At 36.1% G+C, this 71130-nt stretch overlaps 7 protein-coding genes across 10 annotated transcripts in view; 3 read left to right on the top strand and 4 right to left on the bottom strand.

The window, feature by feature from the left end:
* LOC133872712 (inosine triphosphate pyrophosphatase) overlaps nt 1-5394 on the top strand; it is a 6875-nt gene extending 1481 nt beyond the window's left edge. The window contains exons 4-8 of one of the 3 annotated variants that reach the window (XM_062310291.1): nt 79-172; nt 3439-3470; nt 3579-3691; nt 4597-4673; nt 4795-5394. In XM_062310291.1, the coding sequence (XP_062166275.1) occupies nt 79-172; nt 3439-3470; nt 3579-3691; nt 4597-4673; nt 4795-4915 (437 nt within the window). In that variant the 3' untranslated portion in view covers nt 4916-5394. The remainder of the gene's footprint in view (nt 1-78; nt 173-3438; nt 3471-3578; nt 3692-4596; nt 4674-4794) is intronic. The other 2 variants (XM_062310298.1, XM_062310306.1) reach the window with 2 other exon arrangements.
* A 1669-nt stretch (nt 5395-7063) lies between these two features.
* On the bottom strand, nt 7064-12227 carry LOC133872698 (probable pectate lyase 1). 2 transcript variants are annotated; one of them, XM_062310271.1, is made up of 7 exons: nt 11986-12226; nt 11409-11462; nt 10624-10695; nt 8682-9324; nt 8469-8572; nt 8019-8157; nt 7064-7925 (listed from the first exon to the last, which is right to left on the bottom strand). In XM_062310271.1, exons 1-7 carry the CDS (start codon nt 12087-12089, stop codon nt 7704-7706), a joined length of 1338 nt encoding a protein of 445 aa, XP_062166255.1. In that variant the 5' UTR covers nt 12090-12226; the 3' UTR covers nt 7064-7703. The 2 variants fall into 2 exon arrangements, with proteins under 2 accessions (XP_062166255.1, XP_062166263.1); XM_062310279.1 differs by lacking the exon at nt 11409-11462 and having other exon boundaries at nt 11986-12227.
* Nucleotides 12228-32152: 19925 nt separating this feature from the next.
* On the top strand, nt 32153-38315 carry LOC133872689 (purple acid phosphatase 23). The gene is made up of 10 exons (XM_062310264.1): nt 32153-32783; nt 32874-33065; nt 33506-33842; nt 35149-35366; nt 35468-35658; nt 36571-36852; nt 37444-37566; nt 37853-37933; nt 38004-38082; nt 38201-38315. Exons 1-10 carry the CDS (start codon nt 32516-32518, stop codon nt 38203-38205), a joined length of 1776 nt encoding a protein of 591 aa, XP_062166248.1. The 5' UTR covers nt 32153-32515; the 3' UTR covers nt 38206-38315.
* Nucleotides 38316-45290: 6975 nt separating this feature from the next.
* LOC133872679 (probable voltage-gated potassium channel subunit beta) lies at nt 45291-54965 on the top strand. The gene is made up of 4 exons (XM_062310258.1): nt 45291-45979; nt 50391-50534; nt 51229-51393; nt 54651-54965. The coding sequence occupies exons 1-4, from the start codon at nt 45416-45418 to the stop codon at nt 54762-54764; spliced, it is 987 nt and encodes a 328-aa protein (XP_062166242.1). The 5' UTR covers nt 45291-45415; the 3' UTR covers nt 54765-54965.
* A 1264-nt stretch (nt 54966-56229) lies between these two features.
* Nucleotides 56230-57910, bottom strand: LOC133858652 (UPF0481 protein At3g47200-like). Its single transcript, XM_062294124.1, has 2 exons — nt 57836-57910; nt 56230-57747 (listed from the first exon to the last, which is right to left on the bottom strand). The coding sequence occupies exon 2, from the start codon at nt 57719-57721 to the stop codon at nt 56459-56461; it is 1263 nt and encodes a 420-aa protein (XP_062150108.1). The 5' UTR covers nt 57722-57747; nt 57836-57910; the 3' UTR covers nt 56230-56458.
* Nucleotides 57911-60912: 3002 nt separating this feature from the next.
* LOC133863067 (UPF0481 protein At3g47200-like) lies at nt 60913-62163 on the bottom strand. The gene has a single exon (XM_062299052.1). The coding sequence runs from the start codon at nt 62161-62163 to the stop codon at nt 60913-60915; it is 1251 nt and encodes a 416-aa protein (XP_062155036.1).
* A 6397-nt stretch (nt 62164-68560) lies between these two features.
* LOC133869849 (UPF0481 protein At3g47200-like) lies at nt 68561-69325 on the bottom strand. Its single transcript, XM_062306978.1, has one exon. The coding sequence runs from the start codon at nt 69323-69325 to the stop codon at nt 68561-68563; it is 765 nt and encodes a 254-aa protein (XP_062162962.1).
* Between the last annotated feature and the right edge of the window lie 1805 nt (nt 69326-71130).

The raw sequence follows: 71130 nt of genomic DNA, 5'->3' as shown, positions 1-71130 counted from the left end.
TGTAGTACTTTGTCAGGGCATGTGTATGTCAATGTGTGAACTGACGGTCCTGCAACTATCTTTTGCATGTTACTTTAGGTGTGTCAACTTTCATGACTCTAGAGGTTTCGACTTTGGAGTTGAGTGATTCTTTCTCCCTTATCCTTTTTGATCCTTCAAATTGCTGTTCCAAGTAAGCAATGACCTTGTTTCATCACTCAGAAATTTATTGATACCCATGATTGGTTAAGCCGTTAAGGACAGGTTTCCCTGGCTGGGTGGCGAATTGTATGCAGCTTGGGCTTCAGATTTCCAGCATATTATTTTCTAATAAATATTGTCTTTACTTAAATTAGTTACATTTAGCATCCTAACTCTGCTGATGTCATTTCTTTTATGCTCCTTAATCCTTAAGTCAGATTGGTTATGGTTGGCAAAGTGGAATGGCTCTGACAAATAATGCTATTCTGCAAGTCATTTAATTTACGTAAGGGGAAAAAATCACTAGATTGGAGATAATCTTCATAGTTCAGTACTCGTGGGTGATGATTTGACGATTGCTCTTCCTAGGCCTCAATAGTGATGGAATCATTAGGCATCTTTGGTCTTTTGTTCAGAAATAATTGTGGAATCTTTTAAATGCATCTCTCTTTGCCCCTTTGATACATACATCTTATATTGCTTTTGTGATGAGTTGAAGATCACAGGCTGTTGCTCATTTGGAGTCCTGGTTTGGCTCCTAGTAGTTGCCGATTCAGATATATGTTTGCTAGTATTATCTTTCATTTTTCCTGTCTGGCCTATTAAGGGATCCTAGCTTGGCTGGCCTTCGTGCTATCATTGCTACAGGGATGTTGATATGATGTGTTCTTATCATAAGATATAGATGGTCCATGGTTTGCTGTTAAGAAGTGAAGTACAAAGCTGGTGACTACACATCAATATGCCCTGCATCCCAGTTACTTCAGAATTTTTTACAGTTAAATCATTTTTTGATAAGTAATGTATATTAATTTTATACAGTTAAATCATTAGGAGGAAGAAGCCCAGGCATCAACCTCTTCTCTTCTCTGCACTCTCTTTTACCAAAATTTCAGAGCTGTCTGATTCTCCAAATTCTTCAGGTGTAGACTCATCAACGTAGAAAGGCCATTCACTCCTTGCCACCACCAGCATCTCCTCCTGTAGATTCTACTCCTTCATCTTCTACCATAAATAATAAATGAGAAACCTAAGTGGGTGTAGATTTTACATCCACTGTTTACACCATATTAGCCATAGTACTTAACAAGGTGTAAGAAAAGAACAGGCATTTACCCAAGTTTTCAGGAGGGTTATCTGCTTTTGCAATTTGGGATTGAGAAAGAGAGAAAGCATTGGCTCCTAGACCAGCTGGGAGTTGCAGCACACCCTCCTCAGCCTTTGTGAATTCTGGTGTCTCACTCTCACCCACTACCTTCTTTCTGCTTTGAGTTCTTCCCATCCTCATCTTCTGGTCATTCATCTTGGTCATTCTCATCTTGTATTCTCTGCTTCCCACCAGAACCCAATAACGACTCCATTCTTTCCCCCTTGTGGATTTGGTTTTTTTTTTCCTTCAGAGCCTAAAATACTATAAACCCCCAACCATTACGCTCCCTATTTCAGATCTGGAAAGAGAATTGGCTGATTTGCCTTCAACATTTGGAAAGTTTGCATCATAGTTCTCTTCTAGCCCAAGTCAATGCATCCTTCTTGTTACTTGATTCATTTTGTCAGTTGCCTGATTCATTTTATCTGCTGAACCATCAAATCAATACAACTCTTTGTTTCCTTGGCAAACAGAATCTCAAGCCCCTACTTGATTTCAAGACACTTCTCTAGATACTCTCCATTTTTATATCGTCTTCGGATTATGGAGGTGAGACTATCAGATCCTCGTTTCTTAAACCCTGGGCTTTGAGAAAAGAAACAACATCAGCCTCTTCTTTCTTCACTATACCAACATCAACACCCTGCTTAGATTGGAGAGGAGAACACTGATTATGAAACTCTTTAAAGGACCATTTCGTAGCACTCCTGGTACTAGGAGGCTTACCCATATTTGCGTAGAAATATTGCACCCCGATTTTTACCTTGTGAGATTAAGGTAATCTGATTTTGATGGTAAGGTGGATTTATGATATTTCATGGATGAAATAATAATTTTGGAGAATTTTAAGGAATTATTCTTTGAAGTGTGGAATTATTTTGGTAAAATCGGGTAGATATATTATTGTTAGGATAAATAGGATTTATGACCCTTTTTGAGAAAGGAAATATTTAAATATTTGTGATTAGTTTATTTTATTTTATAGGCTTTAAATTTAATTGTAAGGACTTTGGCCGATTTATGGCCTTAATTGGAATAATTGATGAAGGCTTTTATTTTAGGCTTTTAATTTCATTATTGAGGATTAGATGGTGTTAAAGGGGATTCTTTGGGCTAAGGAAGACCTTGGGATAAAACGGAATAATAATAATAAATAAATAAAATTAATTAGAAACATAATGATAAAAATAAAAATAAAAATAAATTACAGCAAATTTCTGCTGCGTGTATGAAGTGAGCTCTGCTCACATGTGGGTAATGTGAGTAACAGAGTATTGTAGTAGTGCTCCAGATGATTATATGAGGTATAATTATTGGAGTCGTTACAATGTGGTATTAGTGCAAACTGGCTTTGTAGACCTTTTGGTGTAAATTGTGATCCAGCAGTGGAATATGATTTAAGGATTGATTCACACAAGAGCTATAGGTTAAGTTTGACATGGGATTAGGAATTGAATGATATGGGAATTTTGGGTGTAAAGAAAGAAATCCCATGATGGCTATAGTTATAGAGTGTGTTAGCTTTATATTAGTAAGGGAATGAACAGTTCCGGTCCTTTGGACCTATGAGTGTCAGGACAAGCAGTATAGTATACGAATTATCTCTTAGGTTTGTAAGATAGAGTTAGGTTATGTACTGCTAGAGTGGTAGAGAATCTAGAGATTTAAGGAAAGAAAAGTACCGCTAGACTTTTCAACTTAGCACGTTGAGTAAATTGACGAACGACATCATACTACAGAAACATAGAGGAGAAGATTTCTACTCTATGCTACAATTTGTTTCCTTTTTCTGCTTCATTTGCATAAGTCAGACCTTGAGCTGGCCAGACCTGTTCCTGATTAAGATTAGATTTTTTTTTTTTTTCTTGACAGATGGAACTAAAGATGGCATTTGTTGGCTTGTATTTAATTCATAAAATATTATTAGGGGGAAAATCTCTTCTGATTCTATTTATGTTTTTGAGCTCCATCAGGCTCAATCTTGACTCTTCAGTTTCTAACTATACAAAAGGTTTTTTGGATACCAATGTGCATTTGTGCTTCTAATATTCTTGCTTTGCTGTGGCTCTCTGATGATCAATATCTAATGAGAAAATTATGCAATGCAGCAAGTGGTTCCTGCAGAAGATTGGCCATGAAGGTCTTTGTCGTCACTGTGCTTTATTTCCTTTCATATTGCTTCGTTACCTGTTTTCATTTTTTTTAAGCTGGTTATATTTTCACTTGATGCTAGTCTCAACTTTTCCAGGTCTGAACAATCTGTTGATGGCGTATGATGATAAATCAGCTGATGCTTTGTGTGCATTTTCTTTTGCTCTTGGGCCCAATGCTGAACCAATTACATTCCTGGGGAAAACTCCGGTAAATCCTAGTAGTTTTATGATACTTTATTCTGATGAGGAACTAAGATGTACATACATATATATTTGTTTTCAGCAGTTCAATTCAAATAATTTACCCATATATTTGACCATGATATAACATGTATACTATTTGTTTAGGAGGCCACTTTATTCTGTTTATACACAAAGTATAATCAAGTTTGGATGTGAGTTATCTACTGTTTGGTAACAAAGTATAAGCAAGTTTGGATGTAAGATATCTACTGTTTGGTAACAATGATATCCCAATACAACATGCAAGTTGGTTTACCCTCGAAAACAACATGGCAGGCAATTTATGTTTATATTAATACTGATATGAAAATTACAGAAGTAATCATTATAAGGAATATCAGTAAGGAAATTCCTCTGTATCTGTAAAGAAATAGACTAGTTATGATTGCTTTCTAGATAATGTGTTTGGCCAAGAAGTCTGGACTCTGGAGGCAAAAATACACCATTGAGGCAATGAAGGAGATTTGTCCAAAATTTTGGCACAGTTGGTGGTCAGGCCTGATTAGCTAGAGCGAGTTGTTGTAGTTCTTTGTAACCTCCTAAATTTGGTAGCTTTTATGGATTAAACTCTGATGGCCATATTTATATATTGGTGAAATTATCACCTGGGACGAAGATCAGTTTTGTCTTACTTAGCAGATCGAGACCTGACAGTTTTCATGCCTTTGTTTACTCTTTTCCCCTCAAACCTGACACTTTTCAACTTCTTGGGAAGATGAACTCCATGCTTGTTTTTTGACTGATCATTTCATTAAATTTGGACTTTATAATTATAAGGAAGCAAACAATAAATTTGAACAGAAATGTTTGAAGAGGAAGGCTGATATTCACATTAATAACGCTAACTATTGTTTGTGGCTCACTTTTCAGGGGAAGATAGTTCCTCCAAGGGGACCTAATGATTTTGGATGGGATCCTATTTTTCAACCTGATGGCTATGAGCAAACGTAATCCTATCTCTCTCTCCCCCCCACCACCACCACCACCACCCACACTTCAGTTTCTGCTGCTTTGTATCAGCCGTCAGCACTAATCACAGCCTAATTATGGTATTTGTGTTTGTTGTAGATATGCAGAGATGCCAAAGGAAGAAAAGAATAAGATTTCTCACCGCTCAAGGGCCCTTGCTCTGGTGAAATCTCATTTTGCAGAAGCTGGATACACTTTCCAGAAAGACTCCTCTGTCTGAGGGAGGCACAGTTTTTTCTTGTTGCCATTGCATGATGGATTTTTTTACAACTGCAAGCGATTCATCTCAGCATTAGTGCTTTTATCCTAAATGTTCTAGAATTAAGTGACCCAAAAAAAAACTACATGAGAATAAATTAGAGCTTGCAGCTGTCATGGCTTCAAGATTGTTTGACAAGGTTAAGTAGATAAGGGAAGTGCTTATAAAGGTCGACAAAGAGAATTAAGACTATTGCTTAGAGGGATGTAGAGAGGTTTGCAACGTTTGAGTTATTGACAAGTGCTAATTTAGGGTGTTAAGCTTATGGGATTAAGAAACATGCAAAATGGTAAAAACAGAAGTATAAAATCACTTTAGTAGCACAAGGCCCTTTGGGGTGGTCAAACCACCGCCCGCAGAGGCCAGTGGCCAGGGACAAAATTACTATTTATGGTTTGCCTGTATTTTTTATAAGAGAGATGTTATTTTTTCCTTTTTAATTCACATTGATTTAAGGGTGAATTGAACAAGATAGGTTAGCTTATTAGAAATTAGTCTAATAAAGTAACTTGTTTCTTAGTATATAAGAAACACATGTTTTTATAAAGCAGTACTTGACATGTTTTTTTTTTTTTTTTTTTAATAACATTAATAAGAAACCATGTGATTCTCACGTGCTTTAAAAAATCAGTTTATATTTAATTTCTGTCTAAATAACATTTCTCTTGTTGTAAGATAAAACTGACAGGCCAAGTTAATAATTTTCTCCAAAAAATATAAGAAAAGATTTGGATTGGCGATGTAGTCAATTTTCATATTTAGATTAACATGGTCGTCATGTATTTTCATAATTATTGTAATTTGCTTATTCTGTCTTATTTCCATTTTTAGGAGATTTTATTACCTTCCATAGCTTTAGAATTTTACTATAAGTTTGTAGTTGTAACGAGAATAATCAAAATTTTTGCTATCAATAATATTATCAATATTCTTTATCCATATGTATGCTGATCTGTGCATCCTTATTGGAAACACATCATTCCATTCACGGTTTATCGCTTTCGCTCTGCAGTTATTCAATATGGGTAAATACTTTTGCACAATAAAAATGTGTACAATTTGTGCACAACCACATACATAGGTGTAACCCATACATGTCGGACTTGGATCCTACCCGTGTGTGTGGTTGTGCACAAATTGTGCACACTTTTAATTTGCATGAATCACTCACCCCTCCCAATTCGAGAGATGAGGTGTTACCATTTAGGTCGGTCGTACTCTTATGTAAAAAACAGGGATCTGGGTCATCATCATTGCCGGTGAAAATGTGTTTTTTCCTATCCGACATTTTTCAACTTGCCGACATTTTATACTACAGTTAAGGTAATTTACCCGGCATCCAAACTCTTGTCAGTGACTTGTTCAGTTTTAACGATATATGAGAATAAATACTGTGTGGAAACAGTGGTTGTAGTCTTGTAGGTATACATTAATTTCTCGTGTTCATTTTCTTCTGTCTTTGATTTTTTTTTTAAATGTTTTTCCAAAAATAGCATAAAATGGCTACAGTGCGGAAGTTGGGAAATGAACGAAAAATGGACCCTTCAAAGAGAGAGAGAGAGAGAGAGGCGGCGGTGCTCACATGGCATATGGTCCCCATCTCACATGCATCGAACATGTGATATTAGTCTGATTTCTCATTACTGCGCCTGCCTCGGATCATCCATTTCGTTTGGTTTCCCATGAACAGCGCGCGGCACGGACAGGGTTAGGTGTGGGACGCAATCATCATTTATTTCTCCCCCACAACCGAAGTGCATCTTCTCATAAATCCACCACTTTTCCTGGTTGGATTCCCATAATTCTCATTTAGTGTTTTGATAACACTCGTCAGAAAGCATGCACAGAAATCCTTTTCTTTTCTTTTCTTCTTCTTTTTTTTTTTTTTTTTTTTTAAAAAATAAAAAAATAAAAAAAATAAAAATAAAATTGCAAGTCCGGCCATGAAGGTTGGTTAGCAGGGGCATTCCTGCATTTTGGTAAGTCGAAAAAGGTGAAAAAGGTGATATTAGTTAATGAGTTAATGGCATGTGGGTTTGCCGGGCGAGCACATGGAAGAAAGAAGATTGACAGAGGAGCATGATAACAATGTACAAGATAACCCACAACTGCAACCAAAAGTAAAACATTGCTTTCATTACCAAAGAAAAAGCTAATAGTAAAAAAGTACATCACCGCTATTGCTATGCATCATCTGTAACAACGTTTTTTCCGTAATTCCCAGTTTGACATTCATACTTTTTTTTTTTTTTTTTGCCTGTATGACTGACCCAACCGACGAGAAAAAGAAAAATAATAATAAAAAAAAAAGAAAAAAAAAAGTAAGGAAAACAAAAACACAAATCATTCAAATCCTATGAGAACCCAAAAGACAGACCGGTATGTAGGGACAAAAGATTGACACTGGAAAGAGATGGATGGACAGGTGGTAGTTAGAAGGTGATGATGATAAGGCAGAGAATTGAAGGAAACAAATGAACAACGCTTCAGCACCTGCCCCCTAAAATGGCGTTTGCTTTTTTGCAGTTGAAGCAGGCCGAGGTTGAGCAGTAACAGAGATAGACAAACTGGATTTGATATATATATAATGACAATGTGTAAAAAATGTACACTTGTCAGAATATGTGGAAACAGGGAGATGAGAAAAAACAATGGATATTGGGTAGTGCTGTAATATATAGTAATATACTGAATCGACGAAAGGCCTTTTCTTTGGCCAATTTAATTGACTCAGAATGATGAGATACTACTAGCACTGGCGGCCTCTACGGCAACCAAGCGCACCGGCGTTGGAGGTCATAGAGCCAACCATAGAAGACGACTTGGCACCCAAGCTCGAAGCCCTGGCGTAGCTGGCTGAAGCTCCAGCTCCTGAGGGAGTGAAATACGCCCCATTCAACAGCAAATCTCCCTCTGACCTCCAATTCCAGCCCTTCCACTGGCTTGCAGCTGTTTCTACCCTCTTTGTCACCTGTCCAAAGGCAATTAATTTGTAAATAACAATCAACGAATTCAGTATGTGAAGTGAACCTCATTGTAATGGCAAACAGCTACAGATATATACCTCTTTAGCAAAGGGGTTGATTGGTGCATTATATCTGTTGCCCTGGCTATTGATTGTGGGATTTGCGCTTCCACCGATGGCATACATCTCCCAGTGAGTGTAGTCATTGTTCACAACATGGAAGTATCCATGTCTACACCTGAAGTATTCAAATGTTTGTCACTTCAGCAGCTATTATTCATATTCTGATGGTAAAGACAGGATAAAGGTAATATATATTGCAGTACTATACAGTTTTGAGGAATGACTGAAACAACTGATAGTTTAGGAATATAAGTTAAAATCTAACAAACAAAATTTAGGGACCAAAGTAATATTTTGAGGAAAAATCGATAAAAGGTGGAAGACAAGATCATGCATCCATAGTACCTGCTGCTTGAAAGCGATCGATCATACATCATGAAATCATTTTCACTGAAATGGAAAGAAGAAAAGGAGAGGTAATAATACCTAGGCATTCTCTGGATCAGTCCCTCTCCAAAATGGTTGTACGCGATGGTTACTTGCATTTGCTTGTCTCGGGTGTAAGAATCACTATGGCCCAACAGCATAACCTTTTTTTTTTTTTTTTGCGAGACACAATTAATAACAGCAGCGTCAGTGTTCCAAGTATAGAAACACAATTTAAAACAAAATGGTTGAGGAGAAATGCATTGAACGCACCTCATTGTGGTGGGTGAGATGGTTGTTGGAAATGGTAATCGAAGTTGAGCCCATGACAGCATCAACAAGGCCATCAGCACATTTAGAGAGAGAGTTGTGATCAACCCATATGTGACTTGACCCGAAAATGGAAATGGCATCACCATCAGCCATTGTCCTCCACCCAAAGTGACTTGGCGAGCTTCTCACCATGGCATTGCCAGTAGGCTTGCAATCATGGATGTGTAGACCGTGAATTATAATATTAGTGACAAACTGGATGGTGATGCATGCTCCATTAGCAATGTGGACATTGACCCCACGACCATCAATGGTCTTGAAGCTGTTCATGATCAGCTCCTGCTTCAATTGTATCACCATGTCCCGCTTGAACACAATCCACAGAGGTTCGTCCTGGATGACAGCGTGGCGCAAAGTGCCGGGCCTGGGGTTGACAGGGTCATTGTCACTGGGGTCGGTGACGACATAGAAGCGGCCGTCACGGCCACCAACTGCATTCCTACCAAAACCAATGCCACAGTCTGCAAGGCGTTTGCGGTTTTTTTGCCAATCGGGGTCACAACGCCAGCAGTCATCAATGGGATTGCCGGTTCCGCATGAGAAGAAGCCCAGCTTCCTCCTCTCAGTGCTGTTGCGGATGCTCCTGCCACATCAAACACGTTGCTACCATTAACGTCATAGTTTTTAAGCATACGATGCAAAATTGTGTCTTAATCATCAATATGCTAGTTACTGTGTACCCGGCCAGTTGAAGATAACCATGGAAATTCAATTATTACTGTTACATTTTCATATACTAATTATTTCTGTGTGAAAAGACTATATATTGATTCCCTGTGGTGTGTCGGTGGGGGTAATTTTCTTCCTCTCCCTCCTATCCTCCAATCAATTCGGGGTAATAAAGGCCAAAATCTGAGCTGCATGGAGGCAGCATACACCGACAAAAAACCAATCCTTCCGTATATGTTAGTGAGGACAAGTCGATCTCAAGTGGGTCGTTTTCAGTATAACGTATAGAATTTGCTAGTTTTTTTAATAGAAGCAAACCCGGGGGTAGTCTTTCTTGGCAATATCTGTCCACACGCGAAGCAATATAGAGATCCACATACATGGGCATCATTTACTAAATTTAAGAGTAAATTATTCTACCAGAAGTGAGAAACCTTGTCATATTCATGAAAGGGAAAAAAACAAAAGAGGGTTTAATTCCACTAAAATTACAATCTTATTACTATTATCCTTATAAAGAAGAAGAATCGACAATTATATCTACCCACCAATATTCAAAAGCCTATATCTTCTTTGTTAGCTACTTTTGCTACACAGACATGCCACACGCACTCACGCAATATAAAGTAACTTTCCAATTAAATTACATGCCAACATGATTAAAAAGGCCAATTCATCCGGCAAGTCAAAATACATTCAGGGGCAGAGATACTATATGCAATACTGCCAAGGCATACAAGCAATTGTACGTTTAAGTACTACGAGTGCACAAATTAGACAAGGAATGAGACACAATGTAAAAGGATTTATGTCCGCGTAACACGGATCTGGCACCTCAAAGGAGGGCAAGTGATGGAGATATGGGAAAGAGCATGAGAGAGAACCAGGACGGTGGATATTTTTACCCCCCAATGGCCGCCACAGTGAAAACCCAAAAATGTTAAAAAGGCATAAAGGGAAAGGTAAGTAGTCAAAAGTACAAAGATGTTCATAGACATGATAAACCAACTATTGGGTATAACGAAAATAGCAAATGGGTCAGTTGGGTAGGTTCATAATTCATAAAGTGCAGTAATTAGAGCCACCGTGCTATGAACTACCCCCCTAACCACCATTCACCAAAACCTTTTTAGCAGTGAATGCAGTGAGTAGAATTTTCTTAGGAAACAAACAAAAAACTGAATGTTCAGAGAAAGTATAAAGAGAGACCCACATCTCCACCATGGAGACCACCTCCTCCGGATCATCCACCGCATGCTCCTTCAAGCCCTCAGCCTCTTCCGAACTGAAACAACAATATACAAAAATTAAACACAAAAATCTGACATTTAATTGGAAAATGGGTGTATATGACAAAAGGACACGTGTCGAGCAAATGTAGCGAGTACCAAGATAGAATGAAAACGAAGACGGTTACAAGAAGTACAGTGTACAGAGAGTGTTGGGGCGCAACGCTCGAGGGACAGCCACTCTCACTCACACACTCGATCACTCACTATTCCAGTATGACCGTTAAAAAGCGGTTTCTAGAGAGAGAAATGACGAGGCTACTCGTCGGCGGGAAAAAGCCTAAATAAACGATTTATTTTATATTCGGGAGCGAAATGTCATTGTTACCCATAGAGGATTCTTTTATACCTAATTTGAAAATTATTAAATAGATAGGAAATAAAGGGCATTCTTGGAGGGTAAATATGGAAAGATTGTCTCTAACATCTCATTCTCGGTGACCTACCAGGGTTTGTTAATTGCAGGGGATTAGGGGAAGGTATCCAAAGAATGAACATAACGGAATTAACGATCCAGATCTAGGGATCTGGATCTCAACGGCTGGGATTCTTATTTAGTGTTGGATAAGACTGTAGCGAGAAAAACACAATGGATAGAAAGCAACGGCTCAGATCGGTCGGGAAAATAAGGAAAGTCTAATTAACGTTGCGTAGCTTTTGTTTGGTAGCTCAGCCCCTTTACAGTTATACTGAGTCAATAGGCACTGACCTCGCCGCCATTGATGAGTTGCTCGAGCTCTGCAATTGCTCTGTTCCCCCATTGCTGTACAAGAAAAAAAAAATCGAGTAAATTAAGGCAAAGTACCACGGTGAACTTGTACGGACACTTTCAAGAACTCTGTGTGTGTGTGTGCGCGTGTGTGTGTCTGTCTTTCTCTCTCGCCATTAGAATTAGGTTGTGTGTGTCTGTCTCTCTTTCTCTCTCGCCATTAGATTTAGGTGGGCATGAGAGAGAGAGAGAGATAGAGGAATAAATGAAAGAAAAGAAAGCTTGAAAGCCTTGTGAAAAGGGGCCTTAATGGAATCCGAAAACAGTAAATGAGGAGCAGAGCGGAAATAATTAAGTAGTCGAATAGAACCAGTAGATTTCATAGTAGATGTTCCTATTACTACCCAGAAAAGAAAAGAATCTCGTAATGTGGCTAAATATTTACAACCCAAAAACTCCAAAATTAGAAGACATACACGAGAATGGGTCACGACAATCAAACAGAGAGGAGGCTCTGCTTCTACGGTACCAAATTTCACACACAGAGAGGCTTAAAATTGTAGACATGGAAACGTACCTGGTTTCTGGGATCTGGTCCTTCCGTGCCGTGCCCATTGCCCCAACTAACAACATCACCAGCACGACTAAGCTCAGACCAACCCATTTCGTAGACACCGCCATTGCCACTCCTCTCGTACTCTCTCTCTCTGTCTCTCGGAGGATATGTGGAGCAGAGAAAGAGACAGACACGAATACAGAGGGAAAAAGCAGAGGAAGAAGAAGAAGAAGAACAGGTGAGAGAGTCAGAGGACGATCTCCAACAAAACGGTCTCTTTATAGAGCGAGAAAGACAACCAAAAATAAATTAAAATGAAGACAAAACGTCCCGTGCCGTTAACTAACTATTCGTTTTTTTAATCTTTTCTCGTTTGACCCTGGTTCGGGTAACGGCGTTAACTAACCCATCATATTTGACCCTGGTTAGGTTCTCTTTAACCAACCCCACACAAGCTAACCCACCAATTGCTAATTAGTTAAGACTAACCTCGCCACTTCTCTCCTAACCGCCACTAACTGTTTTAAGCTTTTTACCAAGCGCTCCGACAAGGCCATCCCCCTCTCGCACGTGCATTTCATCAGTTTGTTATATGAATTTTTATTATTTTAAAATACAAAAAATGTAGAAATATTAAGTTGATAAAGGTTATAAATATTGATATAATAAATTGAAAAATTGAAAAAATTGATCGAATATGCTATTTGCAGTTTACTGTCTGAGCATCTGACTGTTTAACCAACTTTTAACGTTTTAATTAACCGCAGGGATTGCATCTCGATGCCACGTGAGCAAAGGCGTTACGGTAGGGGGGGTGGGGTGTCAGTACGGACGGCGTCACGGAAACAGATGTCACGGTTTCTTTGCTGATTTTGCGGTAGTGAGTAAAGTGGATATTAAGAAATTGGAAAATTCAGATATTCTAATGTTATTTATTTATTTATTTATTTGTAATGGGTTGCGTGGATAGGTCATTCCCAGGCGCCAATCACGGCCTTTAAGTTGTTTGACTCTCCCAACAGGATTCAACTAGAAGAATAATGCTTACAGGCTGTTTTGGATGTTTTTTGTTTCCCTTTTACTTTGTTTTGCATATGCAATTCAATGGGGGTTTGCTTGTTTGGTCAGCAGTTGAATTTAGTGGTGTTTTATTGATTTCCCTTTTTCTTTTTTCTTTTTTCTTTTTTTTTTTTTTTTTAAAAAAAAGCCAAGGGCAGAATGTTTCAAGATTTTCTCGATATTCTTGTGAATATAATTTTTGAATATTTAGTACAAGAAAATCGACTTTGTTAAAATTTTTATTTTACACCTTTTGTTTTCTCTTCTTCAAACAAAAATATTACACAAATAATTCAAATACAAAACAGTTTTTCACATTTATGTCACTTGACACTTTTTCAAATTAAGGTTTCGTTTGTTTCGACATGAGTTTTTCTTATTTTTCGGTGTTCCGTACGATAAAAAATAACTAGGAAAACCTTGTAAGTCGCGTAAAATGATTTCCTCCCCCGCCCCCACCTTTTTAAAAATTTATGTAAGCCATATTTTGAGTTTGACCTTTTCCTTTTGGACTCGCAGTACCCAACTTCCTTCTCACACACATTTATTCTCGCAGCTTATTCTCTGTTATCGTCGTTGTTGCTATTGCTAGTTTTTCGTACGAACCAAATGCCGAAAAATGTTTTAAGCTGAAATCATTCTCCTAAAAACAGTATTGCTGAAAACATTTTACGTCAAGAGAAACATAGCCAAAAAAAAACAAAAACAAAAATTATACTCAAAATACATTAACAAACATGGCATTCTTAATTCTCCTTCAAAATAAAAATAATAAATTGTAACGTAAATCCGACATTTTGTCTCTCTCAATGATCTCTATGATGATTGATCGGCATATATAGTTTGTTCCAAACAGAAACGACGCCAACATGTAAGAGATACCATGTGATCCCAAACACCTTTTTTTTAAAAAAAATAAAATAAAATAAAATTGTATGGAGCCATGAACAGATTAGTACGTATTTAGTTTCAATTCAAGTCAAAAGTACAAAGAGTGGTCAAATAAGAACTCAATTTGAAATACAATTCATGAAGTTGAAAGCAACATGTGAGTAGATATGCTAATGCATTTGATTTTCCAATTTGTTTGAACATTTTCATTTTGAAGTACGTAGCTTTAAACTGAATTAAACGGACAGTTTTGAAAATGTTTTAAGCTTGTTTTCAAGTTGGAGTTCGGCTCGAGATTGGTTCATTTAATTTTCATTTTTTTTATTAATTTGGGTTTTTTTTTCAAGCTTAAATAGGACAAAAACAATTGCTTCATTGGTTTTGAGATCTAAGGCCATGTGGATAGAGTGATTAGGGTAGGGTTTGGAACTTGGAACCGGCAAATTAAGGCGCTGAAGTCAAAATTTGATGAAAGGATCCACATGCTAAACGCATGCATCAGGGATTTCCCTTAATCCAGGTCATATTGATTATGGCGGCATGGTGGGAGTGGAATTTTTGACCTGAATTGTGCCAATTTATGGACATCCCACACGTAGGAATTAGTGCTACCAAAGTTGCTCTACCAATCGTGCCCTTAATTTTCATATTTTGCTTGCAAACAAAGAAATTGCTCAATACCCCCATTTCTCACCCCTTTTTTTTTGTTTTAATTGATTAAAAAAAATGTTACATGAGAGGTTCATTTCCACTCCTGATCTAAAAAAAAGAAGAAGTAGACGATTCTATAAACAAGAAAAGCTGGGCTCCTTATCAATAGACTCAAAATAAACTAAAACAATGTCTAAAATAATTACAAATGATAGGAAATGGGTCAAACAAATTATTCGATCTCCTCAATGGGCTACACAAGGCGGTTACATAAGTTAAAGATGTATAGGTTAAGACAAGTCTATATGTACACCCACTCGAAAACAACAACAACCACCCGAAGGAAGCTAAAGCGGTAAAAGAACTGTTAAATTTTGAATCTTGGACTGTAAAAAAAAGAAGCACCGACATAAATTCAAATACAAAAATCTCTACTAAAAGTAGACAATAACCCAAGTAAAACAATAACCCACATTTCTCACCTTAATGAATTGCAAGAAAATTTAGTTGAAACCCGTTTCTTTTTTCTTTTTTCTATATCCATCATTTAAGCTTTGTAATATTAAATACATTTTATTACAAATCATTGTTGAAACCCATGATAAGATGGGTCACGTTCCTTATCCTTTAATGTCGTGGGGTTTGCATAAATAGGAATTATATCCAGTCAATTTTATCATGGCTTTTTCCTCAAATGAATTTTGTTGTTGAACATAGATAACTTAGACCTTAGTGTCTATTTAGTTTAACAGTTTTAAAACATTTTGTTTGAAAAAATAGCGATTCTAAGACGTAATTAATGAAGATGTATTTTTTTAAAACACGGTTAAGGATTTGGTAAAATCCCAGCTCGACGTTTAAATCATGGGTTTTTAAAAATGAACCCCATTGCCTGCAGTTTGAAACGTAAATTTTCAAACATTTTCAAACCACCAATTTTGTAGGGGAGGATCTATTCAAGGGGCAGGGGGACTTACCCCAGCCCCAGATTTTTCGCCAAAAAAAAAAAAAAAATTAAATTTTATCCCTGATTTTTTTAAAAAAAAAAAAAAAATTTGCCCTCCTAATTTTTTTTTTCTAATTTGCCCCCCCCCCCAAATTGTCAATGCGGGCTCCGCCACTGACCCCAAGTGCACACTCTCTAAAGTGGTACTAAAAAATATAATTAAATTTTGGATGAATCACTAGTAAACTTTGGATAAATGATAATTTTAGCGCTATGTCAGGGAATGTGTACTTGAAAGTGTGGGAGTAGAAGTATGTGTAGCATCAGCGCTAGCTCAATAGATTTTGAGGCCTAAGGCGACAAATTTAGGTAAGGCTTTTTTTATATTTAAATATTTAATTTTTTCCAAAAAACTTACAAAATTCATCTTTGTTAGGAGACATTTAATTTCAACAAATGTTATATTTTATATTGAGCTACATATATATCTTTTTATGTAGGATTTAATTTACTTCATTCTAAAAGTTATTTAACGGACATCTTAGTTTTAGTTTTAAGTTCATGTAAAATTATGAGTTTAATAACTGTTTTAAAGGTACAATTAATGTAACATTCTATTTTTCTTTATTTTCTTCCTTAATATCTTGGAATTCAATTATTTATATTTACTTTTTACAGTAACTGAAGCCTTAATTAAAGAGCACTGACTTACCTTTTTGTCATAATATTAGTTTTGACTATAATTTGGGCCTTAATTAAAGAGCATTGACTAATTTTTTTTTTGTCATAATTGGGGGTTTCATTTTTTTTTTTTTTTAAAAAAAAATTTAATTATACTATCACCGTTTGGGGGCCTTATTCAATTGGGACCTTAGCGGTTATCTAATTTGCTTAGCTATTCTTGTTTTGCAATTGTCTAGTGCAATTCTTCATAAGGTTTACCAAAGTTATTGGGTTGTGTCACCATGGAGCAAGTGTTAGTACTAGAACAGGGTAACGTACTAACGCGGGAACAGAAATTAAAATTAAAATTTAAGTATTGTTAAACCCAATGAGATTAGGGTGTTAATTTGTTTGTTTAACAAATGCACCAAAAAGTAAATTAATTAGCATTAGATTTAATATTTCGAGCCTTTCACTATTGCCTTTTCGGGAGCACGATTATGTTCCCATGCAACAGCCAAGTGGCTCCCATCATGGCGAGGCCTCACGCCTGTACAAAACATCTTTCCCCTTTATTTACGGTTCTGCCCTCATCATCGTGTACAGAAAGGTACACACAGCATTATGATCTACTAGAACGAGGACCATTGATTACGTGGACCAATCTAGTATGTGTTGGTTACGACTTATGAGTTTTGTTGACTTTTTTGTTCGAGAAGTTAAAACGAATCATGAACATGGCCGGGGATCATTGCATGGAACAATATGTCAACCAACCGGCTGATTGAGATTCAAAACAGTTTGGGTAATTATTGTGAGAGAGTTCATGTGAGACCAACTATTTAAATAAATTTTAAGCTGTCTGACCACTTACTCGAACAATTGAGTTTCACATGAGTTATCTGAGGCAGTCAGACAGATAATTAGCGTGGATGGATCTTTGTCCCAACCAATGAGATGTGTCTCCACGTTAAGCGGTGCTCATGGAAGATGTGCGGTGGTAATTACTTAAAAAATAATTAAACATGATTTGGTTGTTTTGTGAGGGAAAACCACGACCCAAATTTCCCACTCTTTTGCTTGATTTGCTGCATTGATGGGTAAGATTATAGATGGAGCCCCACAAACCCCATGAACCAATTTCATACCTTGACATGCACGCAAAAGAGGGAGGGAGTTAAGGCGGGGGAGACAATGTTGGGGGTGGGATTGCTTTTTACACTTTTTACTCAATTGCATCTTTCTACATAATGAAAAGGAAAAGAAAGATCTTGTAGGGCAATGTTTGTTTACCACAAATCTGGCGGGTCTAAGCTCGTTAACTTTTCTTTTTAGCCTCTGCCCAAAGCGAGATGCGGCCAGGACTTGGACTTGGGGCAGCCTTGACCGGCTTAAAAGTAGCTAGAGTACTAAGGAATGTTCTTTAATGGAAGGGGACTATTTGGAGTGACCAAGAATTGGGGCAATTTACCTTTGGGGGGGGGGGGGGAGGGTTTAGGGCGGGGCTATAGCCCGACTCCTTACGCTAATTAGGGTTCAAGTGTACATGGTTGGGTATGATTATGCTAACTTAGATATTGGGCAATTCTATTCTTCATACTTATTTTATATTGGTTGACGTGACCTGTTATAAGAGCACTAATAGCAGATGCCATATAAGTAGTTCTATTCCCTAAAATAGAAAAAATTTGAAAAAGTTACAAAAAATCAATCCACAGTAGTTACCCTATTTTAGAGGGTAAGCCTTAGGAAGTTACAGTGCTACCCAATACTTTGGGTAGCACTATAGCTTTCCAATATATTATTTTAATAAAAAAAAACACGGATGTCTCTCCATTTACGCCATCTCTGTCTCTCCATTATCGTGTATCTCTCCAACAGATTTCTAAGTCCAAGCTTGTTTCAGCAACGCTTCTCTCCACCGGCCGGCAAAATCCATCACCAGCAGGAGACCGCACCACCAAAGCGGCGTCTGGCTCAATCACAATCATCGATGATGTCGACAACGACGTCGTATTGGATGGCGATGATGGAGCGGCAGTGATCTGCTCAGGTTCTTTGCGCATGAAAATCTCCCTACGGCGCCGGCAACAACGCTGCCCTCGTGGCGTGACGTGATTGAGGGCTCCTGATGGTGTTATCGTCGGTCGAATTGGTGTTGTTTTAGCACTACCGTTCGTAGCCATCAAAATCAAAACGATAAATTAGGTTTTTTGAGTGTGTTTGTGTGAATAGTCGAGAAGGATATGCAGGCAAAAACGAAACCGGAAATCTGAGAGAGAATCGGGGAAAAAAAAAAAACTCAGTTCAGTATGGATATCGGAGATGAGCAAAAAAAAAAAGAAAGTAAAAGGTAAAAAATATTATTTTATTATATAGGAAAAGATAAAAGGAAGCTGTTGTGAGGTGTATTTGTATAGAAAAGAAAAATTGGTTTGATTCTCTAAATTTTCCCTAATTTATGAAAGATAGTTGGATGTCTGCTGCTAGTGCTCTAAGTGATTTTTCATGTCAACAACTTAAAAAAATAAAAGGGAAGCTATTTAAAATACGTGATAAATAGGTGTGAAGAGTAAGACTGTAAATTTTTTACATGACTTGCAAATCCGTCGTGAATTGAACACGAAATTAGCATGTTAGAGTTGAGAGATCTGACCTGTTTAATTAAATAGTTCAGGTTAGGATTGACATATATAATTTTATATTTATGCCTCGACACGACTCGAACCCGACACTCCACATTTAGGGCTGACAATTTTTATTATGATTTACAAATTCAAGACGAAATTAACAGGTTAAAGTTGAAAAATCTGACTCGTATAATTAGATAAGTCGAGTTAAAATTAGCCTATATTATACCCATATTTCAACACAGCTTAAATCCAATACACAAGCACGAATTCTTACAACCGAAAAGTAGCATTACTCGCTATAACTTAGTAAGATTAGCGTGGTAATGGGTCGAGCAGGACTTAGCAATCATACTGCATCCTGGTTCATGACTGGGGTCTTTTAGAGTAAAGGCTAGTTCTGATCTAGTTTCGAAAATATCATAATGAAAAACAACATTAAAACGTCAGCAGCAACCGAATAAATAGTTAGAGCTATACTTTAAACTGATTCAATTAAGGTTTTTAAAGCCTCTCAAATAGAAAAAGATGCATCATAATTAGGAAATTGCTCCCATCACTAAAAGTATCACAGTTTTCTCCAACCACTTTGATAGCCTTCGCTTCAGTCCAATTAGGAAATTGCTTCAATTTTATTTGGTACGTACATTCTCTACATTTGAAAGCCAATTTTATAACCTTTTTATTATTATTTTTAGAGGTGCCAATTCGTTCGGGTGGTATCTAGATAGTAATTAAACAAGTCAGACTCCTCAATCATAATCAGCTAATTTCGTGTTGAGTTTATGTCAAATTCACAGATCGTGTAAAAAATTGTCAATCTTAAATATTGTCTCGTGTCGAAGTATGGGTATTAAACTATATAGACCAACCCTAATTCAACTCTATTTAATTATACGGGTTATACCCTTTAACCATAACCCACTAAAAAAGTGCCAGGTTCGTGTCGAATTTACGAATTGTGTCAAAAAATTTGCCGCCCACGTGATGCTTTTGGGGTAGGCACGAAAAATTGAATGTGCGATGTCTTTCTTTGATGATTTATTGCTTATGTATTCCCAACTTCATTCAAGCACGTACATACATAGGGCGGCTGGTTGCATAGACAGGGATGGGATACCATAAACACCTAATTTCCCTACCAAGCTGCAACTATATGCTTGAGCGGGTTGAACTACACCACTTCTAGCTATCATCCACATTCCACAGGCACTAAATACAAAAGATACTCTCTCTGATTTTTGTGCATCAATAATATATATATATATATATATATATATATATATATATATATATATATATATATATATATATATATATATATGCTTAGGTTTTCTTTTTAAACCTTCCCTTCTGTCTTCTTATACACCTCGATGAAGCTTCTAGTGTGAAAGGAGGAAATTTGGGCAGGAGGGGCCAACTTTCGAGATAAATAATAAAGAAGGTACAAATCAAGGAGGACACAAAAACCAGCTTTATAGTATAGATGATATGGTCAAAGCGGATAGATGGAGTTGATTGTTACACTCCATATTTACATACTTTTGAATCCTCCGAGAAGTTAATAACGAGGGATAATTTTATAAAAGGGTATCGAACTATCGATCGTTTTGAAAAAAAATACTGAATTATTAAACGTTTTAAATTAGTGTATCCAAGTTTTTAAATGTCTCATTTAAGGGTACTCCGTTAAGATTTACGGTTAAATCATGTCAAATCTCTAAAATACCCATTCTTTTTTTTAGGAAAAAAAAATGTTAAGATTTAGATGTTGGTCAGAATTTAACGAAATTTGCAATAATACCTATAGGTATTTTAGGAATTTTGACAGAATTTAACAGAAAATCCTAATGAAGTACCTTAAACAAGATATTTGGAAACTTGAATATATTAGTTTGAGACGTTGGATAGTTAAGTACCCTTTATTTTTTTCAAAACAACCGATAATTCGATATATTTTATTAAAATTATCCCTAATAGTTACTAATTAGCATAAGGGTACGTTGAGGACGACCTTCAATAGCATTTACATTGGGGCATGAGTTAATACGAGTTTAATTTATTTTCTAATAACAGGAAATTAACAAATTAATTAATGATCATCAAATGAAATTGGAAGAGTCAGTACCGATCTTGATGGCCGGATTAGATTTTCATAAACAAATTTCGCCTTTCGACAGTTTGAAACCAAAGTAGAAAAACTGTAAGTTAACATTTCGCCGGCCGGCCGGCCATGTATATATTGTAGGAAGGAATTGAATTTTCGTCCTGTGATTTCATTTCCGGTGATTGTCCCGTCATAGCATGCAATGAACAGATAAGGATTAATTAATGAAAATAAAAAAATCATCGAAAGGAGGTGATTAAGTAGAATGGATATATATGCGCATGGCTGACACGTGGTACGGTCGACAGGAGAATGGACATGTTAGGGATGCATCGAAGATTACAGGGGTGATATTAAATCAAATTAGGTGTGTGCTTGATGTATTTTGCAACCTGATCGATGACCCAAAATGTGTCGACCATGCATATATATGTGCACATGGGGTGGGGGGTCATCAGTCATGCATGTAATCTCGAATCCCAAGTGATGCTAGCTGTACGTACCCACTCGTACCGCGAATTGGCCTCCAGTTTATATGTATATAAGTTTGGATAATGCTGTGGGATGATCCATGTTGGCATCAGTAGTTTTGGATTAGAATTTGGATTCGATCCATTGGTTGATAATGACGAGCTACCAAGCACGTGTGTGCCATGTGCATGGTGCAACCATATGGGGTACCACATGGCACATATATCACATGGTTTCTCTTTTTTTTCCTACCACTTAAATTAATACACGTATTGCCTTTTCTGTTTTTGGCGTCATTATTTCCTTTCTTTTTGGTTTCTATTTATCAGAAATAACAAAAAGTGCGCAAAACGATTAAAATTAACCCCACACACACACACACACATATATATATATATATATATATATATATATAGTTTCAATATATACTTGTATTTCTTATCAAAAAAAATATATATATATACTTGTATTTATCAAATAATTGTAATTTACAGAATCTTTTTTTAAGCAAAACCAATTAGGGTTGCTCATGTTGCTAAAGAAACCGACTAAGTCGGTGACATATATAGTTATATACCACATCGATCGACCTCCGTCCATCACACTATTTTTTTCTTTTTCTTTTAAAGAAAAATCAAATTTAGTCTTTATATATGCGACTTTAATTTAATCCTTAAGTCTTCAATTTCAACAATTAGGTCATTAAGTTTTCTTCTGGTTGTAAATAGGTTATTTCGTTCATTTACCGTTCAAATAATTAACAGTATCTCGCGTTAGGCAAATCAATTAATGTTACGTAGTTCTAGTTGGACACGTCAAATGCAAATGATGCATGCCACATAGAACATTTACTTTAAATTACAAATATGTCATAAATAAATAAAGAGAGGTGGGCCTCCCTTCACTGAGGAGTGCTCGCCTCTCTTTGTGAGCGACTACCCCCTCTCTATTGAGCCATATCAAGTCCATCATAATAGTTGTAAACAAAATTAATGAGTGAGCCTAATCTACTAACCTAGGGTTATGTTGAGATTATGAGAAATGGATCCAATAGGTTTGGCTTAATTAGGTGCCGTAAAAAATCTGCAACATATGTGTTGTATTTTGTTTTTTCAACGATCAAGATTTAATTTAACTTCTGTTTTCTCTTTTTTCATTAAAAAAAAAAAATTGAAATTAAATTTGGACCATTAAAAGAACTTGGTAATTTTTTTTTTTAAAGTACCCAAGGCAAATCGGGATGGAATTCAGCATGTTATGCTTGGGGAACCATTTGGTGTGAATAAACCAGTAGGATTATCCCCATAGAACAGGGGACAAGTGGCAGGTCAAGAATAGATGCTCAATTGTTACAGTCTTCCTGATCCAAATAGCTGAAAGAATTAGTTCCTTAACATACCTCTAAGAAGAAACGACTTTGCACAAAAGCAGGTTAAGCCTATCACATATCTTGGCCTTCCAAAATGGCTTCCACTACTCCTTTATGATCTCCAGGGGTACGTACTCCTTAGACCCAATAAAATTTTGTTTTTGTAACCTATAAGCTGACTTTGTCAAATACATTTTTTATTTTATTTTTTTATTTTTTCATTGTCCAAATCAAGTTGTCTTTAGATTTTTCTAGAAAGCTGGTGGACATTAAGATGGAGGCATCTATCATTAACTACTTTTAGAAATAGTACTAGATACTGCACATATATCCTACAAATTAGGGATGGAATCAAAAATGATTATGGGCAGAAGCTGAGGTTAAAAAAAAAAAATTATTGTTAGAGACTAATAGGCTAATTTTTATTTATTTATTTATTTTTTTTTTAATTTTTTGTTCTTAGGAGTTGGGGGGCATGTCCTATATCGGTCCCTCCCTAGGCCTCCTCCGTCCCTGCTACAAATATTTTACAAAATTAATGTGATAAGATCTATTCTAATAGCTACTAAAACCTTGTGTAACATGTAGCATTTCTCATTAAGTTATTACCGTAGATATAAAGAAATAGAAAACCAAATACTCATTTTTCGGCTCTAATAGTTGTCCTAAAAAAAAATTAGCATAAGAAAATGCCAAAGGGAGTTGCATATATATATATATATATATATAAGAAATTATTGTTGTATAATTCTTGACACAATTTTTGTCCAATTTTGTCTATGTGACAATTTATTTATTATTTTTCTTTTCATTTTTTCATTTTTTTTTCTTCAAAAAACGAGGAAATCACTGGAGGAAAATTGCTAGGTCATTTTCTTAAAAAAAAATAAAATTAATAAAATTAAACTGCCATATATGCAAAGCTAAACAAAAATTGTGTCAAGAATTATATATATATATATATATGAAATATGATCCGTTTACAACTTTTATACAACTTTTGTATAACTCTAACAATTTCTTTTAAAAAAATCAACAATTGAATTTATAGAATCTCCATGTACAAAACAGATCTAATAATTAATTTGAAAAAGAAAAAGAAAAAAAAAGTTACAATTATACAGGTTGTAAACGTATAATTTTTCGTGTGTGAATTTGGTCTTTCTTTTTCTTCAGTTTTTAAAGTATGAGAAGGAAAAAGCTGGATTCCTCTAGATTCGTATTCAAACTTCAACTACCGCCAATTAGCCCAACTTGTGGTGCTTGATTCAGGGCGTGATCGATCAGTAAAGCAGCTGATCAAATGCCAAATAATAGTGGCCACCGGATCGATCGATCGATCGATCTCAATATTAAAACTATCACATCAACAAAATGCTATGGCGGGACCCATCACCAGCCAAGGATCGAACGACGTACCGCAATCACCGACCACCACACATGCACACCAAAGCCCACCATTAAAGGCCAGAAAGAGAAACATCCTCCCCTCTTCCTCCAACCCCTCTTTCCTCTGCATTTCTCAACCAACTTCCACTTTTATACTTTTCTTCTCTATTTCCGTATTTTCTTAAACAATTTATATTTTTATTTTACACGTCAATATATTATATATCCGCATTGCTTGCTTGCGGAGTGATTGGCGCCAGCGCGCGGGGCTTTCATTCTTTTGACACATCAGAAGACAGAAACCCTTTCATTCCTTTTCAGCATTTCTTTTTCTCCTTTTTTTTTTTTTTTTTAATAAAGGCAGCCCATGTGGGGGTACGATTAGGTTGGTGCAACAATCCTAACCGAAGAATCTCCTTTCCCTCACTTGACTTCTTATCCACAAAATATGAGGTTTACAACTAATACTTGTTTGGTGGGCATCAAAGTATTAAAAAAGAGGTTATTGAAGTGGGTCTCAAGCAGGAATATATTTATACCTCTTTTTTTTCTTTTTTTTATTTCTTTTTTTTCAGGGGATTAATACCTTATGCTTGTATAAATCAGGTTTGAGCTAGACCCCACTTCCACGTACTTCTTGTTTTGTAACCTTTTTTGTGAAGAAAAATGATTCCTATATTCATTTCTCACAACAGCCCCACAACAAGCTGACGTGGCTGGTAATATTTTCTTATTTTTTTACAAAAAAAAAAAAACAATAAAATATTACCAGCCACGTCAGCTTGTTGTAGGGTTGTTGTGAGAAATGAGTGTAGGGATCATTTCTCTTTTGTGAATAACAATGGTATAAAGCTAGGCAATTAAATTAAAGGAGAAGTTGTATAATCTAGCAAGGGATAGTATATATTAATATTCCCTTCATAAATTTTCATCAAGCAGAATAAAGGGCACAACCACGTAATTCACAAAGAACTTGCACAATGTGATACACGTACGATAGCAAAATGTTAGGAAGCTAAATAAACCATGTGAGACGCCCTTGAAAAATAGAATGGGGAAAATGTTAATTTACAAAGCTGTAAACAGGCCCCCCACAGCATTTTTGTGCATTAATTTGCACTTGGGTTTGTGGGCTTCATGTTTTCAAAGCCAACCAACCAACCTCCTTGTTAGTCCATTTCAGTGTACAATTGGGCCCGAGAGAGGGATAATGATCTTCTATAATTATTTGTTCGAATTTGAGAGAACTTCGGTACGTAATTGTGAAAGACTACCTATTGGATCCACCTGATCGGATAAGTGGTTAGGCAACCCAATTTTTATTTGATTAGGTGGGTCCCATTAGTAGTTTCTCACAATCACCAGCTTGAGTTCTCTCAAATTCGGGCAAATAATTATAGAGGATCCTAATCCCCGAGAGAGACTAACAAGTCATAATGAAAAGAAAAAAAAAAAAAAAGAGAGAGAGGATGGGAGAGAGGGAGATTAAAAGAAAGAAAAAATGTAAATTATTGTGGTATAAAAATATTTTGAGAGCTCCATGTGGTATGCAAAAATAACAAAGGTGGACTAATTTTGTGCTTTTTTTTTTCCAAAAAATAAAGAGAGAGAGAGAGAGAGAAAGGTCTTCGCAAACCAAAGAAAGGTGCTTAGGTAGTTAGGTGCACTAATTAAACTCTAATTCACCAGCAAAATGTCAAACAATTTACCATCTGCTGGCATTAGGTAATGTAATGAAGTCAGTCAGCTATAGCACAAAAGGATATATATATAGTAGGTGGTGCAACAAGTCCTTGGGTAAACAGGTGATGATTTGTCTGATCAGCCTAGCCCTATGATTAAACAAACACCTTTACCATGGAAAGGTTAAAATCATAATTCATAGACACATGACAGAACAGATCACTACTCATTTGTGAATAGTCCTCCCTCCCTCTTCCACATCTTCCACATAGCAGCTGGTCGGTTCATTTTCAATTCCTCACACATATGGTTGTTTCCCTAACTAGAGTAATAAGTGGTGATGGATCAAGAGAAAAGGTTGCCAACAGACATTGCCTCTCATGTTAACCCCACAATCACATGGGTTAAACTAAAATCTTCCTTCCCATCAACCAAAAATTCTTGTAATTTTATAACCCTATTTCCACCAACCAAGAAACAACAATATTGGTTGTCATTATGAACCCTTGTTTACTTGTAACTGTAATTATCTCCCCTAGCTACCACCTGTAATGCCAAAGATCAATCTACTTATTACACTTTTAGTAGTAATAGTATAATATGTTATCTTGTGATATTCCCACTAAAAGTTGCTCTCTATTTTCAATCTATCATTATTTTTGTTTAATCTAAACCCTAACAAATCTTTGCACCTTTCAATCTGCTATACAAATCCTTTGCCCTGTCTATTTGTGCTTTTTATAAGGATTGATTAGGTGCATTTGCTTTGCTTAAAGAAGAGGTTTGAAATCTCCAAATCACTAACAATTTAGGCCGCAATTGTGAGAAAGTTCATATGATTTGGTGAAGTTTCAAGATGTATCAGGAATAATAATGATAAAATAATAATAAAAAAAAAAAGCGTTCTATATATGTTATAGAAGAGAATTTGGCTTAAGTGCTGTAATACATATTAAAAATGAACGAATCGTGAATAAGGATTTTCTTTTTCTCCCACCATGTACTTATAAGAAAAAAGTTAAAAAACTTAGCGAAAACTTCATTTTTACCGCCTTTCCTATTTTATCACTTTTGCAATCGTACTTATAAACTTTAAAAAGTATCAATTTAGTGTATTCATCTTTCAATTTTGGATTTTTTTTTTTTTAATTTCACCACTCCGTTAAATTTTTTCGTTAAATCCTAACGTAAGAGTGTCAAAATTACTAAAATACCCCTATTTTTTTAGAAAAAAATTGCAAGGATTTAAGATTTAGTCAGAATTTAATAGAATTTGCAAAGATATTTATGCATGAACCTTTGAAAAAATTATACCCACAACGACCTCAACAAGGTTGACCCAATTTGTAGAAGTAATGCTTTCAAATCCAACAACCTGTTCATTGCATATATATAACAAATTTCATATGCAAATTGGGTCAAGCAATTAGTAGGAAGCAGATTTGAACATTGACATCCCGTGTTGTCGGTGAACAATATTATTAGTAGGTGTCTTTTCCAATCCAGCTCAGATATTGGTCGTGTGTCGTGTGAATCAGAGAAGAGAAATGGTTTCATTCTTCTTCACAAAAAAGCAACTCATTGCTAATGTTTTTTTTTTTTTTTTTTTTTTTTTTTTTTTTTTTTTTTTTAACATGTAGCATGTGCTACATCAATTTCTAAACAAAGCCATCAGGCATTACAAGACAGACTAGAGGTACAAAGAAACCTCTACATCCTAAGTCAGAACCAGGTCTGACTTAAAAGCAGCTGCCTAAACTAATACACAAAAATTACAAGGACACTTCTTAAAGCCTCTCCTTACAATTAAGCACACTCTAAAAAGAAAGAGGCTGATCTAGCTACCGCAGCACCAAATAGCCTAGTAAAATTTGTGCATTACATAGACAAACTGTGAAAACAAAGCAACAAGAGAATATACAGCACCAAAAAACCAACACAGCAAGCGTCAAAGAAGAAAACCACTGCCTGAACTGAGATGACGCGTGCGTAACACGCGCCGTCCCCTGAGGCACCCCACACAGCAAACAACCACCGCCAACTACCAACCACCACCAGCTAGGGCCTGAAATAAATGGCGTGACCCACACGCGCCTAAACAAAGAAAGAGATCATTTCTGAACGTGCAGACCACGCACCGGGAAGAACGGGCGGCAAGACCACCAGCTTGAGTCGGCCGAACCAGATGGCGACAGTGAATGCAGAAGGGAAGCTCGTGTCATAAGAAACCCAGTAGAAAAAAACAAATCTAGCCCACAGAGCAAACCTTCTGTTAGAGCACGGCTAGAGATCCACCGGAGACACGAAGAAGAAGCGGCCGATCCTCCAAACCAACATTGCATATAGGCTTTTCGGTCATAAAAAAGAAAACACAAACACAAACTCCTCAACCCAAAAGGGTTAGGAGAACAAAACCTCCACCGGAACGAGTCCGGGAGGAAACAAAACTCCCGGCCCTAACGGCAGGGAGAAGACCTACCCTCCAATGGAACGAACCATGGAGGAACAAAAGCCTCCTAGAAGCTAGGAGGACCAAAGACTGGGAGGAGGAAGGCAGAGAGCCTCCCTCCCCCGGCAAGCAAGCTGAAAACGAAAACTTTCTTTCTCTAAAAGATTCGGGAGTTTCTCTCTCTAAAAGATTCAGGAAAACACCTAACTCATTGCTAATGTTAACTACAAATGTAATATTTCTACATTAGGATTTAGGAACATGCATGCTAGCCACTAATATGGATATTAATTAGGGTGAATTACATTTTGTCTCCCTAAATTACCAAACCAAATTATTTCTAGTAATTGTCTCCTGTGTACAATTTTACTATTATTTTGGATTAAAAACGTCGCATGACTAGTACGTGTGTCTAAGATATTTTGGAGTGACCAATTATATATAGGGGAGGAGGAAATAAATGCGTAAATCTACGACTTAGTAAGTAAATTATTATACGGAATTTATTTATGTAAAGAACCTTAAGTAACATTTCATAACGTTCAGTTATTAAATGTCTTTATCAAAAAACAATTTTAAAAAAAAAAGTTATTAAATGTCATTAAAACACAAATGATTTACTACCGGAATTATGTCATCCCTCTTCGTACAAACCACACTTTTTAGATGACGGCATAACAATAAAGACAACACATTTTATGAAAAACCCAAGCTTAATAACTGCGCAAGTCAACGACTTAGGGTGTGTTTGAGATTGCGATTTCGTAAACAATAAGTACAATTTTAAACCAAATTGCAAAAAATAAATCGTTTGGGAACTGCTTTTTAAAAAATTGCGATGTGAAAACGTAAAAAATTTGCATTTTCAAGTCGCAGGTAAGATGATACTTTTTTGAAAACACAAAATTTTAAAGGTTAATTTGCGATTTTGCCAAACGCTTAACTGCGTTTTTAAAAATCATTTTTTCAAATCACATATTTTAAAATCGTTATTTTGATTCGCACTTTTTAAAATCGCAAACCCAAATAAACCCTTAGTAAGTAAATTATTATAGAAATACTTGTTTATGCAAAGAGCTTAAGAAACTGTTCATAATGTTCAGTTATTATCTTTCAAAAATAATAATAATAATAATAATATTCAGTTATTAAACATGAGTGATTTTTTTTTTAAATGTGTGTTCGTTATTATAAAAACAAAAATAAGGGAGACAAGAAGGAAAATAAGAGTAAAAACAGTTTTCAATATTGATATCATGGTAGAAAATCATTAGAAAAAAAAGAAAAAAGAAAAAAAAAAAAGCTCTCTCTCATGATCAGTGCATGGGCCGACGTTTAGCACGCACGGACGCACGGATGCGATTGAACCCACGAGTGCGAAGGGGCCAAGGCCACATGATTTCATGTGCAGCCTACAATAAAAGCACACCACTATCCCGCGTAGAACCCATGCGTCAACTCCATTTTCCATAATGAAAACAACTCCTATAAAATGGGGAAAAATTATTGCATGCAATTACCACTTCAGTTTTCAACCCCCTTGACCCGATTAGGCCAACTCAAATCCGACTCAATTATTAATCAGGTTGAAACCCATAATCCGAACACGACACGATTAAATAAGCGCGTCATGTTAACTTGATACGACTTGAATTTTTTAAAGATCAACACTTTTACTATTCTGATTTTTTTTTTAAAAAAAAAAAAAAAAACTAAACGGGTTAAACCTATCAACCTACAAGTTGGCAGGTGACCCGATTATTGAACGGATCAACCCACCAACTCGTTTAACTTAAACTATAACCCTCTGTAATTTCGTATCGTATTTGTGTTGAGCTTGCAGCTAAATTGCACACCCTACATGCAATTACCGCTCCAGTTTTCTTAAAAGAACAAACAACGTTTGACACAACCCATATGGGCTGAGGTTTACGAAGACAAAAACAAAATTTTATCAAACTGAAGATGATCACGCTGCAGTCTGCAGTCGCCTGAACATAATATCAGCCCAGGCAAACGCTCTCAACACTGAACAAACTTGAAAATCCAGGATTAGACATTACTGATCGTAGGGGAGGCCCAAGAAAGAGCTGGAAGTAGGAACCTGAATACCGTAGCATGGCCCAAGCCCACTACACTAGATGACAATCAAATCTTACCAAACTGCTCTTGCTTAAACATGAAAAATGAAGGCCTAGTTAATGCCATCTTGACGCTTATTTGATACGGGTTGATCTAACATGTTTTAAGTTTTTTTTTTCTTTTAATTATTTATATAACTCATTTTAAAATAAAATAAAAGGAAAGCTACTTAAACTATACCACTATACCACGTTATCAAAATCAATGTCACGTAAGCAATGTTGCCACATCAAATATTACATGTTTAAAAAATAATTTTTATTTTATTAAAAAAATACCAAAATCCAAAAAGAGGAAAAAAAATGATGGAAAAGGGTGGTAGCCACCATTGGGGGGCACACTAGGTTGCCAGCAGACAGGGTGATTCATGCAGTCACCACTCCTTGAGTAGATTTGGGCAACCATCCCTAAACAAAAAGGGTGGCCGCACGAGCTACCCCTCCACCGGTGTCGGTTGTGCAAGCCACCCCTTGCAGGGGTAGAGGGGCTCCAAGCCTCCAACATTGCTCCTATTTTTATTTTAAATTTTTTTGCTTTCGTTTTAATAAAATAAATTTTCAATTTTTTAACATAGAAATGTTCATACTTTATACACAAAGTCTTACGTGGCAAGATTTTTTTGTACATACTTTGTTTTAAAAAAATTTAAATAAAATGTCAAGTAGGACTTTGTGTACAAATTATGTGCAAAGTGTATCCAAGAAACATTTCTTTTGTTTCTTTTTTTTTTGAACAAATAGCATGTGCTATCATTAAATCTGCAAAAAGCCTAGAGGCTTACATCATGAAAGTAAGGGACAAGACTCTCCACTCTCTAAACCAGAAGAATCTGACTTAGAAAAACAGCTGTCTAACTAGAAATACAAATTTTACAAGAATAATAATTGAGCCTCTCTTACAATAACGTTCACTTTCTAAAGAAAGAGAGATGATCTAGCAACTAGCTAACAAATATTCCCATAAAATTTGATCCAAATACAAACAGGTTGTAATCGGAGAAACAAGAGAATAACACAAACACCCAAAACAAGCCGCCAGCAGTAAGGGAAGGAGGCCAAAGTCTCCAGACGGCGGCTCGTGTAGGACACACGTTGTCACCGGTAGCCCTTAGACGAAGATTTGACACTGTAGAACCAGTAGTCACAGTGCACGGCCTGAAAAAGGCGGAGCGTGGCTCCACGCATACCAAAGAGTAGAAAGCTCCCAGGCGCATGGGGCTCACACGTCAATTACCAACGATCGACACGACCGTTGCTTGCAGTGGCAAGAGCGGAAGACGACGGAGAACGCAATTGGGGGGCGCGTGTCATGCAGAAATCTGCAGAGAAGTGTAGATCTGGCTTTCAAAATCAGAGAAAGAAAGTGAAAAAACCGGCCAAAAAAACACTTTGTCAACAACGTGTTAGCTTGACCACTCTCCTAGAGAAGACATTTTGAGTTGAACAATTCTTTCAAAACGAAATAAAGAACAACAAAAACACAAAAATACAAGTCACCATAGTTCAAAAAGGCTATGGGAGGGTCAATTAACTACCACCGGATCTACCGAAAGGATAAAAACACCATAGTCCTAATGACTAGGAAAGACCATACCTCCAATAAATCTAACCATAGAAGAACAAAAACAAACCAAAAGGGCCAGATTGAAAAGCAGAACCTGGAGGAAGGAGGCGCCCAAGCAACGATCTCATTTAGAACTCTCTCTCTCTCTCTCTAGAAAACTCACAGCCTCTCTCTCTCTAGATACTCTTATAAAATGGTTGAAACATTTCTCTTTTTAACGCGTGGCATTTTACCTGGCAAAAAATTGCTTACGTACGTAATCGTTTCCGAACTTTTGTTAACTTGAGTAGTTATAACGCCTCGTTTTTTTCTTTATCTGTTTTTTGGGAAAGGTATACTCGCTTCTCGTGGAATCCTAAACGAACAGCACATTCCATTATCTGTTACAAAGATTCCAAACTTCATCAACAAACGGTTGCGAAATCTCAACTCTTTCTTTTTCCACTGACACCAAACGGGTCATCTTCCAAGAACATTCAAACCATTAATAATACCATACTCTGAAAACCAAGAAGCTAGAAAGAAAAACAGAGACCCCATGAAGGGGAAGGACGGCAAGTTATGGATTCCTCTGACCACTTTCTTCATCATAACAATCATGGTGGTCACTGAAAGTCACATACCCACCACTCTGGAAGGCCCATTTGAGCCTGTGACTCGCCGCTTCGATCCGTCTTTGCGTAGAGGCAGCGAGGACTTGCCAATGGATGATCCAAGGCTCAAGAAAAATGTCACCTCAAACTTCCCAGAACAGATAGCTCTTGCCGTTTCTTCGCCAACTTCAATGTGGGTTTCTTGGGTCACTGGTACTTCCCTGTGCAATTCTCAATGTTTTCTTGTTGTTCTTGTTTGGTTTGTTGGAGTTGGTGAATTGGGTCTGCTTGTGTTGGTTTTAGGGGATGCTCAGGTTGGTTCCAATGTGATCGAGCTGGATCCTTCGTCGGTTGCGAGCGAGGTGTGGTATGGGAAAGAAAGTGGTAAGTATACGAAAATAGCGAAAGGGGCGTCCACGGTTTACAGTCAATTGTACCCATTTGAAGGCCTCCTGAATTACACGTCTGGGATCATTCACCATGTGAGGATTAAAGGTATAAATTCCATTTTTTTGCTCTAAGAACTTCTTTTAGTTTATCATTCTTACTACGCAAATTTAATTTGAGGAGTTCTTTTATGCGGCCTGTAGTAGTTTGCTACTCTGTACTTTACTGAATTTCAAAAGTTATCTACTCCATAGTCTTCATTGATTACCAACCCACTTTGTCAGATCCTTAATCATGAGAATTCAATCATCTAAAGTTAAAGAGACCTTTCGTTTAAAAGTAGTTAAAAACTAGACTGGTTAGCAATATTATGCTTTAAATTTCCATCGTCAAAGAATGCTTTGTCTATTTAATATCACAAGTTCATGAAACAAGTAGTGGAAATAGCTAAAACTGTAAGGGTGGATGGTCATGTCATTGGAAAATTAAATTAGAGAAGGAGAATGCAAGAAGTTCTATTAAATTAGTAACTTTCTATTTTCGTCCAGGTCTCAAACCTAAAACGAAATATTATTACAAGTGTGGGGATAGCTACATTCCGGCTATGAGTGAAGAGCAAGTCTTTGAAACATTTCCAATGCCTAGCCCAAACAGTTATCCCCGCCGGATAGCAGTTATTGGAGATTTGGGTCTGACGAGCAATTCTACCACAACTATTGATCATTTGATTCAGAATGATCCTTCAATGATTTTAATGGTTGGAGACATGACTTATGCCAATCAGTACCGTACAACTGGTGGAAAAGGAGCTCAATGCTTCTCATGTGCATTCCCTGATGCGCCTATCAGAGAAACATATCAACCCCGCTGGGATGGGTGGGGAAGGTAACATTTATGCGATATTCAAATTATGCTTGTGTTAGGATTTGATCCTTGTTAAAAGTTTGTCTTTCTTTAGGTTGAGTGTATTTATCTTTATCTAGGCTTGGAATTGTTCATCTTGTATAGGTTTGTTATATTTATCGTTATCTTGAATTCTATTTCTTGTTTAAATAGCAGTAAACGTTATTATGGGAGAAAATAATATTAACCCCATTTGAATTTCTCAACATGGTATCAAAACCAGCTCTAGGGTCCAATATTTTTCTTATTGTCTAGCCCCTTGATTTAAATGACGGAAGGGGGGGGGGGGGCTAAAAGTATAGAAATTGTAGTTGAATGCTCTCTTATAGTCAAGGTGTCAATTCGTGGTGATATGTTGATAATGACCGATAGTTTATGGGGAAAAAAGGGAATTACCTCAAGAAAAAAAATAAAAAGAAAAACTATTGTAATTTACACTTCATGATGGTGGCCGCCTGACAGCAACCACCACGGTGTCCGCATTAGACGGTCCTAGCGGCCACCGTGGGGCTGCGGAAACTTCACGGCAGTCACTGCGCGGCTATCGGAAGTTCATAGTGGCCGCCATAGGGTTGTTGAAATTTCATGGTAGTCATTGTGGAGCCACCGGAAGTTCATGGCAGCGATTGTGGGGCTGTCGGAAGTTCACGTTGGCCATTGCAAGGCCGCCAGAGGCCCAGAAGTTCATGATAATTATTTTTTAGGAAGTGTTTTGTGTTTTATTTTTTGGAAAATCTTTTGTGAAAAGTGTTTTGTGTTTTGAGAAGAGTCTTGTGGTTTGTTTTGTAAAGTGTGTTAATGGTGGGGACCACATCTCAAATTTCGTTTAAATAATATATGATAAGAGTTCTTAGCATTTGAGAAGCGGAAAGGTTGAGTTTTGATGTTTTACATATTAAAATTTTGTCATCTCTTCTTATATTTAGTGCATGAAGCCAAAATACTTATGGCATACCCAGATTCAGCATCAAGTGATGTTGATAGATAGAAAAAATAGGATCAAGATCAAGTACAGTGCTAGCAACCTTGGCCATCTGTTTCTTACCGGTGTTTAGAAATAACTTATAGATTGATTTGTTGCATTTGCATTGATATGAAGGCTAGTATAAGTTCATCTACTTCTAACTTTGCCTCTCTTTTTATTATTCACTACTCTATTCTTTTTGTATGCTTCATTGGGTTTTATTGCATGCACTTAATATTGAAGTTACTTCTTGACATTAGAGGTACTCTGGAGAAAAGGATGAAATATTTGTCCACAAATGTTGAATTATTTTTGAAAGTTCAGATTCATGGAGACATTAACCTCAAGACTTCCTATGATGGTCATCGAAGGCAACCATGAGATTGAGCCTCAAGTTGCTGGGATCACATTCAAATCATATTTGACAAGATTTGCAGTTCCCTCAGCAGAAAGTGGCTCTAAGAGTAATTTCTACTACTCTTTTGATGCTGGAGGAGTACATTTTATCATGTTGGGAGCATATGTTGACTATAACAGTACTGGTAACTGATACGACAACTCAGCCTAAATGCCCCATGTTGTAAAAGATTATTTTTTAGATTCTGTTGCAATTCCAAGAGTTTCCATTCAATCTTTATTCCAGGTGCTCAATATGCTTGGCTAAAGAAAGATCTACGTAGAGTAGACCGCACTGTGACCCCTTGGATTGTGGCAGCATGGCATCCACCTTGGTATAACAGCTATTCTTCACACTATCAGGAATTTGAATGCATGAGGCAGGAAATGGAAGCAATTCTGTATCAATATGGAGTTGATATTGTTTTTTCTGGTCATGTAAGTTGAAATATATTCTATCTTGCTCCGATTGCTTAGGGAACATGTGATTAGTGATCAAGCAGGTTTTTATTTATCTGAGATAATGATCGTGGCACTGAAATTTTGTTATCTTGTGCCCTTGAAAGTACAGCTTAATTCAATTGGGTTTTGTTTTGGCATTGAAGATTTTGTATCTCTTCACTCATCTTCAGAAATTTCAATTCCTGATTATTGATTTCAATTTGTTTTATATAGTGATCTTTTAACCAACTGCATGGGCACCTTTTCTAAGCAATTATACTCACTTTAAATACAGTGATAATGGATTGACAAAGGCTCCTCAACCAAAGTTAAAATTTACTCTATTTTATAGATAATGTCCTCTTTCATTTGACCTTGACTTTCATGTTTTCCTTGCAAAAGAACACCATATCATGCATGTTGACAATAAAACACTTCGAAAGACTGATACCTATTGTGGCATATTTTATTATTACTCTTGGGTAGATATGATTTTTTCTCTCCATTGTCTATTTGTTTCTCTCTCTCTCTCTCTCCATCTCTCTCTGTTGTGGAGTCAAAGGACCAGATAACATTGAATCATTGATGTTATTACTCAGAGACCTTTTTAATGGAGTTGCTTCCTGTCTTTTTAGGCCTAATAATAATTGCATACTGTAGTTCAGTTTGCTAAACTACGAAGGTGATTAAGGGATAAGTTTAATGAAGTGAAACATGAGAATCTTGGTTAGAGTTCGAGTTGTGAATAAGTCTTGGGTACTTGAATTTGTTTAAAAACAAGTTAGAGATATAGCATGGTTGGAAATCCATAGATACAAATCTGATGAGCTAGATACAATCTTATATAAATGTACTTTTAAACAAAAATTTCTTCTTTGAATGCAGCATGATAGATTCTCTGCTTTGCAGGTGCATGCCTATGAGCGCATGAACAGAGTTTATGACTACACATTAGATCCATGTGGGCCTGTGTACATAACAGTTGGAGATGGTGGAAATATTGAGAAAGTTGATGTTGATTTCGCAGATGACCCTGGAAAGTGTCCTTCACCTGGAGACAACACACCGGAATTTGGAGGGCTATGCCATTTGAATTTTTCTTCTGGTCCTGCTAAAGGACAGTTTTGTTGGAACAAACAACCAGAATGGAGCGCATATAGAGAAAGCAGCTTTGGGCATGGAATACTAGAGGTATGGTCTTTAGTCTGTAAAATCATGGACTCCTTTGGAATTTCTATCCTGGACTAGCCTATAGGTTACTTACCCCGAAAGTATGTTCCAATTGCCTAACCCTAATGCATCTTGAGATTTATACTAGGAACGTCTACGTCAACTTAGTTACTGATTTACCACTTGCCCCAGTAATTATTACTGTTTTGTTATCCTTCATTGACAATGATCGGTGAAACTAGAGTAGGGATTAAGTTAGAACGGACCATGGAGATTGGTCCTAGCTAGTTAGAACCGTACTTGGAACCTAGACTAGCCCTATGTTAGTGAAAAAAATTATTCTGTCTTTTGTTTTCTGTCATCGAAACAAAAATATTAACAAAATACTCCTAAAAGCATAGACAATTTTTACCTTTATGTATATCAGAGTACTTTTTCAAACCAAATATATATATATTTAAAAAAAAAAAACCCACAAATTACATTAACAAACACGACCAAGACTAGATAGATATATGGAATTGAAGTGCAACAGAGGTTGCAAATGTTTTTTTTTTTTTTTTTTTTTGAATTTTTTACTTCATTTAATTTATCTTTATATCTTTAATGCAGGTTGTGAATTCTACATATGCGTTATGGACTTGGCATAGGAATCAAGACATATATAAAGAAGAAAGTCATGGTGATCAAATATACATTGTGCGGCAGCCTGAATTGTGCTCTGCAGTTTCAAAAGTGAGTTCTAAATCACTAAACTTTAACCTACTGAAGTTTCTCCATCTCTTTTGATCGAGGAAAATGTATATTTAACTTGTTTATAAACATATTTGTAAGTCATTGGAATTGGTGGTATTGTTATATACCAACAAAAAAAGACTTCCAATTAAGGATAATGAAGCATACTTAAAGCTTTGTGCATGCTTATTATTTATCCCTTCACTTTTACCGGATAATGGCATTGCTAAATGTGGTCAGCAAATGTATAGAGGTGGCCTCATTCTCTTCTGTCTCACACTTGCAGCCCTCTCTTCTGCACTCTCCACCTTCCCTCATTCCTTCTCTATCACTCTCTGCCGCATGTTGCCACCACCACTCTCAATTGGTAAGCTCTCTCTCTCTCTCTCGCCTTGGTTATGGTAAAAATGTTCTAATTTCGAATTTTACTCTATCAGATGTTCTCTTTCTTCTCATCAGTCATAGGGACTCTTTGTCTCTTTGCCACTCTCAGGCAATCTCTTTGTCCCTTTCTCTGTATGTAATCTCAGCTTCCTTCTTCTTCATCCTTTTCCTTTTTCTTGAATTTCAGTTTGCCAATTGTTTTATTTTATTTATTTATTTTTTTAAATGTTTCCTTTTATTTTTCTTCAAGCTTAATGGTTTGGTGCTCTCTCTGCCCCAACTACCAGCTCTGCTACTGCCCAGCTCTCAGTATACTCTCTTATATATTCGAGCTCTTTTCTTTTTTCTTTTTTATTTTTTTTATTTTTTTAAAATTTTAATTTTTTATTTATTTTTTTATTGGGTTAATTGTATAAGAAAATAAAGAGAAGGAGATAGATGTCTGTAATGGAAGAGGGAGAGAACACGAAGGTAAACAAATGACTACATTGTTACTGATTTCATTGCATGGCTTGATTACAAAATAGTCTAATACATAGACTTAAGAAAGGGTTAAGAACCAGAGGATTAAAAACATAAATTGATAGAGAAATACAAATAGGTATGGTCTAAGATATATGAGTGGTTGTTGCAGATTTGAGGATGGCCTGCTGCAGTGAAATCTAATGTCTTGCTGACATGGCTATAGATAACTTGCTGTAGAGGTGTATCCTCTAATATTCCTCCGCAAACTGATAGTAGGAACTTCCTTTAGTTTGACTTTTGCTTCTAATCAACACTTTCTTTTTTTTTATTCTTTTTTTTTTCTTTTGTTTTTATAATAGCAACTGAACATAGAAATTACAATAAAAAGGTCTCAAAACAGCAAGCTTACAAAAGAAGAAGTGAAATACAAAAAAGAAACAAAGATTAAAAAAGAAGTGAAATAAATAAAAGAAACAAGCTAAATGGCTTTAAAATGGGCTTGGGACTTTGACATTTTTCACAAGTAATTAGGTCACAATGGGCCAAGAAAATAATAAACCATCAAAGAGCTGACATGGGCTTGGATTTTGGACATTTGCCACAAGCAAAACATTGGGTCAACAATGAGCAAGAAAAAAAAAAAAAAAAACCAACAAAAGGCTGACATAGGCTTGAGCCTCTAGACATTTGTCACAAGCTAAACAATAGACAGTCAATGGGCCAAAAGGAAGAGGGCAAACTATGAGAGAGACCTCATTTTTAATTTCAGAAACGGCTAGCATCGTTTGATGCTTTTGAGGATACACACGGTTAACACAATAACACCAAAGCAAAACTGAGGAAATAAAGAGAGAGAGAGATTGACAGGTAGAAAAAGAATGAGAAAGAGGTAAGATTAAGGGAAAAGAAAAGGAAGAAGATAGAGAGGAGAGTGACGTGATTTTAAAGAGGGAGATTGACCATGAGAGAGAAAAAGACTGTTAAGTCTACAGAAACGTGTGTGATTGAGACAAAGGCATGTAAAAATTTTGGAAAATACTTGGTGCACAGTTGTGCACAACTTCTCACATGAGTGAGGCCATCTGAGTGGGTGAGTTCCACCCATGTAAATAGGTTGTACACTTGTTGGGTGCAAGTAACAAAGCCCAAAATTTTTTGGGTGGAAGACTTTTTTCTTTTTTTGAAGCATGAGAAGTGAACACGTACCTGACGAAATAAAGAGGAGGACAGACTCGTTGAGAGGGATAGAACGAGGGAGACGTTTAAAAATTTGGAGAGGGAGACTTTCCTGGAAGACTAAAAAGCAGCTTGAGAGGGTATGGGCCATCTGCTACTGACTGACACGAGAGGGAAGGAAGGCATGTGGGTACTGGGAAATGTGGCAGAGGAGAACAGAACACTAGCTAAAAGGAGGAAGGAAGAAAGAAAGAACTAGAAGTTAGCAGAGACGACGCTGACGCTGAGGAAGATGAGAAGCACGATCATCATGAAGAACCTTCAGGAGAGGAAATGAAGAAGGGACAAAGCAAGAGCAGGTGATGGAGACTTTGAGGAAGAAGCTGGGTCCGTTCATGAAGGAGTTGATTCGGCTGAGGAGTGCGTTGATGTGGGGAAATTTTTTTTATTTTTTTTATGTGAACATGGCTGTAGAACTGCTTTTTTTTTTTGAGAAAAGAAAGGAGGAATGGAAAGAACTCTTTCTGCAGAATTTGAGTGGAGGAACTGAAATGGCGTTGGCCATATTAGAAAAAAAGAAGAAGATTAAGACAGAAAAAGAAAAAAGATAAAAGAGAGGATCTTGAGGCTAAGGTGTTTGACAGAAGGCCTTGAAGAGAGGTTGGGCTCGTTGAGAGGGGAAAGGCAGAAGTTGATCTTTGCTGGGAAGCAGCTTGAGGAGGAAGCTGACGGGCTGTAGTCACTTTGACACATGATTTTGAAGATGTGGGACACACGATTCTGCTAGAGGAAAGGTGTTTGAAGAAATGCCTCAATGAGAGAAAGAACAGTTTGCAGAAAGGAGAGACAGCATTGGGTGAAAGGAACGGAAAAATTTTGCATATGTAAGAGGGAGAGATGACAGTAGATACGGTGATATAAACAGAGAACAGAAGAGAAAGGGTGACAGTTGACGTGAAGGGAAAGGAGGGTGGGCTAAGATAGATGAGAAGAAGAGAAAGACAACTAAAGAGAAGGTAAACGTTTGTCTGTTGTAGGCAGAAAAACAAAGGGAAGACTGAAAACAGAGAAGCTTCAGGATTGCTGCAGTGAAATGGGCTTGCTGAAATTTGACGTCTTGCTGACATGGCTATAGATAACTTGCTGTAGAGGTGTATCCTCTAATAAATTGATGCAAGATCATCCCGGATTACTCGGAATTGGTTGTATTTCATTTTTATATACTTTTTGAATAAAAAATTTGGGCATTTGTAAATAGAATGCGTTGGTTTTATAGTTATATGTTGGCTTGACAATTTTGACACGACTAACGAATCTGATATGAACACGACACGAATATATAGGATTTGAGTTTATGTTATAACTCGTTTATGACCCGTCAACCCGTTAATGACTTGTTTATGACTCACCAATCTGTTTATAATACATTTATGACCCATTAACTCGTTTATGACATATTTATGACGCGTTAATGACACATTTTTTAATCAAATTAGCTAAACGAGTTGACACGCTAACTCGATGGGTTGACAAAGCAACCCGAATTGCCAAGCCTAGTTTTATGGCAATCGGATTTTTTGGACTCGGCAAAATTTTCTCCACCCAATCTCATTATTGACAACAGGACTTCTTTTTTTTTTTTTAATTGAATAAGAAAAAAAAAAAAAAAGGTTACATGGTAGAATTCTATCAGAATGAGGTTAAAGCTATAAAAACACTGTTACAATCCGAAATCAGGACTGTAGAATAGAAAGACACCAATAGTAATCCAAAAACCAAGTAACGTAAAAATACAAAAACAAATAAACAGCAAAAAAACTCAAAAAAAATGCAACGACTACATCTGGCAGGGTGCGGTAGGAAAAGTGACCCGACGTCGGCGCGTGATTGGCAGAATGAGACGTGGTCGGAGGCGGACATAATGAAACCAAAAAGATATAAATTGGAATGAAAATTAGTGAGAGATGAGAACATCTGTTGAGCTCAAAGATTATGATATAAATAGAAAATTTATTTGTATAGTACAGAGTAGTGGGTTGTTAATTTTGAAATTAGTAAAAAGTAATGATGTGATATAAAGTAAAAAGAATTTGTATAGAAAAGTGAAAAAAATTTGTATTGTAGTGAATTTGTTATTTGAATAGTAATAAAAAAATTATTGATGTGATATAAAAATGGAAAAAAGTTAAAATATTTTGATGTTGATTGGTATTGAAAAATGTAAAAATAAAATAAAAAAAACTCTGGGAACAGTGCCGTCCACTACGATGTTCCGTCCCAAGCCTTTCCAAACAAGGCCTAGAGTATGAGGAAGCTAAATGTATTTTCTCCAAAGTTTCTTAATTATTTTTGTTCACTTCTCTATTTCCTTAACCTAAAATATTATTTTGTCATAATAATTTACATAATAACCTTGAAAAGACAGTATAGTTAAAGTGAATAATATTAATATAAGTTAACATCATAAGGGATCCCATTTCAATTCGGGCTCATGGTTCAGGTTCATGTAGTGCCGATTTATAGGTATATTGCTATATGAGTCAATTTGAATCCAACATATTTAATTAATCAGGTCAAACTCCTTAATCCTAACATAACTCGTTTAAATAAGTGAATGACACATATGATACGACCTGCATAATTTATTTAATAAGCAAATTGTTGTTTCAACCTGTATAATATAAATGGGTTAAGTTGGCCCAAATACTTTGTCCAACCTGATTAACACAATTTTATATCTTATAAACATAAATTATATTAATTATACACATTCACAACTAGATTTATGAACTAGTCAATTTGATAATCAATATCACTTAGAATGACGAATTTCAGAAATGGTTAACACAAAAGTTTCCCACTAAAAAGTTCAGCGTTGAATTGTTTAAAATTGAAAGTATAGTTGAAATTCAACTAACTGAATTTAAGATTGGTATTAGTTATGTTTTCTTATCCAAACAACCCCATAGTTCCAAACTTTTGAAATTGACATTTTACTCCCTTCAACTTCCACACTGATATAAGTTACTTCATCCATTAACATATAATATTTGAACGAACAAAAAAAAACAAAAAACCATATGTGACGCACACATGATTTTTTTTTTTTTTTTTTTCTTTGAACTAACCAAATTGCCCCTAAAAAATTATAATTGTTTTTATATTTTTTTTAAAAAAAAAAAGAGTTGAAGAGATAGCCAAACCATGACTAGTTAAATAAGTGATTAGGTCACCCTTGACCAGTTAAGAAGTCGTCAAACCATCACACAGCCTATAAGAGAGATATTTTATTTTTGGGAGTGGCTAAGGCGTGGTTTGACTACCTGTTCAATTTTATTTTATTTTTAGTTGCTTTTATTTTAATTTTTGGGGGCAATTTGGCTAGACCTGAGGTGTTTTGTGCCAATCGACTTTCAATGCATCCTCGTTTTATGCGATTCTTATCCCTTGTTCTTCATGTTGGATATTATTTATTTATTTATTTTTAAGTATATATAATTCAAAAACAAACTGAGTAATTAGAATAAGATTACAAAGGGGAAGGTCAGCCTTTTCCACTAACAATTTGGATAGAAGGGAGAGGAGAGTGATAGATGGGAATATGGTTAGAGTGACATCTAGTTGCGGTTCATTGTGCCACGTAATGAGCACAAAAGTTTATATTTTTGTTGACTTTTAGCTTTTCAAAAAGAAGATTTTCTATAATAAAATTATGATATATGAGATTAGAAAAGAATTATCCGGTCTAGAATGATAAAGAGGATTTTGTAGAGGCATAATAACAATAAGGGAGTCTCGTTCAAGAATGAAACAATTAGGATATAGTGAAACTGTTAGAGATGTAGCTAATCGAGCAGTTAAGGCTTCACCGAAAGCCGGAAAAAAGGAGCCACTGGTTTGAAAAATCATCTTTATAATATTGCCATTGCTATTGCTGCAAATAGCTGCTTGGAGTAATGCTACATATCATCCATTTGTCCTCCTAAAATTGATGTGGCTCTTAAAATCATCATTAGATCAAAATCCAATAATAATCTATCATAAATTTAACGGTGATTTAACTTTCCCACAAAAGAGTGAAACAAGCGTAGAAGCCGAGCCAAGGCAGCCAAAAATGTCGGTTAAAAGGGCTTCTAAAAATTAGGGGCGGATGCCAAGTAGCGTTAGCGCTAGCAGCCCATGACGAAAGGTCCGTGTAAGCGTCATCGCTAGAAGAATTCAGGAGAAGAATGTGGGCATCTTCCGCCTACTATCTAGTTGCGCCCCGACTTGAAAGCCATGTGGTTCATTACTTCATTTGTGGTGGCAATTGAAGCCACGACAATGTAAATTTCGTGTCGAATTAAGGTGACGAAAAAAGGTTTGATAAAAGAAGATCGATGATGCATAATGATGAAAGGTGAAATGAAAATGAGATAAGGCACATGGCAAGATAGATTCTGATCAATGATGCACAGCTCCACCATCCACATGATCGATGCATCGATCCCTGATTAATTAGAGCATCCAGCTGTGAGCTGTATCAATCTGGCCCTTAACTCGATATCTGACAAATAATCCGTGGATGCCATTTGACCTACTTCATAATTAGCATTAACAAATTTGAACAAACAATCTTCATCTTCTTTCTTTTGCTCTCTTGAAGTGAAAAACAATTGGTTGAAATTATTATATATTTCTTTCTTTGTATTCTGCCTATATTTTTGTCTATAACATTTTCAAAGGAAGAATTATAACATAGAGTTTGTTTATGATTGGGTTTGTTTTCAACGTAATATGATTTATATAAGAAAATGTTTTCGGTCGAAAATATGTTTAGAGAATATTATTGGGTTCGTTTGACAAAACTTTTTAGAATGTGCTTTTGGCTGTGATGTAGTATAAATATGAAAGTAGTTTTAAGTGATTTGTGTTTTAATTGCGTTGTTTGTTAATGTTTTTATTTATTTTTTACTAAAAATAAAAAATAAAAAAATAAAAATCTATCCTAAAAAGTGTTACCTAACGAGCCCACTGATTTTCATTGTTTTAGTTGGTATGATAAATATTTTTCCCCTACAATTGCAAATTAATAAAAGAAAATCCATTCAAAATTGCTAAACAATACTAAATACTGAGACAACATTTTTAAAAAGAATAATATTATATATCACCCTCAATTCTACCTCTCATCCTCTTAAAGTATATGTGACGTGGTTTCTCAACGCATCAAATGCTACCGAGAATCACACCACATATGCTTTAGAAAGATAAGAGAGGAATGTGAAGGTGATATATCATATTACTATTTTAGATAAATTCGCCTTTGAACTACTTCAAATTACTATTTCAAACTACCTTTTTCTAGGGAGCGACCCAAAAACCTAATATGTCGGGCCAATTATTTAGCCTATTTCTATTAGAGTTTATATTTTTTTTTTTTGGCATTGTATTAGTGATTGTACTGAGGTTTTTATTGGCCTGCTCCACCCCTCTTTTATTTTTATTTTTATTTTGTATTTTTTATGTCATATACTATTAACTATTTTCCCATATTTTTTTTTCGTACTTGCTTAGACAAAAAAAGAAAAAAAAGAAAAGAAAAGAAAAGAAAGGAAAGTACAAGTTCCCACGTGTCCCAGCAGTCACATTCGTAGCCATTCGACATATGTCCGAGTCTCCTTCCCCCCACAACAGTCGCTACTCGCTCCACTTGTCGTCTCAAAAGACAACATAGTCATTAGACTCATTACGCTTATTTCCCACCACAAAGGGAAGTCAGTCAGAGACTCCCAAACGCTCCTTTCTCTCGCTTGCTCCGCTGGAAAAACCAGGCAAAACGAAAATGCAGTACAAGAACCTGGGGCGATCGGGCCTGAAGGTGAGCCAGCTCTCCTACGGGGCGTGGGTGAGCTTCGGGAACCAGCTGGACGTGAAGGAGGCGAAGTCGCTGTTGCAGTGCTGCCGAGATCACGGCGTCAACTTCTTCGACAACGCCGAGGTCTACGCCAATGGCCGAGCCGAGGAGATCATGGGTCAGGCCATTCGGGAGCTGGGCTGGAAGCGCTCTGACATTGTCATCTCCACCAAGATCTTCTGGGGCGGCCCGGGGCCCAACGACAAGGGCCTCTCCAGGAAGCACATCGTGGAGGGCACCAAGGCCTCGCTCAAGCGCCTCGACACGGACTACGTCGACGTCATCTACTGCCACCGCCCGGACTCGTCCACGCCTATCGAGGAGACGGTCAGGGCCATGAACTACGTGATCGACAAGGGCTGGGCCTTCTACTGGGGCACCAGCGAATGGTCCGCCCAGCAGATCACTGAGGCTTGGGGCGTCGCCGACCGCTTAGACTTGGTCGGCCCCATCGTCGAGCAGCCTGAGTATAATATGCTAACCAGGCAAAAGGTAAAGATTTGTATGTGTTTATGTTTAGTGGATTGGTTTGTGCGATTTGGGGTCCTGGGTAATAACTAATAGGCGAAATGGTTTCTACTTTTATTTGGTGATTTTTTTGCTCTTTTAGTATGAGATGTGTGAACAGAACCCAGATGGGATGTTTTTGCCTGACCCGGTTTATGGATTCTTTTTGGAGTGGGTTCGTTTGACTTTTAACAGCTCTGGAGCCACAAATTTTAGCAGGAGACGGGTGGTTTTATTCTTTCAATTTAGTTTATCTGAATCATGTACCATTAGGAGTTGTGCTGCACATCATGTAGTGGCTGAACCCAAATTCGGGCTTTGAAGTTCGAAGGCATGTGAAAAGATTGAATTTTACGAGGTTTAAAGGCTTGAAAAGATTGACTTTTATTAGTTTTAAGGGCTGAACCCAAAAATTTTAGTTGCAGTATTTTTTCTGGCAGCAGGAATTTAAGGGGAAATTAAGGTTGTTTTGTTAGATTTTTGTTGCGGAAAAGGCTGGAAAGATATTTGGGATTACAGGTTTCAATTAGGGTAAGGAAATGGTTTTGTTAGAGTTCGTTGGTGGAAGTGACATATGATAGCATGTGAGGAGGGTGGTGTTCCAAAGATGTTGTTGGGTCTTTCGGGTTCGGGTAAGGAAAAACATTGGGGGGGGGGGGGGGGGGGGGTTCTCTAGATTTGTCAAATATGAGGTGGGAGATGTGTTCAATATCAAGTTTTGGTATGATTTGAAGGGTGAGGACCAGATTTTGAAGGCATTCTTGTTCGTTTCGGTCCTCTAATTAGGGGCTCCTTTGTATACTCCCTGTGTACTAAGGTTGCGCCCCTCTGCGCTTTTTAATGAATTCTTACTTATCAAAAAAAAGATTTTGAAGGCAGCTTTTCCAGAGTTGTTTAATATTGCTTGCTGTGAGGGTGCTTCAGTGGTGGATTATGTGCAGTTTTTTGATGATACTCTTTAGTGGAATATTTCTTTCACTAGACCAGTACATGATTAGGAGACAGAGTCGCTTACTTTGTTATTTAGTCTTTTGTACTCTCTCAAGTTGAGACTAGGTGGTGAGGATAAAATTTGTTGGATCCCTTACAAAAGGTGGACTTTTGAGGCCAGATATTTTTATCATACGCTTTGGCCCCTGCTGGCTCTCCATTTCCTTGGAAGAGCATTTGGAGAAATAAAGCTTTTTTGAGGGTTGCGTTTTTTGTGTGGACAGTGGTGTTAAGGAAGATCTTAACTTGTGATAGCTTGAGAAAGAGGCACATTATAATGATGGATTGGTGTGGCATGTGCAAGAAGAGTGAGGAAACCATAGATTATCTTTTGCCCCACTATGAAGTGGCTAGAGCTTTGTGGGTATTGATTTACCATCTTTTTGGATTAGAATGGATCATAACCAAAGAGAGGCGAACTTGTTAGCTAGCTGGAGAGGTCAATTTGGAAGTCGCTACAATTTAGAAGCCTGGAGTTTTTCTCTTTTGTGCTTAATGTGGTGTATTTGGAGAAAGTAAAATCCTCAAAACTTCTAAGATTGTGAGAGATCGGTGTTATAGTTAAAAACTATTATGTTCAAATCTCTTTATGGTTGGGTGGCGGCTTATACCAATTCTTGTTTTTCTAGTTTCTTGGAATTTATAAATTCGTATTCTCCCGCTTCTCCCTAATTGAGGGTCTCTCTTGTATACTTCCTCTAAACTTTAGTTGCACCTCTCAACAATTTCTAATAAGATGAATTATTTATATATAAAAAGAGTAATTCGAGAATGATATTTTGGTATTGTATAGCAACTATTTGATGGATGGGTGATAGAGGATTTTTGTTTCAATGATCTTAGGATTGGAAGGGGAAAAAGAAAATTGCTGGAACTCAAAGAGAAAAAGAAGAAGAAGATAATCTAGGCATCACATCTAGCTCTCCTAAGCTAAGCATCACCTATGGGGTTTTGTTGGCATCACACCTCAGAGAAGGATTGTGTCATATAGCCTTTTTTTTTTTTGTAAGTGCAATTTTATTAGAAAAAACAGCGTAAGACTCCTCTAGTACACACGGAGTATACAAGAAGTATAAGCCTCACCACCGACCCAACAAGTAACAACCCACAAAACAACCTAGCCCTAAGCCCCTAAAGCTCACAATCCTCAAGCTTATCCCGCCGCCTATGATCCTCAACAAGGGCAGAGAGGAAAGCCACAGTTTTATCCTCTTGCCCCTCATCCCTGAACCCAAACGAAGAGCAAAACAAAGACAATTTCAAATGAGAGATAGTCTGGAAACCACCCGCAGAATTGAGAGGGCAAGCTCGTTTAGAACAACCCACATCTTCGTGTTTTCCTTGACCCACCACCGACTTCGGCTTCCTCCCTTTACGCTTGTACTGAATCAGAGGCTTAGACGTGGGTTCTTCCAAGGATGAGGATGGAAGAATCCTCCCTTCTGGCGAACCCATCTCAAGGGAAACTTGAGGACCCAAGGCAGAAGTCTCCAACCCTCTCCTTCTTTAAAATGGGTAAAAACCCAACCCGAGTACATTTAACACCTGAGGAGCGTGGTGCGTGCGGAGTCTCCGGAGAAAGAACCGGAGAAGGAACCTCCGGTGCCCGCGAGGGGAAACCGAACTGCATATAGCCTAACCCTGGTAAACCTTTGACTGTAAAAAGACTTGACCTTTTGACTATTAAGTCCAAACTAGATAAATAATAGAATCCACGAACAAATCCCAAAAGAAAAAAATAATAAAACTCAAACTATTAATTAATAGACCAAAAGTAAAATCCATGTCCAAAAATATAAAATTATAAACATATCCTCTCCCGGCAAGTGTAGGTGCTCGCATTGAGAAGCTACAACGAGATTTTTTATGGGGAGGGATTGGTCAAGAGTTCAAATATCACTTGGTGGGTTGGTACAAAATTTGTACCCCAATTTCAGAGGGTGGGCTTGGTATCAGGAATTTGGTGTTGTTCAACTGGGCTATGTTAGGTAAATGACTGTGGCGTTATGGGATTGAGAAAGAAGCTTGGTGGAGAGTTGCGGTGGACTCTAAGTTTGGGAGTCTATGGGGAGGTTGGTACTCCTTTGAACCTGTAGGTGCCTTTGGGGTGGGGTTGTGGAAGAACATTAGGAAAGGGTGAAAGACATTCTTAGGCTTTTCTAGATTAGGAAGAGGTATATTATTTTGGTGGATAGATTTTGCATATGCAAGCGAAATGGGGAATCAGTGGATTACCTTATTCTTCATTGCGATGTGGCTTATGCTCTGTGGAGTGCTCTCTTTACTCGCTTTGGTATATCTTGGGTTATGCCTAGAAGAGTCATTGACTTGTTTGCTTGTTAGTGGACGTCTCGAAGGCCGAGGAGTGCTACGATTGGGAAGATGGTGCTGACCTGCCTTTTTTGGTGTGTTTGCAAGGAAAGAAATAATAGGTATTTCGAGAACTTGGAGCGGTTCTTGGAAGATATTTTAATTTCGTTTTTTCATACTTTGTATCTTTAGATGGTGGATTTTGTGTCCCCTTTGTTGCTCAGTTTTTGCGATTTTTTTGTTTGTTTTTTGCCTTCTAGTTAGATGCTTCCTCTTGTATACGTCTGGGGGTGCCTTACGCTTTTAATAAGACTAGTTTATTACTATAAAAAAGAAACATATCCTTGACTCTTAAAATTAAACAAAACTAAATTAAAATAAAACCTGCTTCTTGCTGCCTGCATCACTTGGTCAACACAATCAACGAGTCATTTGTTGATACTTGATAGAGTCTTTTTGTTTGTTTTGAACATGTATAGTCAATGGTGGAGCAAAGAATTTTTACTTGGGGGTCCTGAATATGATTTCAATGCAGAGGAATGGAGGAGATTTAAAAGGTGACTTGGAATTTTTGGGGAAAAGAGAGAGCATAGGGGAGAGAGAGGAGTTGAGGGGAGGATGGAGGAAAGTCACACATCTTGGGTCTAAGAAAAAGATATCTTTTGGTTTTTAGAAACTTTTTAATGGTTAGATTTTTGGATTTTAGTAAAAGCTCAAGTATTTCTTCATATTTTTTTTTTAAGAGAACATTTAGATTTTGGGGGAAAAAACTAGAATATTTTTTCTCCAATTTTGTAGAGGGGTGGTAAGGTCTTTTAATTTTAATTTTAATTTTTTTTCAGATTTTTAAGAAGCATAAATTGGTTATTTAGATTTTTAGGGAGGACATATGGGGGTTTTCTTAAATTTTTGAAGGGGCCAAATGAGATGTATTGCTTTTCCTTACGGAACAGTACTTGCTGCTGTAGGTCATGAGTAATGGAACAGTTGCAGCAATGTGTTTTCCAACATGTATATGTGTGTGCGTGTGTGTGAATATATACTTTTGATATGTAAAATTTGACTTTGTGCATGATATCGTTATGAATGGATGTAGGTTGAGACTGAGTTCCTTCCTCTGTACAGCAACTATGGCCTGGGTCTTACCACTTGGAGCCCACTTGCATCGGGAGTGCTTACTGGAAAATACAACAAGAAAGTTATACCGGCTGATAGCCGGTTTGCATTGGACAATTACAAAGTAAGCCTTTTCTTTGATTGTATTGCTCTGTTCTCTGTAGTGAGTTGGTATTCTATGTGCTCATCAACATTATTGTTGACTTGTATAAACTATCTGTTGACTGTGCATTTATGTTATTTTCTACTCACATAAATGAATGTTGATTTGATTTCTTGAAGAATTTTCTGAATATTTCTTGTCGGCTAAACTTCTGCAAGAATATGTCAACATCTATAAATTGAAGGCTAATTCTCTGCGATAGAGTTTTTTATGCTTTGCAAATGTAGTAAATTGGGGGTAGTGTTCCATCATCATTGGTGCTCCTCCTTCATACAATCTTATCATAGCATGTGTGATCATGAATTCTTTTGTTAGTACTACTATGATATCTTTGTTTATTTGAGGTCATGATTGATTCTGCCGTCAAAATGTATAATATGGGGTTATTGGTATTTTGCAGAGTGCAACTTGTTCCATAATGTAAACTATGGAGTTTACATGACTAAGTGACGTTTTTTTCCTTTTTTTTTTTTTTTTGGGGGGGGGGGGGGGGGGGGGGGACAACTGGTTTAGTTACTGGGTATTTAACTGTGTGAAGCAACTCATTTTAGCTCCTATACCATACAACACCTACAAGTTCAGTAAGAATCTCTTTTTTGTTTGGACAAAAAACTTAAAGAGGGTAGAATCTTAACCTGTTGTTTCTGCCTTGTAGAATCTTGCTAATCGGTCGTTGGTTGATGACGTGCTTAAAAAAGTTGAAGGACTGAAGCCAATCGCAGATGAACTTGGTGTGCCATTATCTCAACTAGCAATTGCGTGGTGTGCTGCAAATCCTAATGTCTCTTCTGTGATTACTGGAGCAACGAAGGAATCTCAGGTTAGTTCTAAAAATAAATATCCTTGTAACATTTTCACTATTGCTTGATGTGCTGCATTTGTTTTGATATGGTTTGTGTTTGCTTATCATTCAACTTTATTAAAGGAAACTGATAATACATTTTTATTGTAACATGGAATTTAACCGTTGTGCTACTTTGTGTCCAGGCTGCATTCATGCCTGACACATGTTGCCACAGCTCCTCTGTTGGTGCTTGTCTTTGCTTCATACTTCCTTGTGAATGTTTGCTTCATACTTCCTTGTGAATGCATTTTAAAAATGGTTTTGTGATTTTAATTCTTCCTTTGAGGTTTTCCCCTGAAATTTATTTCTCTTTATTCTGCTTTGTCTTTTTCTTTTTTCTTTTTTAAATAGTTTTAATCTTTAACTTTTCCCCATATCCTTACTGTTTATTTATGTGCATACTTTTCTTTTCTTCTTTCCATAGAACCTTACAAGTCTCTGTTCGGTATATGGGTAGATTTATGAACTAAAAGCTTTATTGAAAAATACATATATAGTATCTGCTTATTTATATACAAAAAAAAAAAAAAAAAAAAAGTGCAAGAATAAGGAACGAGTGAGAATCTAAAGTCTGAAAATAATGGCTATGTTTGTTAAGTGTTTTCAAAAGTGTCTTTTGTTCTTTGATTTGAAATAAGTTTTTGATGTGATAGAAAGTTGAAGAGTGTTTTCTTGGGGTCCGCTTAAGAAAATTGTTTTGTGTTTGGAAAAAAGCAAACACTAAACATGTTTATTTGATAAAACAAAAACTTATTTTTTTAGGTGTAAGGTTGAGTCTAAGGGTGGGGGTTTCCTCTTCCTAGGATATGGTTCTCCATCCTGGGGTAGAGTCTAGGGATAGCAAGCCTGTGGATGTATAACACCTTGCAGTATTTAAGAGCCAACTTTACCTGTTGCGGAGGCTTCATTTTGGGTGGTTCAGGAGGTCAAGAGCTTCTGTCATTTTGTGGGGCTGGCATGTGAGGGGTTTGAGGATGAGTTGATGGCGCTATTCATTGCCATTGAAGCAAGTAGAGATCAGTATGGGTTGGCCAGTCCCTCTAGTTCTCTTTCCAAGTTCGCGAACAGAAGGCAACACGAATTGAAGAGGTTAGCTTGTTCGGTCAATTATGACCTTAAGGGAGGCCAGTCTAGCGGAGGCAAGGTAGGGGTCCAACATGCTCTTTATGAAGTCTGAGATTTCGACGTCGAATGTGAGGGTTAAATGAAAGGGACAAAAGGTTGAGGGTCAGGAATCTTCTTAGAGAATGGAATGCTGATATTGCTTGTTTACAGTAAACTAAACCGGAGGCTGTGTCTAGGGTGGTTGTGCATAGTTTATGGGGTTGTCTTCATGTGAATTGGTGTTATTTGGGTTCGATAAGAGCCTTTGGAGGGATCTTGTTAATGTGGGATAGAAGGGTGGTAAAAAAAACTAAGTGTGTGGGGGCATACTCTGTGGCTTGCTCCTTTAGAAATGACGATGACAACTTTGAGTGGATCTTTGCGGGTGTTTATGGTCCTAATGTTGACAATGTCAGAAGAGTTCTTTGGGATGAATTGGCTGGATTGATTAATTAGTTGAATGTATTGTGGTGTATTGGGGGTGGTTTCAATATCATCCATTTCTCAAGCAAGAGATCTAGCGAACCCCGTTCATCCCCAACTTCTTTGGAGTTTTTCAAGTTCATTTTTGAATGAGGTCTTATGGATATCCCTTGTGTAGGTAGAAACTTTATGTGGTCTAATAACCGTGATCCTCCATTGTGGTCCAAAATTAATTGGTTTCTTCGCTCTCCTAATTGGGAAGCCTAGTTTCTTGATGTTTCTCAGTGGTGGCTCCCTAGAGTTTTATCAGAACACTTTCTTTTATTGTTTGATTGTGATAATGTTACTAGAAGCAAAGAGTATTTCAAGTTTGGGAATATGTGGCTAAAAAACTTAGGGTTTTATGGAAAAGGTGAAACAATGGTGATTGTCTCACAGCTTTCAAGGCTCCTCTAGTTTCGTCTTGAATCTTGGACTTGGAAAAATGGAAGGAAGAGGTTTTTGGCAATGTTGAGAAGTAGAAAATGTTCTTTTGGATTAAGGGTGCGTTTATGATTGCGATTTCGTAGAGAAAAAGTGCGATTTTAAACCAAATCGCAGAAAATGAACCGTTTGGGAATTTCATTTTTAAAAAATTACGATTTGAAAATGCTGAAAACTACTTTTTCAAATCATAAGCAATAGGGTGCTTTTTTGAAAACGCATAATTTTAGAAGGTTAATGTACGATTTTAAAGATCAAACTACGATTTTGCCAAACACTTGACTGCGTTTTTAAAAATTAAATTTTCAATTTGTACATTTTAAAATCGCACTTTTTAAAATCGCAAACTCAAATGGACCATAACTCCGAGATATGTTATTGCTGAATAAAGATCCTTATCAGATGAGGAAAAGGCAAGAAAGACTGAAATTACTAGTGACATGGAGAGGACTACTCTTTTGGAAGAAGGGAGTTGGAGGTAGAAATCAAGGGCCCATTGGCTGAAGGAGGTAGACAAGAACACAGTTTTTCACCATGTGGCTAATTCGAATAGAAGGAACAATATTGTTGATTCCTTGGTGGTTAATGGTTGTCTCTTCAGATTCTACAAAAATAAAATTAATAACAATTCAGTTGGCAGCCTAAACTAGATGGTCTTACTTTGAATTCTGTTGGTGTTGAAGCGGCTATGTGGTTGGAAAGAGTATTTGAGGAGAGTGGGGTTTTTGAGGTGGCGAAAGCTCTGAACAACGACGATAAGGCCCCGAGCCCCTATGGTTTTTCTTTGGCCTTCTTTTTGTCTTTACGGGAGGTTTCAAAAGAAGATTTCAATATTTCATGCATGTCTTTCATGAGTTTCATACTTGAGGCAAGTTTGAAAAGAGCCTCTATTGGACTTTTATTGCCTTTATTCCTAAGAAAGTTGGGGTGATGGATATTAAGGATTTTTGCCTTATCAGCCTCATGGGTGGCATGTATAGAATCATCTTTAAAGCCTTAGCTAATGGGCTGAATTCAACTGTTGAAAAATAGTGTTTTAAAAAATAAAATCGTTTGTTGATTGTTTTCAGAAAAGTGTGTATTTTTCTTTTTGGAAACAAAGAAAAATAGTTTTTGAAAAGTTTTAACAAACATAACCATTAATTACTTATAATGTATGTGCATATGCCATCTTGTTGTCTCTGTGCATAGCCCAACCAAAGAGATCATTTCCTCTTATGTAGATTCAAGAGAACATGAAAGCTGTTGATGTCATCCCACTACTGACTCCTGCTGTGATGGAGAAGATTGAGGCTGTTGTTCAAAGCAAGCCAAAGCGTCCAGATTCATATAGGTGAAACAAATTACTTGTCAGCTCCTCTGTATTCTTCTGCGCATGTGGTGGTAAGAGTACATACTTAATTCCAATGAGCTGGAATGCCTTGCCTGATGCTTAGTCATCTCTTGTTTCTCTGAACCATTTGTGGGATTTAATTTGTACCTGGTCCTTTTTTATTTTTTATTTTCCTTATATTTATGAGATTTTATATTTACCTCAAGTAGATCTTGAACCATTAAGATATATTTTAAACCAACTTCGCAAAGGAGAACATCATCAAATAAATCTCTTAACCTACTGGAAAAGGTCGAATGTGGTCATACCGGAAAAGATTGGACCAGTGCAACCCTAATTATGTTATTATCCCGAAACTTAACCATAATACAACTTAAGGACTAGACCTTCCTTCACTTCTCACAATTTCCATTATTACTAGGACTAGACCTTTCACTTCTTTCCTTGTTTCCAATAAGAGAGGCTTAGAGCCACAATCACCCTCTTTGTTAAAGGGTGGCCGCAGCTCAACCACCCCCCCCCCCCCCCCCCCCCCCCCCACCAACTGGGATGACTGTAAGCCCCCGGATTTTTTGAAGGCATTAGCATCTCTTGTTGCAGAAGAAGCAAGATCTGTATTAATTTAGTGAGAAGTGGTTGTTGTCAAGATGGTGCATACGTTCCATATAAAGAGCATCTTTTATATTGTATTCTAGTACTTGATCTTGGTGATTTCCATGCTCCTAGGGATTAAAAACTTTACCACAAATACTTAATTTAGAGACCATCATATCGTACTGACCAGTCGTATAAACTCGTTTGGAGGGTTTAGGGCAATGCAACAATCATTAAAATTTGCAAAAGAACTGTAGCATAATGGTATAAATAGTAGTATGAATGGAGTAACGTATATAACATGGTACATATGATTTCATTGGATACTATTACATTTAATCCTTTTCTTTTTCACTCATTTCAGTTTTTTTTTGGTCAAAAAGAGAAGTGATACCTATTGAACTCCTCCTTTGATGGAAAGTGGAGGTATAATTAAAGAAAGAAACTGATCATTTTTCTACCCTACAAATTTATGCAACTTCTTCGTCATTTTATGTAACCTAATTAAGATTGAGGGTCAAGTGAATTATGAAATTTGGTATGTTCTTTACATTTTCTACATTATTGGTTTATTGTGAAAATAATAATTTAAGATTTAACTATGAAAAAAAACTTAAAGATTTGGAATTTAATGAATTTATATAGATCAATTTACAGATCCTTGTTAAAAAGTTCAACACAAACAAAGAAAAAGAAGAAGAAGAAGCATGTTACTAGCAACTTATCAAAAAAAAAAAAAAGCATGTTACTAGCATGTCAGTGTTCATATATATGGTTCCAAATGATAGAATTGTAATAATTATGAACAAATTGAAGTGTCAGATGCATGAATGAGAGGTAGAGAGAGTTTCATTTGAAAATCGAAAATAGGCCAACGATTCCAATATTATTGATGCCTAGAACAAGCATTATTACAAACTCATAAACAACCTCTAATTAAGGGGGTTCCCATGACAATAGACATTTGAATTCAACAAAGATCAAGATTCTAGCTTGGCAGCAAGATTTCCTGAGGAGCCATTTAACTCATTTTGGAAAACAAAAACATTATTCAGAAATTATGTTATATGAAATAAGGGAACAAAATGATCAGGTACTTGTTACTTATTTTCCGTTAACGGTAAATATGGTTTGCATTAAAGCAAGCAAGAGCAAAAAGACAGCTGCAAGAAATAAAATTAAAGCCCAAGGACCGTTGAAATACTTGTGCCTCAAGTTTGCCATCCATACATTCTTACGTCTCTGACAATGCTTGTTCACATCTCTGAAAATTTTAGCATAACAGAAGCTGGATAGAATGACATTCTCACCAAGGTTGTTAAACATGGTGGAGACAGCTCCATCATCACTCAACCAATTTTCAATAATTCCTCGTTGACGAAGTAATTCAACATCCTTTGGAGAGTTGGTTAGATCATGCATGAAGCTCACATAGTTTGTGACGTAATTGAGATCATTATTTTGACTGTATTGCTCATATGCAATTAGATTTCGAAAGATAGATTCTAATCCATCATCAATATTAAAAAACGGAATTTCCAATACCCCATTGTTAAACTTTATGTCAAAGAAGCTACCATTCTCTAGCTTCTTGAATTTGACTCCAGCCTCTTGAAGTTTTGTGGCACTAGGTATTGAATTCAACTTTTCTTTAGTATCTTCAATTTTTACAGATGGTGGAGTAACAGATTTATATAACAAAGCAAGTAGATGCTCGATGTCTATGAAAGATTCATGACTTGATGCAGATATATGGTATCCAAATGGTAATAATGAGACTTGGAAGAAAAGCACAGCTAGATCAATAAGGTTGTCCTGGTGGTTAGGAACCTCAGTCATCTCCAACAATTTAGTGAGAAGAAAGAACGGAATTTGGTTTTCGAATAATAGTAGATCACGCTTTAAGTTAAAGAACATCCAGTCCAATCGGAAGATTGGATCACATTGATCACCTCTTAGATCTGTCCTTGCGAACTTGCGAAACAGCTCGATGATGAAACACCCATCAAGAAGCATCATTTCTACGAACTCATCAGTGGTTAGGCTAATGGGTTCTGCATAGTATCTACGAGCTCTTCCTTCCAATTCTCTAATGGCCTTAATGTATGTTTCTACACTACTTTCGTTTCTCCTTTGAAGTAGTAATTGTAAATAGCGCAATTTGTGATCTTCCATAAGCCTTAAGTCGTCCTTGCCACGGTGGTAAGGACCGATGGCGACCATTACAGGATCGTATGCCTTCTCATTTACCTTGCGTAACTGGGTATGCACTTTAAATATACAACACTCCGAAACATTTGGAATCAAGCCAGCAAGCTTTCCATGAATACGAATGGAGACAAGATCAACTCCATCGACCGGCCTCATGTTCTAAGCAATTTGTACAAGTCTCTCTATTCCAAATACATCTAGCATGTTAGAGAAGAGAGAAAAATAATAATAATTAAAAAAAAGAAAAAAGAAAAAGGTAATGAAACTTACTTGTTTAAAGCTAAACCGACCGTAGATCGCCTATTGCATATTGTTACTTGGCCTTTAATCAAAACGCTAATTAGATCATGGAATACAAGAACGCTAGCTAATTAACTACTTAAAGACCCCTTCCCTTCCCTTGTTATTTAATTTATTTATCTTTTAAGAGAGGAAGCGTGCACGTGGCCGTCGTAGCTACGCAACATGCATGCTTGAAGACTATATAGTATTATAGTGGCTCTAATTAAGGAAACTTTGACTTATTAGATGCTAATTTATTTATTTATTTTTTATTTTTTTCTCAGATTATAACTTGGGGGGTGGGGGGCGTGGGGCGTGGGGCGTGCAGGGCCGGCTCTATGTTTGGCTGTTTGACTAGTAAAAAAATTATTATTTACAAGTTATTTATTTATTTTTATTTAAAAGATTATTTTTTTCCCCTTTTGAGATTCAACGTCATATTGATAGTAAGAAATTTGCCTCTACAGATTCATTTTAATATTCATTAATTTCTTATTCTTTTATTTTTTTAAAAAAGTTTTTCATATCTAATGCATAATATTTCTAGTAAAGTTTATAATTAAAAATATTTATAAATAAGAAAGTTACATAATAGATTGAAGAATTGAACCTGATTCAACATAGGCTCGCTTTATAACACTCTTAACCTGCATAAGAAAAGAATAATTTTTTTTAATAATTAGTAATGAGTGGCTAATTATACAAATTGACTAGTAATATTTTTCGTATGCTTAATATAATTATTAATTTTTGTTAAAATTAAAAAAAAAACAATAATATTTTATAAAAAACGGTGTGGCTGTTTGACTTGCAATAAGTTAGAAACTAAACACCGTAAGATGAAAAAAAAGAAAAAGAAAAAGAAAAAAGAAAACGTAAAATCAAAACAAAGAAAATGTGTGGTTGTCCCACAGCCACATGTTTTCATCCTTATCTCAGAACAAAAAATGTTGGAAAAAATATATATAAGCCCCCCAAGCTACTACCCTTTTTCTGGATGGCATCCCGAACTACCAACACTTGCACTCTGACCCCCCCAAACTACCACTTTTTGATTTTTTGGCCCCATCCGTCTATTTATACCGTTAATTCTAACAGAAATTGGCCAAAAACCCGAAAATACCCATCTCTTAACCGTGAGAATTTCAAAGTGTAGGAGGGGTATTTTCGGAATTCTGTTTAGAATTGACGGCATAAATGGACGGATGTGGCCAAAAAATCAAAAAGTGGTAGTTTGGGGGGCTAGAATCTAAGCATTGGTAGTTTGGAGGGACATTCGGAGAAAGGGTGGTAGTTTGGGGGGCTAATATATATTTTTCCCAAAAATGTTTGAAGTGAAGTGTCAAAAAAGTAAAAAGATGCATCGTCCCTGACTCCGTATAACAAATGGGGGAAAAAAAGAAAAAAAAGAAAAAAAAAGTAGAAGGGCGAGAGATGGGTGCAAGAGATTTCCAGAGGCAGAGGCGACGAGGTCGTAGGCGAGAATTGGCTGGTAGTCAAGCAGGCGAACTTGTAGCAGTGGTCATGCGCCTCCTACTCCGGTAATGCAAAATTGTTGCAGCGATTTTGGTAATTTGGTGGAGTGATTGTTCAAAGAATAAGATTTCTGTTTTTTTCTATAAAAAGAAAAAAAAAAAAGAAAAGAAAAGAAAAGAAAAAAGATTTGAGTTCTTGGCTTGAGACATTTGTTATTTTTTGTGGGAGTTCTAGAGTCACTCAAAGAGAGAGATAATGCAATTATTTTATTTGAGTAATGATTCACTACTACCTAAATATACAACTTTTCACCACATTGCCTATGTGGCAAGGTGGTCCCCCACCTTAATTTATTTTAAAAAAATAAAAAAACTCAAAAAGTAGTGGGGGACCACCTCGCCACATAGGCAAGATGGTAAAAAGTTGTATTTTTGGGTGGCATTGAATCATTACTCATTTTATTTTATTTTTTAAAGAAAATTGTTGTATTCCTGGCATGAGGGTTAATTTTTCTATGTGGGGAGTTCTAGAGTCTACCAAATAGAATCTTAGCAATAATTCACTTTTTTATTTTTTTACAAAATAATTGTGCTTATGGGCCTTGACCTTTGAATTTTTCCGTGGGAGTTAAGTCTCTCTTTTTTATTTTATTTTATTTTTTTCAACATGACACTAATTTTTCTAAAGAGTTCTTAGAGTAATGCTACATATCACTCTATGTTCCTCTTGTGTCATCTCAAAATTGATGTAATTGGTTTTGTATATATATATATATAAAATTAATCATTATTGAATTTTAATTGAATTGTAATTTTAAAAGCCACATCAATTTTAAAAGATACAAAGGGAACATGAGGGTCACATTTAAAATTACACAAGTTCGATCTTAATATCACTAATTTTTTATTATTGATATAACGACTCTTCTTCAATATATACCTCCATTAATATCAACTTTTATTTTTCTTTTTTTTTTTTTAAAAAAAAAAACAATCATATGCATGATCGTTTGAAGCCATCCCTTCAATAATTGAAATCCTTCTTTCGATCACAATTACGTACGGAAGATCATAATACAAATTAAGTAGATCGATAAAATAACTTATGGCGCGCAACTGATAAGATAAATGTTGAGTTAAAACCTTAATTCCCGGCCACTTCATGCGTACTCCTTAATCAGGAACGTGACATGCATGTTAATTGCTATCATTAATTGTGCTTCTTCTTCTTGTTGCGGCTGTTGCTCTATTTCTGTGGCTGTTGGCAAGGTGGCACATAATGTACCATATATATAATTAAGAGCATCTTTTATGTTTTAAATTAACTACTTGATCGATCTGGGTGATTTCCATGCACGTACGTACAGATCGATGAGTCATTAAAATTTAAGAAAAAATCGTACGTAGCATAATGGTATAAATAGTAGTAAGAATGGAGTAATGTTATCTAATCATTGTCTTTTTCACTCTTGGTAAAGTGAATTATGTATTTTGGTACATACTGATCAAGTGTATTATCTTAATTCATTCATTACATTATTCAATACAAATCAGATCGAGTATCAATACTCTCATACAATATATCATCTCTTAGTTCTTTGTACTCTGTTTTCTGCAACTTTTCATAACAAATCCAATAGCAAGAAATGAAATCAATGCCCAAGGGCTGTTGAAATACTTGTGCCTTAAGTTTGCTATCCACACATTCTTACGTTCTCGGCAATGCTTCTTCACATCTCTGAAAATTTGAGCATAATAGTCGTTGGATACCATAACATTCTCACCAAGCTTGTTAAACATAGTGGAGACAGCTTCATCATCACTCAACCAATTTTCAATAATTCCTTGTCGACGAATTAATTCAACATCTTTTGGAGAGTTGGTGAGATCATCCATGAAGCTCACATAGTCTGTGACGTATTTGACATCATTATTTCGACCGTATTGCTCATATGCAATTAGATTTCGGAAGATTGATTCTGATCCATCATCTATATTCAAAAACGGAATTTCCAGTACCCCGTTGTTGAACTTTAAGTCAAAGAAGCTACCACTCTGTAACTTCTTCAATTTGACTCCAGCCTCTTGAAGCTCCGTGGCACTAGGTATCGAATTCAACTTTTCTTCAGTGTTGTCTTCAATTCCTACAGATGGTGGAGTGAAAGATTTATATAACAAAGCAAGTAGATGCTCAATGTCTATGAAAGATTCATGACTTGATGCAGAGATATGGTGTCCAAATGGTAATAATGATACTTGGAAGAAAAGCACAGCTAGATCAATAAGGTTGCCCTCTTGATTAGGAACCTTAGTCATCTTGAACAATTTAGTGAGAACAAAGAATGGAATTTGGTTTTCGAATAACAGTAGATCACGCTTTAAGCTATAGAACATCCAACCGAATTGCAAAATTGGGTCACGTTCATCTATTAGATCCAACATTTCAAATTTGCGAAACAGCTCAATGATGAAACATCCATCAAGAAGCATCATTTCTACAAACTCATCCGTGGTTAGGCTAATGGGTTCTGCATAGCATCTACGAGCTCTTCCTTCCAATTCTCTCATGGCCTTAATATATGTTTCTACACTTGTTTCGTTTCTCCTTTGAAGAAGTAGCTGTAAATAGCGCAATTTGTGATCTTCCATGAGCCTTAAGCCATCCTTGCCGCGGTGGTAAGGACCAATGGAAAGTAATTGAGGGTCGTATGCTTTTTGATTTACGTTGCGTAACAGGGTATGCACTCTGAATATACAACATTCTGGAGCATTCGGAGTCAAACCAACAAGCTTTTCATGAATACGAATCGAGACAGGATCAGGTCCATCAACACGCCTCATATTCCGAATGAAGCAGTATACGTTTCTGTTCCAAAAGTATTGCAGAGAACTGTCACTAATGGTAATCAACTTCAAGCAAATAACTTTCTATTGTTTTTAAACACCAGTAATCCGTTTATATATAAACAACAAGTAACATTAATTTACTTACTGGCGTATCAAAAGAGCAGGAACACCAGGGTGTCGAGCGTCAGGTTTTGTTGGAATTTAATAAAGAGAAATTAAAGAAGCTTATTCTGATTCTTAATTAATTTAACATCAAATGCACTGGAAAGACCCAAAAACAAGATTCGTAGCAGTCTTCTCTTACTGTGAACCGTGCACTTTCCGTGCAAAAGCTAGAAAATCTAATTTAGTAGTCTTTATTTTGATTTATACTTTATTAGTTCATGAAGCAAAGTATATGCAAAACTTAAGCATTGGGTACGTACGTTGATAATGGCTAGCTACCATATATCAGGGATGCTGTAGATCATATATATAATGATTTATATGATTTGTTTATGACTAGCTATCATGTATTAATGTTGCAAAGTCAAAGGCATTAGCATCTCTTGTTGCAGAAGAAGCAAGATCTGTATTAATTTAGTGAGAAGTGGCTGTTGACTGTTGTCAAGGCCGGTGGTATATATGTACGTACCATATAAAGAGCAATATCTTTCATATATGTTGTAAACTACGTACATGCTCCTAGGGTTTAGAAACCATATGGTAACGAGTCTAACGACCAGTAGTTTAAACACTTTTTGGAGGGTTTAGGGCATGCAATGCAAGAGTCATTTAAATTTGCGAAAGAATCGTAGCATGCATGATGGTCGTATATATAAATATATAGTAGTAATTAAGAATGGAGTAACGTGTATATATATATATAGCCCACATAACATGCATGGTACGTACCTATGATTTGATCGGATACTAATAGATTCTAATCCTAGTGATATGATCATTATTATTTGGTCTTGACTCGTGTTAGAGTTCAATAAGGGAAGTTATATATATCTTCCAATTTAAGATTGAGTCAGATTCTTAGAGTCCTAGTCTAGAATTAATAGAATCCATCTTAATCCTAGTGGGTCAGTTAGATAGTTTAAGAGTCCTATTTTGATTAATAGTTATCTTTGTAACCGATTAGTATTGCTCCTCTATTTAAAGGGGATTATAATGAATAACAAACAATTAAGTTGATTATTGTTATGTGAAATACAATTTACTGTGTTTTTTAGGAGATTAGGTTTTCTCGAATTAGACATTGGAGGTCACGGTTCCCTAAAACGAGCAAATTTATCATTTTCCTGTGTTTTGTATTAATTGGTTTGCATCAACTAGTCTTTTTTACTCTTTTATTTTATTGGTCAATATTATATAAGAGAAGTGATTTCTATTAAACGCCTCCTTTGATGGGAAGTGGACCGGAGTTTTCTTTGCCCTATAAATTTATGCAACTTCAATTCCATCATTTTGTGTAACCTAAGATCGGGGGTAAAGCGAATTATATATGGATTTTGGTATGTTCTTTACATTTTCTACATTATTGGTTTATTGTGGAAATAATAATTTAAGATTTTGAATTTAATGAATTTATATATGTATACATCCTTGTTAAAATGTTCTACACAAAAAAAGAATCATATTCCCAGCATGCATGTCAGGGTTCATATATATATATATATATATATATATATATATATAGTCCCAAATGATAGACGGCCACCAAAAACAAAAAAAAAAAAAAAAAAAAAACTAGTCAATCTTTAATTATAAACAAATTGCAATAACAGACTCATGAATAAGAGAGAGATTCATTTGGAAATCTAAAAAAAAGCCAATTAAGTACTGTTCCAATATTGATGCTTAGTACATGCATTATTACAAACCCATAAGCAACTACTAATAAGGTGGTACCCATGACAATAGACATTCGAGTTCAACAAAGATCATGACTCTAGCTCGGCAGAAAATTCCTAAGAACCATTTAAGTCATTGAATTACTAAAACATTATTCCAAAATGATCATGTACTTGTTAGATAAAGTGCAGTCATTGCTATTTTAGTTACCAAAATTGTTATTTCTATTTTGGACATTCAAAAACCCTAAAAAAGAAACCGTCTATAATATTTTACCATGTTAGAAGAGAATTGAAAAAATCGCAAGAAAAAAAAAAAGAAAAAAAAAATGGAAAAAGAAAGAAAGATGGGCAATGTAACTTACTTGTTTAAAGACTGGCTGTAGATCACCTCTCTGCGGATTGTTTCTCAATGCGCTGAAGCATTGAATAGAATAACGCTTACTAGTGCACTTAAAAGGATAGTTTTTCTATGTTTTAAGAGACAGCAAGTGGAAGTGATTGCAAACAAGCCGTTTCTTCTTTTTCTTTTTTCTTTTTCTTTTTTTCCTTTTCCTTTTCTTTATACTTTTTTTCTTTTTCTTTTTCTTTTTAAAAACCTTAAATTGATTTCTGAATTTAAATATTTCATTTTTGCGCATGTTTGTGGAAATTCGCCATAACCGGGCATTAGAGTTTATTGGTAGCCCGAATATGCTGCCGAAGATCCTCGGATTTTGAAATACAATCACCGGATTCCGGAGACTTAGATTCCAGCGAATTAGCTGGAATCCGGAATTGTCGGCTAATTCGCCAGAATATGGTAGTTTTTGGAATCCGGCCACCGAGCCAGATTCCGGCAATTCAAATCCCAGCAATTTGGCCGAAATTTGGCCAGTATTGCCAGAATCTGGCTTGTGATATTCTACTGAAGCTGTCTGGCCGTTGTCGAAATCTCGCCAACGCACAAGATTTCGATGAAATTGGCCAGAATCGGACGTAGTTGCAAAATTCCTGCGAAACTAGTAGGAATCTGGCTGAGGTGACGACATGACTAAACAAACTGTACAAAAGTCTTTGTTGCAAAAGAGAGAGGAAGTGGAAGTGAGCATAGACAATGTGAAATCACTACATATTTAATTGAAATGAGAAGTTGATTAACGAAAATAAGGTTCTAACTTAAGATGCTATATTAAGAGTACTAACAACAGTTTTCTTAAATCTCATTTCATTCCCTAAATGTAGAAAAAACTCAAAAAATTATAAATAAAAAACTATTGAAAACACTTATCATTTAATGAATAGTTTAACGTACGGAAAACATGCGTGAAGACTATATGTAGGCTTGGCAATTTTAACACGACCCGCGAATCCAACACGAACACGACACGAATATATAAGGTTTTAGTTTAGGCTATAACTTGTTTATGACCCGTTAACCCGTTTATGACACGTTAATGACTCGTTAATGACTCGTTTATGACCCACCAACCTGTTTATGGCCCGTCAACCTGTTTATAACATATTTATAATGCGATAATTACACATTTTTTACCAAATTAATTAAATGGGTTGACACGCTAACCTGATGAGTTGACACGCTAACCTGATAGGTTGACACGCCAACCAAATGGGTTGCCACGGCAACCCGAATTGTCAAGTCTAACTATATGGCTCTTATAAGGAAAATACTTGCTCTGCTATGAGCAAATTTGAGAACCCGTTTTTGGTTACGCGCGCGGAGGATTTGACGCCGGACAGAATAGCGATTATTCTGCTGGCTATTCAGCAGGCAATTTGCAAGGAAGAAGACATATAAATTATCCCAAAACACTTAGAGAACTTTGAGAAAATAATAATATTCAATTCATTGATTGTTCTATTACAAATGTCCATATTTATAATAAAGCCCTAATGACTACTAAAGGAAATAAAATCTCCTAAGATTTGAAATAATTCAAATAAATACAAAGAAGCATATTATGGAAATACTTGGTGCCAAAGAATATCTCCAAATTAGGGTCCGTTTGGATTTGTGATTTCAAAAAGTACGATTTTAAAATAGCGATTTTAAAATGTGCAATTTGAAAAATTAATTTTTAAAAACGCAGATAAGCACTTGGCAAAATCGCAGTTTGGCCTTTAAAATCGCAGGTTAGCCTTTTAAAATTCTGCGTTTTCAAAAAAGCACTTCATTACCTGTGATTTGAAAACGCAGAAAAATGCGTTTTCAAATCGCAATTTTTTAAAAACGCAGTTTCCAAATGGTTCATTTTCTGCGATTTGATTTAAAATCACATTTTTTTCTACGGAATCACAATCTCAAACGCACCCTTAATGGGAAATACTTGGTGCCAAAGAATTACCATATTAGGGAAAATATAATAACTATAATATTACTTGACGACAACGTAAATATAAATATGAGAATTCTTTAAAAGATGAATCAAGAGATTTATAGATAGTCTCTTCTTTCCTTCTTGGTCTTCCCCTTGATGGATGTTGACAACTCGGTAGAGAATATCTTCCGAATCACAATTTGCCAAAGGTCTCTTCTTTCCTTCTTGAGTAGTTGACCATTTTCTTTCCTGCTTAAGCCAAATCAATCTCATCGCCACATCATAGACTAATTAATTCTATATTTGTGTCTGATTTTCTCTTGCATTAATAGACCAATTAATTCTATAGTTGTGTCTGATTTCATCCTGCATCAGATTAATTTAAAGTGGTTTACAATTAAATAGCTCTCGCGGTTTTACTCAACGACCAAACATATCCCACAGGCTTTTTCTTCCCCTTATTTGTCAACACATGTTTTAGAACCGTTTAAACAGTTGCGAAAACAGTCCTAGTCTTTCCTACGAGAGAGATTACCTTAATTATTATCAAGGGGTACGTATGAAATAGTTTTTGGCGTCTGTGTTATGAATTTTTGAATCTGGGTAGTGGCCGGGTACAATGAAAATTGAAAGAATATATATATATATATATATATATATATATATATATATATATATATGCGCTTTTAAAAGGAGGTGGTGTACTGGATTACCAAGTTTACAATTGGGATACTTTAAATAAAGCTCTACAATTTATGTCTTTTTCTTTTTTGTAGATCTACAATTTATGTTAATTCAAGCTCACTGTTAGAAAAACAACATGAATCATTCATCCAAAAAACTACTGAGAGTAGTGGCAAAGCCTTTTCTATTTTTTTTTTTAATTTGTTTTTTTTTGGTTTTTTAAGTGTGGCAAAGCCATTTCCAAAGTATTGGGGGAGGGGGGAGTGTAATAAAATAAAATAAACACGAGGATTTTGTGACAAAGTGAAATACTTTTAAAAAACTTTTTAAAAATAAAACTACTACAGAAGTAACTCCAACCCCAAAGGTATCCACTATACAATATATATATATATATATATATATATATATATATATATATATATATATATATATATATATGTTACAAATTGATCTACTTATAAAACCTTTATAACCCAAGATTTAATTTGCAACCCTGACAAATGACCCGATCATAACCCTCCTTCCACTATACTATCTGCAAAACTTCTGGCCTAGCTTCCTTCTTCAATAAGAATCACATTCACGAACAAACCTTTTTCTTTAGTTTGAGAAAAGTTAGGCTTACAAAATATTTTACAAAAAATAAAATAAAATAAAATAAAATACAATAAATCTTACAACATGATGTGGCACAATATATTGAATTTCTCAAAATTTGGATTTATCTCCTTCTCAATAAATACAAATTGGACTCTGGAAAGCGGAAGTCCAATGAGATATAATACATTGTTATCCCAAGACACAGTTTTTGTCCATCTTGCTTATGTGACAACTTTTATTTTTATATATTTTTTTTAAAATAAAAAAACCCTGAAGCTAGCTGGGGGAAAAGTTGTCACGTAAGCAAGGTTGTTAGGAGCTGTGTCTTGAGATGGCAAACTATCATATTTTGGAGTCCAATAGTCTAAAATTTCATATACAACAAAGAGAGTATTCAGATATGAAAAGGAGGTTCAAATGAGTGTCTAAAGAACAAAATTGAATATTAGTATGATTCTAAATTAAAATATAAATTAAGATTTGGAATTTAATGAATTTATATAGCTCAATTTACACATCCCTATTAAAAAGTTCAACACACAAAAAAGAAGCATGTTCCTAGCATGTCAGTGTTCATATATGGACGTAGTTTCAATTGATAGACAGCCACACACACACACAAATTAATCTATACACTCTCTAGTTATGAACAAATTGTAATATCAGATTCATGAATGAGAGAGAGAGTTTCATTTGGAAATCGAAAATAAGCCAACCGTTCCAATATTGATGCCTAGAACATGCATTATTACAAACCCATAAACAACCTCTAATAAGGTGGTTCCCATGACAATAGTCAATAAACATTCGAATTCAACAAAGATCATGACTCTAGCTCAGCAAAAAAATTTCCTAATGGGCCATTTAAGTCATTGAATTACTAAAACGTACATTATTCCAAAATTATGTTATATGAAGTAAGGGAACAAAACTAGCAGGCACTTGTTACTTTATGGGAAAAATGTAAGGAAGAATGGAAAATATGGTCTGTGCTAAAGCAAGCAGGAGCAAAAAGGCAGTTGCAAGACATGAAATCAATGCCCAAGGACTGTTGAAATAGTTGTGCCTCGAGTTTGCTATCCACACATTCTTACGTTTGTTGCAATGCTCGTTCAGATCTTTGAAAATTTTAGCATAACAGACTTTTGATTGAATGACATTCTCAGAAAGCTTGGTAAACATGGTTGAGACAGCTTCATCATCACCCAACCAATTTTCAATAATTCCTGGTCGACAATGTAATTCAACATCCTTTTGAGAGTTGATGAGATAATCCATTAAGGTTAAATAGTCTGTGACGTAATTGTGATCATTATTTCGATCGTATTGCTCATATGCAATCAGATTTCGGGAGAAAGATACCGATAGATCTTCTATTTTCAAAAATGGAATTTTCAATACCCCATTGTTGAACTTTATGTCAAGGAAGCTACCACTCTGTAGCTTTTTCAAGTTGACTCCAGCCTCTTGAAGCTCTGTGGCACTCGGTATCGATTTCCACTTTTCCTCATCTACAATATTCCCAGTATCTATCCCAATTTCTACAGTTGGAGTGAAAGATTTATGTACCAAAGCAAGTAGATGTGCAATGTTTTGGAGCGATTCATGACTTGATGCAGAGATAGGGCATTCAAATCGTAAGAATGTGTATTGGCAGAACAACATGGCTAGATCAATAAGATTGTACTGCGGGTTAGGAACCTTAGTCATCTCAAACAATTTAGTGAGAACAAGAATGGAATTTGGTTTTCGAATAGCAGTAGATCACGGTTTACGCTACAGAACATCCAATTGACTTGCAAGATTGGGTCACATTCATCTCTTAGATCCGTCATTGCGGATAAACAGCTCGATGATGAAAAACCCATCAAGAAGCATCATTTCTACGAACTCATCAACGGTTAGGCTAATGGGTTCTGCATAACATATATCTACAAGCTCTTCCTTCCAACTCTCTCATTGCCTCAATATATGTTTCCACACTTGTTTCATTTCTCTTTTGAAGAAGTAGCTATAAATAACGCAATTTGTGATCTTCCATAAGCCTTAAGCCATCTTTGCCGCGATGGTAAGGACCGATGGGAAGTAATTGAGGGTCATATGCTTTCTGATTTACATTGCGTAATAGGGTATTCACTTTGAATATACAACATTCTAGAGCATTCGGAGTCAAACCAACAAGCTTTTCATGAATACGAACGGAGACAAGATCAATTCCATCAACACCCCTCATATTCCGAATGAAGCAGTACACGTTTCTATTCCAAAAATATTTCAGAGAACCTGTCTCTAATGTTAAACAACTTCAAGCAAATAACTTTTTGGCATTTTTATTAAAGGGATAATTACACTTAACCCCCCTGATTTATCCACGGTGTGGCGATTTACCCCCCAATGTACCAAAATTGGTACATGACCCCCCCGAACTTGTCAACGTGTGGCAAAATCAACCTTCCGTCCAATCGACCGTTCGGTTGGACGGAAAATCGGTCACGTGCAAGTCACGTGACCGTTTAAGACAGAGACGCTCCCCAAGTCACGTGACTTGCACGTGACCGACTTTCCGTCCAAACGAACGGTCGATTGGATGGAAGGTTGATTTTGCCACACGTTGGCAAGTTCGGGGGGGGTCATGTACCAATTTTGGTACATTGAGGGGTAAATCGCCACACCGTGGATAAATCAGGGGGGTTAAATGTAATTATCTCTTTATTAAACGTTAGAAATCCGTGTATAAACAACATGTAATATTAATTTACTTACTGGCGTATCGAAATGGCAGGAATACCAGGGTGTCGAGCATCGAGTTTTGTTGGAATTTAATAAACACCAATAAAAATTTTAAATTTGTTGATGTTTATGAAATTGGAAAAATTGCACCGTTGGTCCTTGTGGTATGCCATAATTATTTTTTACTCCTTATGGTTTAAAAAGTTACTGAGAGGTCCTCGTGGTATGCAATAATTACAAATCGATCCCTGGCGTCAAATTCTATTAAATTTTTTAACAGATTCTGTCAAATGCCACGTCAGCGACACGTGTCGCCATCTTATGGCGACACGTGTCCATCTTAATAAAAAAATATAAATTTATTAAAAAATAAATAAAAATACTTATTTTTTTTTTTAAAAAAAAAAAATTAAAAAAAAAAAAAACTGAACGGGTGGCTTGGCCACCCATTTGGGGGTGGCCGGCCCCTTCAGCCTTTTTTTTTTTTGTTTTTTTTTTTTTTTGAATTTTTTGAATTTTATTTTTTTAAAATAAGTATTTTTATTTTTTTAATAAATTTTTATTTTTTTATTACGGTAGACACGTGTCGCCATCTTATTGGCGACACGTGTCGCTGACGTGGCATTTGACGGAATCTGTTAAAAATTTTAACAGAATTTGACGCTAGGGATCGATTTGTAATTATTGCATATCACGAGGACCTCCCATGAACTTTTTAAACCATAGGGAGTGAAAAATAATTATGGTATACCACAGGGACCAACGGTGCAATTATCCCTTTAATA

Source organism: Alnus glutinosa, chromosome 1, assembly GCF_958979055.1.
Source record: "Alnus glutinosa chromosome 1, dhAlnGlut1.1, whole genome shotgun sequence".
NCBI lineage: Eukaryota > Viridiplantae > Streptophyta > Magnoliopsida > Fagales > Betulaceae > Alnus > Alnus glutinosa.
This window is presented reverse-complemented; position numbering and strand designations above follow the sequence as displayed.

What these genes read in the sequence shown, in the direction of transcription:
- LOC133872698 (XM_062310271.1), bottom strand. Translation starts at nt 12,089, where the DNA reads ATGGCGGTGTCTACGAAATGGGTTGGTCTGAGCTTAGTCGTGCTGGTG. An exon ending in GTGGTCTCCATGGTGGAGAT is followed by an intron (nt 9,325 to 10,623) that starts GTGGGTCTCTCT and finishes TTGATGTGGCAG; the next exon opens with GAGCATCCGCAACAGCACTG. An exon ending in TCAACCCCTTTGCTAAAGAG is followed by an intron (nt 7,926 to 8,018) that starts GTATATATCTGT and finishes GCCTTTGGACAG; the next exon opens with GTGACAAAGAGGGTAGAAAC.
- LOC133872689 (XM_062310264.1), top strand. Translation starts at nt 32,516, where the DNA reads ATGAAGGGGAAGGACGGCAAGTTATGGATTCCTCTGACCACTTTCTTC. An exon ending in TGTTGACTATAACAGTACTG is followed by an intron (nt 35,367 to 35,467) that starts GTAACTGATACG and finishes TCTTTATTCCAG; the next exon opens with GTGCTCAATATGCTTGGCTA. An exon ending in GCCACCACCACTCTCAATTG is followed by an intron (nt 37,934 to 38,003) that starts GTAAGCTCTCTC and finishes TTACTCTATCAG; the next exon opens with ATGTTCTCTTTCTTCTCATC.
- LOC133872679 (XM_062310258.1), top strand. Translation starts at nt 45,416, where the DNA reads ATGCAGTACAAGAACCTGGGGCGATCGGGCCTGAAGGTGAGCCAGCTC. An exon ending in TTGCATTGGACAATTACAAA is followed by an intron (nt 50,535 to 51,228) that starts GTAAGCCTTTTC and finishes TCTGCCTTGTAG; the next exon opens with AATCTTGCTAATCGGTCGTT. An exon ending in GAGCAACGAAGGAATCTCAG is followed by an intron (nt 51,394 to 54,650) that starts GTTAGTTCTAAA and finishes CCTCTTATGTAG; the next exon opens with ATTCAAGAGAACATGAAAGC.
- LOC133858652 (XM_062294124.1), bottom strand. Translation starts at nt 57,721, where the DNA reads ATGAGGCCGGTCGATGGAGTTGATCTTGTCTCCATTCGTATTCATGGA.
- LOC133863067 (XM_062299052.1), bottom strand. Translation starts at nt 62,163, where the DNA reads ATGAGGCGTGTTGATGGACCTGATCCTGTCTCGATTCGTATTCATGAA.
- LOC133869849 (XM_062306978.1), bottom strand. Translation starts at nt 69,325, where the DNA reads ATGACTAAGGTTCCTAACCCGCAGTACAATCTTATTGATCTAGCCATG.